General features: G+C 56.7%; 2 protein-coding genes and 1 long non-coding RNA gene across 5 annotated transcripts; all 3 read left to right on the top strand.

The window, feature by feature from the left end:
* Positions 1 to 10,557: 10,557 nt before the first annotated feature.
* LOC131587696 (uncharacterized) lies at positions 10,558 to 11,750 on the top strand. Its single transcript, XR_009279410.1, has 3 exons — positions 10,558 to 10,635; positions 11,162 to 11,219; positions 11,605 to 11,750. It is a non-coding gene; the product is annotated as an uncharacterized LOC131587696 (long non-coding RNA).
* A 13,867-nt stretch (positions 11,751 to 25,617) lies between these two features.
* SLC6A17 (solute carrier family 6 member 17) lies at positions 25,618 to 43,948 on the top strand. The gene is made up of 12 exons (XM_058855789.1): positions 25,618 to 25,751; positions 32,604 to 33,007; positions 36,526 to 36,683; positions 36,943 to 37,069; positions 37,869 to 38,050; positions 39,126 to 39,236; positions 40,206 to 40,447; positions 40,746 to 40,938; positions 41,301 to 41,493; positions 41,991 to 42,150; positions 42,656 to 42,818; positions 43,561 to 43,948. Exons 2-12 carry the CDS (start codon positions 32,725 to 32,727, stop codon positions 43,927 to 43,929), a joined length of 2,181 nt encoding a protein of 726 aa, XP_058711772.1. The 5' UTR covers positions 25,618 to 25,751; positions 32,604 to 32,724; the 3' UTR covers positions 43,930 to 43,948.
* Positions 43,949 to 52,737: 8,789 nt separating this feature from the next.
* On the top strand, positions 52,738 to 65,930 carry KCNC4 (potassium voltage-gated channel subfamily C member 4). 3 transcript variants are annotated; one of them, XM_058855790.1, is made up of 4 exons: positions 52,738 to 53,388; positions 57,700 to 58,636; positions 60,505 to 60,690; positions 65,794 to 65,930. In XM_058855790.1, exons 1-4 carry the CDS (start codon positions 52,738 to 52,740, stop codon positions 65,928 to 65,930), a joined length of 1,911 nt encoding a protein of 636 aa, XP_058711773.1. The 3 variants fall into 3 exon arrangements, with proteins under 3 accessions (XP_058711773.1, XP_058711774.1, XP_058711775.1); XM_058855791.1 differs by having other exon boundaries at positions 57,700 to 58,650; positions 60,576 to 60,690; XM_058855792.1 differs by lacking the exon at positions 60,505 to 60,690.
* Positions 65,931 to 67,138: the final 1,208 nt, after the last annotated feature.

Genomic DNA, 67,138 nt, shown 5'->3' with positions numbered 1-67,138 from the left:
GGAAAAAATAAACTCATTTTTATATATATATATATTTTATATAGAGAGAGAAATAAAATCCCTTGCTGGTCCCAGCTCTGTTTTGTGGGAGGGAGCAGGAGCTGGAAGTGGAAACCATCGGGATCCCGGAGCCGGGGCTGGATTTGTTGTTTTCCGAGGCTCAGGGAACGATCCTGACTCCAGATCTCACAAAAGCCAAACACAAATATCCACCCACGTGCAATCCCAGCGCCCCTGGGTCACACACGTGTTTTACAGGCATGTGAATACATTTAGAGATTTAAATTAGGTTTAAATTCGATATTTAGATTTAAATCCGATATTTAGATTTAAATCCGATATTTAGATTTAAATTCGATATTAATACTAAAAAATACATCAATACAACATATTAATATTAGCTATAAATAGTATATATTTGATATAGATCTGTGTGGATTACATTTAATTATAGGTACCATATATTAATATAAATACCAGTTTATGTTGCATTAATTTAAAAATATTAATTATGGAATATTTTTATTCTGTATATTTTTAAAATATTTTTCTATCCCAGGAAACATTTAAAGCCAGGCTGGAGAGGGCTCAGAACAAGCTGGGATAGTGGAGGGGGGTAGAGTGAAATGAGCTTTAAACCATTCCATGATTCTGTAATTCTGAAATTCCATATTAATACATGAATATTTATACAGAATAATATTTAAATATTAATTAATATTTATAGAAATATACATATTTATTTTTATAGAGCACATTTTATAGTTATTATATATTCTGATATATTTATAGTTATAATATATTCTGATATATTCCCAAAGAAGTTAATCCTATGCAAATATAATCATAATTTTGCCCAAAAATAATACATTTCCATGTTAGCTCATATTAGCAGCACATGGACACTAAAATCATGGAATTTCGTGTCTGGATGACAGGAAAATGAGGATGAGCATGTGGAAATCACATGGAAATAACTGCATAGACCCTGAATTTGTATAAATGCATTCTGATTTTGCAGTTTTACGTACGAAGCTGCAGCAGGGAGCGACAACAGCCGGACACTCAGCACCGGCAAGGAGGGAATTTTTCCAGGAAAAGAACGAATTTCTTAAAAATTCAATTTTTCGCAGTTTTCCTTTGTCGTTTTCCGCGTTGTTGGATCCTCTCTGTTCCCGTTGTGGTGCCGGAGCTGCCTCTGGAGCAGCGTTTGGTGTCAAACCGTGCCCGAAATTATCAACAACAATCCAGGAATCCAATCCCGAGAAAACAAACGGAGGGACGGGATCCACCCGACCTCGGCGCTTTCGTTTCCTGCTGCATTTCGAGGAGTTCTCCTTTGATTTTCAAAGACTTTTCCTTTGCTTTTCAAGGAGGAAGATTAGGAGGAAATAAAAGAAAAGATAATAAAAATGAAGGTTATTTTATTAAAATAATAAAATATTGGTATAAGGAAATAAAAATATTAAAATAATAAAAAATAATAAAATTAATACAAATAAAATAAATAAAATAAAATAATTAAAATAATTAAAACGATAAAATTATTAAAATAATAAAAATAATATCAATAATAAAATAATAAAAATAATAAAAATAATAACAATAATAACAATAATAACAATAATAAAATAATAGCAATAATAACAATAATAAAATACACATTAAAATATAAAATATTATATTAAAATTAACATTATTTTAGCTCGATTCAAACCGATTTTTGTTTTTTGCTGCTGCTGGATAAAATTCCAAGTTTTTATAAATTAATGCAGTGGCCTTTTGAGGAGCTGCAGGAATAAATCAGTTTAAACCCCTTGGGCTGCTTTAAAAGAGGATCCTGCTCCCTCCTCGCAGTCAGAGAATTCCAGCCCTGGGTGATTTGGGCCCATAAACTCAATTTTACACCGGGAGGCAGAGGGGGCTCCGTGGATCCCTTCTCGCTGCATTTTGGCTTTAATAAGGAAAGATTTGTGTTTTATCCCGGTGGGGAATTTCCAGGCTGCTTTGGGAATTATTTCAGGATGGCAGGTTCAGGCTTGTTTTCCTTCCAGCTGCTCCAAAAATATTTATTATATATAAAAAAAGGGTGGAAGTGAAGCCTGGAAGCGGCAGAGAGCCGAGCCGGCAGTGGGTGGGATTCAGGAGAGATGCTGGGCTGGGAGAGGGTTTACACCATTAATCCCAGTAAAAACTGTGGAACTGGGAGCAAAATTGTTCTTTTGACTCCTAAAAACCCGATAGTGCTCAGAAAATCAGGAAAACAACGAAGGATGAAAGGGAATTTATTCCATCTATGATTGAAGGGAATTTATTGCAATATTTGTATGGCTGGGAAGGGGTAGGATTTGAAAACTTTTGAGTTTTTAATTTTAATCTGTTAAGAGTTGTAAGTCTCTAATAAGTGGGATCACTTTGGATTTAAGAGCTGCAGAACCAGGAGCAGGATCCGGCGCCTGGATTAACACGGCAGCTGGAGAAATGGGTGGAAATCAGAGTAATTTGGGTGTTAGGTGGATTTATGCTTCCTATAGGATGTGCAACAGCCTGGCTTGGGGGAATTAATTCCCGGGGACTCGGGGGGAATTTATCCCCCGAGGGAATTAAATGAATTTATTCCCATCATTAGTGCAGGGCTGGGCTGAGCCTCTCGCTCGGGGCTCCATTATTCCAGGTTTCCATGTGATTACCCCGGGCAGAGTTTGAGTTTTGTCTGGAAAATGGCTGGGAAATGGTGGAAATGGGGAAAAAGGCAAAAGGGAGGTGATGATTTGGGAGGGCTGGGGGAAATGCAGCTCCTGGCTGTGCAGTGCAAAAGGACAGAAACAATCCTGTGATGCCGGGAGGGATCGGGAATAAATCCGAGCCGTTCCAGAAATCAGCTCCAGGTCTGGCCCCGGCTTCCCCTGCTGGTTTGGGATCCGTGGAGCCGGGATTTCAGCACCCCCTGATTCCCACCCCTGGGGGAGCAGGACCTTCCCCGTGCCTGGGGATGTTCCAGGATGATTCCCCCACCCCAAGAGTTCATTTTCCCCTGGAGCCGTGCCGGGAATCGCTCCGGTGAGGGCCCCCATCCCAATCCAGCTGCCACCAAGGAAAAGCCCAATTCCCCCTGAGATTTAAAAGCAGAGCCAGACAAAGCCCTTCCCCTCCCCGGGGGATTGATGGATTTATTCATCCCATTCCCTAATGAGCCACTTCCAGATCCCAGTAAATTATACGCACCGGGACGGATGAAATCTTGCTCCATAAATCAGATCTGAGGCTGCCAAGCTCTGCCTGCATCATTATCCCGGCAAGTTTCGAAGATCCCAGGTATCGCTGCCTCCTTTGCAAATCCCAATAAATCTGGGAGTAATCATTCCTGACAGAGAGGCAGCAAAAGCACCGGAAAACATTTTCTTCCCTTAAAAATGTAAGTGGAAAATTTATTGCACGGAAAGAAAAAGTTTTCTCTGGAAAAGCTGTAACAAACTGCACCATGAGGAACTCCCCGGGGCCAAGCCGGTGGGATGGCATCACCTTGGGATTCCTGGGATAAATTCGTAGCAGCTCCTAAAAATGAAGGAAGATTTTTTTTCTTGGGGTGAAACAAGAGGGAAGAAATAAAGGCGAGCGTCTCCAAGCGTGTCCCGAAAGGACAGTGGAGCCAGCGCTCTGGAGTCTGCTGCCTTCTGGTTTGTGTTTAGCCTTTGGAAAAAAAAAAAGAAATTCCCCCCTGCACACCTCCTTTTTCCTAGAGGGAAGATTGATTTTATTAACCGGCCGACACCTGAAAGTAATCGGGATTTTTTTGGTGGCTGGTGGCGGGGGAAGGAGCCGTCCCGGGGCTGTGCAGGGGCAGAGCTGCCTCTTCCCACTGCTCTTGCTTCCAGACAGGGGTGGAAAGGAGCGCACACGGATCCTCCATCCCTTCAGGCTGCTTGCTGGGGGGTGCTGGATGTGTCCTCACCCTCACAGCCCCATCATGGAGCCAACACCAGGGGACAAAACGCTTCTCTTTCCACGGGGAAACTGAGGCACGTGGCTGCAGGGGTTTCAAATACCCCCCCCAGCTCTCCCTTGGCTGTTTTTTTGGTGGATTGGGAATGTTTGGCTGGCTTTACCCGTGGAGGAAACCAGGGAAGGGGAGGTTGACCCCAAGGAACTCCCTTCAAGCATCCCAGGGAGTGTTTCCCCCCTTCCCATGTGCTTCCCACTCCTCCCAGCTTTGCATTCTGCTTTCCCCACAGGCACATCAGGAGCTCTTGTTTTTCCATAACAGGATTGTCCACGTCAGGACCTCAAGGGATCGGGCTGGTGGTGATGTCTGTGCCTGTCAGGATGAATGAGAGGCGACAGCGCCGAGAGCACCACGGGAGCTGTGCAGAAACCACATGAGGCTGCCAGGGTTCCTCATCCCCACTGACTGATCTGCCCCAGACCCCAGCCTGGCTCTCTCAAGGTGGGTGAGGACCAGGGAAGAGCAGGAAGGAGCAAGGAAAGGGGAGACTGAGGTGTCCAACCACTGGATGGATGGATGATGGATGGATGGATGGATGGATGGATGGATGATGGATGGATGGATGGATGATGGATGATGGATGGATGGATGGATGGATGGATGATGGATGGATGGATGGATGGATGGATGATGGATGGATGGATGGATGGATGATGGATGGATGGATGGATGGATGGATGGATGATGGATGGATGGATGGATGGATGGATGATGGATGGATGGATGGATGGATGGATGATGGATGGATGGATGGATGATGGATGATGGATGGATGGATGGATGATGGATGATGGATGGATGATGGATGGATGATGGATGGATGATGGATGGATGGATGGATGATGGATGGATGGATGATGGATGGATGGATGATGGATGATGGATGGATGGATGATGGATGGATGATGGATGGATGGATGATGGATGATGGATGGATGGATGATGGATGGATGGATGGATGATGGATGGATGGATGGATGATGGATGGATGGATGATGGATGGATGGATGGATGGATGATGGATGGATGATGGATGATGGATGGATGGATGATGGATGATGGATGGATGGATGGATGGATGATGGATGATGGATGGATGGATGGATGATGGATGATGGATGGATGATGGATGGATGATGGATGATGGATGGAAGGATGGATGGATGGATGGATGGATGATGGATGGATGATGGATGGATGGATGGATGATGGATGGATGATGGATGGATGGATGATGGATGATGGATGGATGATGGATGGATGGATGGATGATGGATGATGGATGGATGATGGATGGATGATGGATGGATGATGGATGATGGATGGATGGATGATGGATGATGGATGGATGATGGATGGATGATGGATGATGGATGGATGGATGGATGGATGATGGATGGATGATGGATGATGGATGATGGATGGATGATGGATGATGGATGATGGATGATGGATGGATGATGGATGGATGGATGATGGATGGATGATGGATGATGGATGATGGATGATGGATGGATGATGGATGATGGATGGATGGATGGATGGATGATGGATGGATGGATGGATGGATGGATGGATGGATGGATGGATGATGGATGATGGATGGATGGATGGATGATGGATGATGGATGGATGATGGATGGATGATGGATGGATGGATGGATGGATGGATGGATGGATGATGGATGGATGGATGGATGGATGGATGGATGGATGGATGATGGATGATGGATGGATGGATGATGGATGATGGATGGATGGATGATGGATGGATGGATGATGGATGGATGATGGATGATGGATGATGGATGATGGATGGATGATGGATGGATGATGGATGATGGATGGATGATGGATGATGGATGATGGATGATGGATGGATGGATGATGGATGGATGGATGGATGATGGATGGATGGATGATGGATGGATGATGGATGATGGATGGATGATGGATGGATGATGGATGATGGATGGATGATGGATGATGGATGATGGATGATGGATGATGGATGGATGGATGATGGATGGATGGATGGATGATGGATGGATGGATGGATGGATGGATGACGGATGGATGATGGATGGATGGATGATGGATGATGGATGATGGATGATGGATGATGGATGGATGATGGATGGATGATGGATGGATGGATGGATGATGGATGGATGGATGATGGATGGATGGATGATGGATGATGGATGGATGGATGGATGGATGGATGGATGGATGGATGGATGGATGGATGGATGGATGATGGATGGATGGAAAGAGGAGGATGAATCACAGAATCACCAGGTTGGACGAGACCTTCAAGATCATCGAGTCCAACCCAGCCCAAACACCTCAACTAAACCGAGTGCCACATCCAGTCCTTTTCTAAACACCCCCAGGGATGGTGACTGCACCACCTCCCCAGGCAGAGCATTCCAGTATTTTACCACTCTTCCCATGAAGAACTTTTTCCTGATGTCCAACCCAAATTTCCCTTGGCACAGCTTGAGGCTGTGTCCTCTGGTTGTGCCAGCGCTGCCTGGGAGCAGAGACCGACCCCAGCTGCCCACAGGCACCTTCAGGAGCTTGGAGAGAGCCATGAGGTCACCTCTGAGTGTCCTTTTCTCCAGGAAGAAGGCTGTGAACAAGCCAGGGCTGGGTAGGAGCTGAGCCCAGATGCATTTCAGCTTTGCTGGGCTGGAGGATGCTTCTGCTCTGAGTATTTTGGGTTTAAGGCCAAGGTGGTCCCGTGGGACACACGTTGTGTGGAGAACTTGTCCCTCAGGACCAGCCAAGCTCAGGAGGCCTTGGTCCTGCAAAGCAAACACTGCTTCTGGCCTTCTCGGAGCGGGAGCTGTGCCCAGCCAGCTCCGTGTCCCTGGAGGAGTTCCCAGATCCAGCAGGGATCCTCATCCATGTCCACAGAGGAGCCAAACCAACCCCAGCAGTGCCGGGAGGGTCCAGAGAGCGGAGTGGCCGCTCCTGGGGACAAATCCGTAATCGCAGTGGCCAAATCCACTGGGCCCCGTCCCCCAACCTGCTGTGTCCCTCCATCCCCCGGCTCTGGGGGGGCCTGGAGGGACACAGAATTCCCGACTCCTGCCTTTCTCCACACCTTCTGCCAGCGGCGCCTGCTCTCCGGATCCCCGGTGCCCCTGTGCTCCGTCCCCGGCGTGACCTCCCTGACCCGACCCAAAGGTTTCCTTCGCTTCCTCCGTGCTCGGCCAAGGCTGATAAGGGGAACCAGAAACAGCTTTGACCTTTCAACCACAAATCCCCCTGTGAGGAGCCCAAGCTGTTCCACAGCTCAAAGGCTCCTTGATAGGAAACAAAACCCCTGTGCTGCTGAACTTTTAAGGAATTTCACCCCTAAAAATGTCTAAAGCACCCCAAAAAAAGCCCCCCCGAGGAGCATGGGGTGGGTTTAACCCTGCTGAGGAGCGGGGCTGGCATGTGTGGTGTGTAAGAGGCTGATCTTTTGTCTGGAGTGTCGGTCCTGTGCTTCCTCCCCTTTTCTTTCCCACCTCTCCTTCGCTGTGGGCTGCCGTGCTCACCTCTGGACACCCACTGGTGGGGTGGAAAGGTTTGTGGGACACTTGGCACCTCCTTTGCTCTTCTCTGAGAGTGAGAGACCTCGATGATGCTGAGGTTTTTACCTCAGAGCCCTCGGTGTCCCTGTCCAAGGCAGGGGGGTGCAGCTGGGTGGTTTTTGATGTCCCTTCCATCCCAAACCACTCTGTGATTCTGCAATTGCAGCAGATGCACGACACACTCCATCTTCCCTTTCCTTCCCATCCCAAAGTGGCACAGTGCAGCTCCAGGACATTCCCTGCTCCCTGCTCACACCCTCTGGGTCACGCTGTGATAGGAAGCTGATGGCTGGAGGTGTTGGAGCTCCCTAATTGCCTTGAGCGAGCTAATTGGTAGAAACACAACACAGGAGATGTGGTGGCTCGGCAAAGGGATTGTGCTCGGCTCCGAGGGGATGGGGCAGCGCTCCCGTGTCCCAGGGGATGCTTGGCCCAGGTGAGTGGATGAAGGTTCTTGGGACCACACGTCCCTCACTTGGGCTGGAGGAGAACTGTGTGCCCTGAAGCTTTCCCCAAACACATCCCACATCTTTCCATGACTCGGTCTTTTCTGGGGTGTTTCTCAAGAACAACTCCCCAGCTGATGGAGAGCTCAGATCCCATGGGATCAGGCCTCAGACACCAGCAGGTTCCCTCTATTGCCTCTGTTACTAACTCTGTGTTTTCCCTGCTGTTGCTTAACCCCATTAATGGGATCTGAGCTGGTTCAAAGCCTCCGCAGCAGCAGGGGGGAAAGCTCAGAGCAATAAGTGGAGGCAACCTCTGCCAAATTGGAGCAAGACTTGCCTTCCTCCTGCTGCCCAAACAGCCCACAGCATTTTCCCATTAAACCTCGGTGCCCAGAGTTACTGGGGAAGAAGAAAGAGCCAGGAGCAGCCCCTCCTGCATGGAACCAGGGTGAAAACCTTCTGGGTCTGGGGGTGAGGGCTCAGCAGCCAACCCTACACCTGGGAGAGGATGTTCCTGCTGGCATCTCTCAGAGAACCCAGAGCCCAGGATTTGAAGCCTATTGGAAAGTCATCAACTCAGGTAATTTGGGGGGAAATGAGTGTTTTAGAGAGGTGGGTCTGGGAAAAAAAATTATATTGTGGTTTGGGCACCACCTTCCCCGTGGGAAATGGGCAGAATGGGCCATTCTGGGTGAAAAGTGTTGATTTGTGATTTTATTTTTTGTTCCTCCTCTTTCTGAGCATCTTCAGTGGGGGTTCCCCACCCCAGCAGTACCCAAAATCTGGAGGGAGGAGCTGGAACCTGGTGGAGGGAGCTGGGGATGGAGCCCCTGCTGCTGAGCAGGTGGGAGGGACACGGGACTCTGGGTTTGGGGTCTTGGGGGATCCTGTAGGGTGGGGGGGTCCTGTAAGAGGTGTTTGCCTTTGGGCAGAGGTTCTCAGAGCACAGACACCAAATTTCAGCCTTCAGGAAGCACCGTGTTTGGGTTTGGCACTGCTAATTTGGGTATCAGAGATCCCAGCACATCTTCTCCCAGGCTGAGGGAGTCACCCCATGAGCAGGATCTGACCTGCACCAACAACCCTCCTTCCCTCCCAACAGCATCTCTGCCGAGCCCCCCCATCCTCCCCTGCTCTCCTGGCCCTCTTTTTGGGATGACATTGCTTGGGGAAGAGGAAACAGAGTCCCCCCTGCTCCCGGGGCCACGTGTGCCCGCTGGGATGGGATTTAATGGGTCCCAGGCGCGGCTCTCGCTGCCCCTTCCCTTCAGCTCACGGGGGGAACTAAAGGCAGTGACCTTGCCCCGGGCATGAGCCCAGCGAGGCTGTCCCGGCGCTGCCCCTCCCGCAGCAGGAGTCACGGCTGTTAGGGCAGCAGAGCATCCCTCTGTGTGCCCGTGCTCCCCCAGGAGCTGCAAGGCTGATCCCAGCCCCTCAGCCCAGCTGGAGCCGCGCCTGGGGACCGGCGGGAGGATAAAGTTGCAGGAGGAAGGTTAATTGGCAGCAGGAGCGAGGAGGTTGCTGCAGCATCTTTGTTTTGCTCTCCATCCCTCCGGCACTGCCCGTCTGAGCAGCAGCAGCAGCACAGGGGTACCGGCAGTGGATTTTGGATTTTGGAGCATCCCCGGGGAGCGCTTTCCTGAGGAGGAAGGCGCAAAGGTGGCTCTGTGTCCCTCCAGCTCGCAGTAATTTCATTAACTCCTTTAATTCAGAGGCTCTGCACCGGGATTCACTGACCCTGTGGGGGCTGTGTGGTGTTCCAGGCTGAGATCCATCCTCTAATTCCAGCAGGGCTGGCTCCCAGCCCAGCCACTTCCCTGGAATTGTCAGTTCACCTTTTCCCATGAAAACCACTTCTGGGCAAGGGCACAGCAGCTCACAGCTGGACAGGTTTTTCCTGGGAAGGAGTGAAGGTTCTATCCATCCCCAAAAGGGGGATTTGCCCTTCCTGGGTGGGGGAGAAAGCATTTGCTAGAGGAAGAAAAATTCATCTGGAACCAGGTGCAGGAGCTGTGCACTGCTCTGAGATCCATCACCCCACCCTGGGGACAGCTGGGACACCTTGGTGGGGCTCCACGTGCTGCAGCCCCCTCTTCCCACGGGGGGCCCCCATCCCATCCCTGGCCCTTTGCTCCTCACCAAACTTGGCCTTGGGATGGTTCTTTTTTTCCAAGGCTTCTGCTGGCACCTGGAGGCAGAGCCCCTGATTGTTGTTTTAATAAATATGGAGCAGAGAGATGTGGTGGGGAGCAGCTCTCTCTGGAGGAGCTGGGTGGGCTGAGGAGACCCCAACAGAAGGAGCTCAGCCCCATCCTGAGGCACTGCCACTCCCTGGCTCCTGGAAAATTGCTGCTCCTCCTGCTCGGTTCTTAGAGCAGAGGCTGAGGGTAACAGGACACGGGATTGGGACTTTGGGGGGTCTTGGGTGCTCTTACAAACATCTTTCCTTCTGTGTCCTGTCATAGCAGCCTGTAGAAGAGGATGAGGATGAGGATTTCTCCCTGCCATGGCTCCAGAGCCCAGCAGAGGCTCATGTTCTCCCCATTACCCTACTCTGTGTCCCCATCCCAGGTGTGGTGATGGCAGCAGGTGGGAGGTGAGTGCTGTGCTCTCCCCAAACAAGCAAATCCCTGGGGTAACCCCCGAAATTCCCCCCTGGAGTGCACCCCAATATGTTCTGCCCAGGTAGGGGAGCTCAGAGGGCCCTGGGCTCTGTGACTGTCCTGGCAGCTGCTGATCCAACCTCCCAGCCCCATCCTGGCTCCCAGGGCCTCCCATCAGCCCCAATTTCCTGCAGACCCCGGTGATAAGAGGCTGATCCTCAGCCATGGAAATCTGATGCCCCGGTGTCAGGGAACACAGCTCCTGGGGGACTGGGGAAATCCGGCTGAGAATGAGCAGATCCCGCTGCTTTCCCTCCTTCCCATTGCAAAAAAATCCCTTTGGAGGATGGATGGGGTCTTAGTGCCGCTCAGCAGGATTGTCCTGTGCTTCATCCCCCTGATCTGTGCTGGCAGTGCTGGATTCTGTGGGTTAAAAGCTTCCAGGTGCACCAGCACCCACTGAAGCACCCCCAAAATAACTGGGTGTTCACTGTGAATTAATGTCATCTCTTTTTTTAGGCTGTGCTGTGGTTGCTGAATCCCAGGGACTCGTGGATCCCAGCTGCTGTCTGGGAAGGTGAGTCAGGGCTGTTCCCAGCTCTCCCTTCCTTTGAGGTCTGTCCTGGCCGTGCCCCAAAGGAGGAAGTGAACCCCAAAATCTCTCTCCCAAGCTGGTCTGGGGGCACCTCCTGGGCAGGTGGTGGGTCTGTGGGTTTTGTCTGATGAAGGGACTGGAGGGATACTGGTTTTACTGGGCCTGGAGGGGATGTCTCTTACCACAGCAGCCCTGCAGCAATGCTCCCTGCCCAGCAGGGACTGGGATAATTCCAGTTCATTCACTGCCCCGTTTTCTCATCCTGGGGGTCCTCTGCCTGCCTTGTGTCGTCCCTCTGCTCTGCTGGCCCTGGGGACTTTGTCCTCCCAGCCAGGCTTGAATTTGGGGTGGATTTCTCCCATTTCAGGTACCCACGTGCATTCTGACCTGAGCTGAACACATCTCCAGGTTCTGCTGTCTCTTTCCCAAGCAGGGATTGATTCAGCTCCAGGACTGCTGGTCCTGGAGGGCCAAGGGAAGGTCCTGAGGTAGGAAAACCAGACCTCTCTGAAAATCTGCTCTGCTGTGGACAGTGCCCTGCTTGGAGGTCTGTAAATCCAGATCTGATCCACACCCAGAAATTGCAGTAATTTAATGGAGCTGCTTTCTAGATTGGTTCATCCCTGTGCCAGCCGCTGCAGCGATTGAACTAAACTGATTTTCTTGGCCAATTCCTTGTTTGGGAGTGCTGGAATCCCCTGCTCTGCTGCCAGTCCGCGGGGGCAGTTTAACCTCCGTGGGATGGCTGTTCCCGTGTGATCGTGCCTGGGTTTAAGAGCTGGGTTTTATCCCAGAGAAACTCCAGGGTTTGTCTCGCCTCTTCCCTTTATAGCCTGGAGAAGGTGATCCCCCATTCCGAGGGGACAGCTGGGGTCTGCACAGGGTCTGGAGGGGAATTTGCAGGCCCTAGAGAGGAATATTTGGGATCTGCATCAGGCTCGTGCTGCTGCCCGACAGAGCCCAGACGTGGGCAGGGCCCAGAGCCGAGCCCGCTGCGGGAGAAATCCTGGCTAAGCAGCCAAGATCTTCAGTTTTTCCGCCCAAATAAAGTCTCAGCCAGAAAACGGGCGGTATCCAGGGCAACGGCGATGCCTCGGAGCTCGGCTGTGCTGGGACGGCAGCTGGGATCCCTCCGGAGCAGCCCTGGGCTGGGGCGGCTGCGGGCTCTGCTCGGCGGGGCTGGGAGAGGCTCGGAGGGTCCCCCGAGGCTGCGGACGCCCCCCGAGCCTCACCGAGATGCTCTAGTGACATCTAGTGATATCTAGTGACATCTAGTGACATCTAGTGACATCGGGACCCGGCTGAGCCCGCTGGCTCCTCCCGGCCTGCGCAGCTCCCGGGGGCTGCAGCGATCTCCGGAGGAAAAGGAATTTCATTCCTTCCCTGCAGGGACGGAGCGTCCAAACACAACCTGAACATCTCCGAACCGGGCTGGAAAATCTTAAAAACTGTTTTCTTCCAAAGGAACCGATGGGAACGAGGAGTCTGTGCGGCTTTGGCTGTAGGTGTCCTATTTCCTCCGACACCTCGGACATCCAGAGCATCCCTTCTCTTCTCTCCCTCATTAACGCAGTTAAATTACTTAATGCATTTAACATAATTAACACGTCGCAATCCTAAACTGCGAGCAGCTGCCCAGCTCTGCGATTTCTCCTTCCAGCTGCCCATTAATGTCTCCCTCCGGGCGATTATAGAGCAGGAAAAGGCCACAAATCCCAGCCCTACGCTGGAGGAAAAGGAAGGAGCAGGGCAGAGGGCTCGTGTGGATTAACACAACTCATCCACCGCAATCCCGCATTGCTCGGAGGCTGCTGAATCCCCGATTTACCCCGGTAATGCAGAGCGGCTCTCGGTGCAGAGCTGTGAGTGAGGCTGCGGTGTTGTCCCGTTCCCTGCGTTTTGGAGGTGATTTGTTTTTTGCTCTCACTCCTCAGTTTTCCACGGGAATCGCGGTGAGGATGATACTGATCTGTACAGTCTGTAATTACCTTGGCACATGCTAATTGTGTCATTCGGAGCGGCAATCAGGCGGGGAAGCGACTTGGGCAGCGGGGCTGGCTCTTCCCGAGATCCCTCCCTGGCCCTGAGGAGCATCAGGCAGAGGCGCCCTCTGCTTTTCCCGTGCCCTTTCCTCCCCACCTTTTAATGCTTGTCTGATCCTCGGGTTTTATCCCGGCCGTGGCGGCTCCCTCGGGAGCAGCGCTGCGTTTCCAGCCCCCCTGGAGGTGCCAGACCCGCAGGACCGCCCGTGTCCCACAGCTCCCACCCTGCTCCCCGTGATCCACCTTGGATAAACCTCCCTGGGAAAACCAGCGGGAAGCCCCAAAGGGAAGGATGAAGCTGGGAGGGGAGGGCTGGGAGCAGGATTTGATCCAAGATTGAGGATCTGACTTCTTTCACCCGCAGCTTTTCCCTGTTGGTGCTCTCAGCTTGTTGTGTTGAGTGATTTGAGTGAGTGATTTCTTTGGATGCATTTTCCCAGTTTTGCCTGGGAATCCTTCAGGCCAGCTTTCATTTTGGTCCATCAGGGACCCTCTGGCTCGTCCCAAACACAGGACACGTATTCACCTCCACATCCTCTTCACTGCCTTTGGGCTCTCACCTTCACTGCTGCCCTGCAGGTCCATCCTCATCTTTTGCCTTTATTGGGATAATTCTCCCCACTGGGCACTAACAGAGGCCCAAGCAGCTCCAGGCACCCAGCACTGGGTGAGAGCAGCTCTCTGGAGCTTTGGATTTCAGCATCAGCCTCTCCTAAGGAAGGAATTTGAACCCCAGGCACGGCACGTTTGTTCTGCTGGCAGCACCGGTCCTGTTTGTGAACACTCTGGTGAGGGATGTGCAGCTCTGCTGCTTCTCCGAACCCCTGAGCTTCCCACCCGGATCCCTCCTGCCAGCTCCCACCTCTGGCTGCCTTTCCCCCTGAATCCCAAAGGCAGTTTTGCAGGATGCAAGGTGTCCCCTGTGATGGGGAGCACAGGCAGCTCGATGCTCCCAGTGTGGATTCTCAGGGAATGCCCCAGGGGTCCACAGCCCCCGCTGGATTTTCCTGGGCTGTGTGGACACGTGAGGCTGTGTTTTCCTGCCGGGACCGTCCCTGCTGTGCACAGTTCACGGGCTCTGCCTAACACGGTCCGTGATGGGGCTCGGCAGCTCCAGCCCAGGAAGGCTTGGGGGGCCTTGGGGAGCCTGGGGACCCCCCGGCCCAGCTCTAAATCAACCCCAGCCCCGGGAGAGTGGGTGCTCCGTGCTGTGAGCCCGGCTGAGGAGCCCATGGCTTCTTGTGGTGAAGGAATAACTAACAGCTTGGGCTCCCCCCAACCCCAAGAAGGGATAGAAGGGCTCTGGGGGGAATGGGGGCTCGTTGTTATTGTTTATTTTATGGTAGGGCCGACACAAACACCTCTTGGGCTGCAGCCCTTGTGCTGGGGGGGACCCCCAAACCCACCCAGACTGGTGCAGCCTGGCAAGGGGGAGGTTCCTGGTCCAGTGGGAGAGCTCACGCTCAGAAGGATGCCCAAATTTTTATTTTATATTTTGATTTTCATTCCTGCTCCTGCCCATTGGCAAAGGTGATTTTGGGGTGTGGGGACAGCAATGCTGCAGGAATGGGGACCCTGGGGGAGGGTTTTTGGGGGGGTCACAGGTGCCAGGGCAGCAATGGGGAGCACAAGGGAGATATTTGGGATGCCGATGTGTCAGAAGAAGCTGCTGGAGCGAGCAGAGGGGTATTTATAGCCTGGAGCAGAGCTCAGCAGCCCCAGGTGCACGTCAAGCCCTCGAACTGAGGCATCCCTAAAAAGCTGCGAGGGATCGGGCATCTGCCTGCTGGAGCCTCTGCAGCTGCTCCGGGCAGCTTTTCCTTCCCCTGCTCCAGCGTGGCTCTGCCGGGGTCGGCTGCCGGAGGCTCCCCGGCCCCGGGGGTGGTTCGGTGCTGGAGCCGGCCCTGGCAGGCGCCGCTCTCGCAGCTCAGCCCCGCAAAACGCGGCTCTCCCATCGCCCCTGGGCTGCTCGGGCTCGTCCTGCCCCATTGCCGGGTGTTCCTGCGGCCCAGGCTGCTGCTGGGGCCGCTTCCCCTGCAGAGGAGCCGAGGCAGAGGAGCTGAACGAGCCCGAGCAATTAAAAGCACCCGCAGCAGATGGTCGGTGCCGTCTGTCTCCCCGCCACCGCCTCCTCGCTCTTCCTCTCATTCTCTCTCCCGACTCCTCTAATTCTTCTATTTTGCTGATTTATTCCCCCCAGGACTTCCCAGCCAAGCGAGAGCCCCGCATTCTCCTGCACCCCCAGCCCCTTCAGCTGCTGAGGAATTCAGATGAGGACACAGCTCCGTACGGGGGGAAACTGAGGCACGGAGGAGGCTGGGACCTGCGGGTGCCACCCGACCCTCCTCTCGCAGCTGCAGAGATGCTGCCGCGTGTTCTGTGCCCTTGGCTTCAGCTTGGAGCATCTTTTTGGAGGAGCTGTAAATTCTAGGTACCAAAGAGAAGGGAAGGATAAAACAGCCGTAAAAATCAGCCTGATTGAATGATTTATCCCGGCTCCCTCCGCACTCCCAAACTCTTCCCTTGACTCACAGCCTCCTTCCCCAGATCCTGGGTTGTATTTGGCCCCAGGGGTTAAATTTTCAGCTGGAAATTTAAATTTAATTTTTCAAGCGCAGCCGAAACGGAGCCCCAGGTCTCTGCAAAGGCCACGGGCTTTTCAATCCCCTCTCCAAACACGATCTCCCCCCGTGCCCCCCCAGCCCTGGGGACCCCCGTGTGGCCGCATTCCTCCTCGGTCCCTTTCTCAGCGGGGACTCAGCCGAGGTCGAGCCCTGCAGCGGGGACGATCCCGGCCTCAGAAGAAGCTGCATTGTTTCTCGGAGGGGTTGATTTCTCCTGCTGTTCGTCTCTGCGCCTCCTCCGGGCTCTCTTTGGCCGTGCCAGTTTTGTTGGATGCCCGAAGCTCCTCCCGGGTGGCAGCGGTTGATCCCGAGCCGGACAATGGGACGTGCTGCTGTCCTGGCTTTGTTGGGATAAAATATCCCCCTCCCTGCGCCGGGGGATGCTGCGGGGGAGGGGATGGGGACGGACAGACGGACTCTGGATGGTTTCTCTCCAAGGGCTGATCTGGGTGGGCGTTTCCACTGGAAGATGCCCCGGGAGGCCGCTGAATGGAGGAGCTGGGGGATGCCCCTGGGGGGGTTCCAGGGGGGGATCCTGGAGCTCTAAGGGATCTCGGATAGAGAGTAAAGTCCTGTTTGCTGAGGCCCTGAGTAAATCCTTCCCCTGATCCCATCAAGGGTCGCTTGATCTCAGCGCTGGCTCCAGCTTCCCTTGGCTCCAGGTGGTGCCGGAGCCTCGGGAAAGGGATGAAGGCAGAGGCTCCTTCCCTTGGAGCCGGCTCAGAAAGCTCTGGGGAGAAAGGAGGAGGGAGCAGGAACGAGGGAGGATGGAGCAGGTACAAAGCAGCCCCTAAAGCACAGCCTGCTCTTCCCGGGAGGCTTGGGAGCAGCTCCTGTCACACCTCCCTCAGCCGAGCCACCTCCTGCTGTCACCCCCGGCCGAGCAAGGAGCCTTAAGGATGAAAATCCCTCTCTCAGCTCCTTGCAAAGCTGCAGGAAATCTCTCCTGGCCTGAAAGATCCCCCTGCCCTGACATCCTGCCAAGCTCCTGGGTGCAGGATGCTCAAGGCACGGTCCCGCAGCCCTGGTGTGAGCGGGCAGGAACGCTCCTCGCTCATCCCAGGAGCTGCTGCTGGGGCAGGAACGCTCCTCACTCATCCCAGGAGCTGCTGCTGGGGCAGGAACGCTCCTCGCTCATCCCAGGAGCTGCTGCTGGGGCAGGAACGCTCCTCACTCATCCCAGGAGCTGCTGCTGGGACAGGAACGCTCCTCACTCATCCCGGGAGCTGCTGCTGGGGCAGGAACGCTCCTCACTCATCCCGGGAGCTGCTGCTGGGGCAGGAACGCTCCTCACTCATCCCAGGAGCTGCTGCTGGGGCAGGAACGCTCCTCGCTCATGCCAGGAGCTGCTGCTGGGGCAGGAAAGCTCCTCAGAGCTCTCCCGACTCCGATTCCCTCTCCCGGTCGTGAGCTGGATGGGAGAGAGGAATCAGCCCCGGGGCTGGTGCCAGCCTCTTCCCGCTGGATGGGAGGGTGACAGGGATGGCATCCAGGCTCTTCTCTCCAGCAGCGCTGCGCATTCCTTGGGGCTTTTTTCTGTCCTTAAAGCTCGTTGAGAGCCTTGGAGGGTTGAGGGGCACCAAGGAGGGAGGGCAGCTCATTCCAACCCGCCTGTCTTCACGTGGATGATCGTTTCCAGCCGAAATGCTGCCATGGAGTTGGTTTTCTTTTTCATCAGCTGCTTTAGTCCTCCCAGTGACCTCTCCCAGGCTTTCCCCTGTGCCTGTACAGCTCCAGTGGAGGCTGGATCACAGACCGACTGTTCCTTTACAGGACAGCCTGTGCAGACACCTGGCTCGGTCACAGCCAGAGGACCCAAACAGAAGAACCTGTGCCGGGTTCAGGGTCAGGACTCAGTCCCTTGGCCGGATGTTTTGTTTATTTGGGACCGGGGTGCTCTCAGGGCACTGAAGGGTGGGTTTGTGCCATGTGGGGCATTCCTACAGCCTCTCCTGGCTCTGGGGACACCAAGGAAGGACAAGGAGCACTTGTGTGCCTGGTGCTGGCACTGAGATCCAGCGGGACGTGCTGAGACAGAGCCGCAGGTGAGAATTGCCAGGAGGAGGGAAAAGCGGGTTGGATCACTGCCCTCTGCTGCTCCCCATCAGCCACGGCTCAGCCCGAGCTGCTGGATCAGAGGTGGGGGAGGCTCGGGTGAAGGTCTCTGGGGACACGGAGGGTGTTCCTGGGATGAGCCATGCGGGCTCCAAGCTCAGTTTGTGCTGCCACCAGAACCAGCACAGCAGCCGTGCTGCTCCACCCCTGCCCGGGCCCTTTGCCTCGGGTGGCCAGGGGAGCTCCAGCCTGGGGTTCGCAGGCTCGGTGCTGCTTTGGGGCAGGATGCAGCATTTCATTTGATCCAGGAGTGCAGCTGGGATGGAGCAGGGTCTGCTTTGATGGGGCTTTTCGAGGTGGTCTGTTGGGACACAGGAAGGATTTTTCATTTGTGCCAAGCCCCAAAGAGAAGAAGGGAGCAGGATGAACCCTGATGAACCATCCTGCATGGATCCCTCCCTGTTGCCTTGCTCTCCACACCCACCCTGTGGGGCCGGTGGACCAATCCCACCCCAGTCTGATTGCTGGCTGAGCTGGGCATCTCACAGCCTCTGATTTCCCCCACTTTTCCCTTGTTTTTTCAAGGGGGATCATTCATATCACCTGCCTGCTCCTCAGCCCCGTTCAGCTGCCGAGGCTGTGCCAAGACAATGCTGCAGGGAATGGGGGAAATTCAGGCCAGGGCAGCTCCGTGCCTGGTGGGGAGAAGCTGAAAGGGAGATTTGGGAATGGTTTTGCCTGGAAACTTATAGAAAGCAGCATCCTGGGGAAGAAGGTGTGATGTCAACTGCAGCGCTTAAAATATACCCAGGGCAAAATCACATGGCAGCTGCTGAAACAGGAGCTGCCGGGCTCCGAGCCCCGAGGGAGCCTTGGGGATCCATCCTGAGACTGCTCCCCAGCCCTTGCCATGAGCAGGGGACAGCTCTGCCAGGCTGGGGACATCAGGGAGGGGTGGGGACATCAGAGAGAGCTGGGGGACATCAGGGAGAGCTGGGGACATCAGGGAGAGCTGGGGGACAGCGGGGAGGGCTGGGGACATCAGGGAGGGCTGGGGGACATCAGGGAGGGCTGGGGGACATCGGGGAGGGCTGGGGGACATCGGGGAGGGCTGGGGGACATCGGGGAGGGCTGGGGACAGCGGGGAGGGCTGGGGACAGCGGGGAGGGCTGGGGGACATCAGGGAGGGCTGGGGGACATCAGGGAGAGCTGGGGACAGCGGGGAGGGTTGGGGCCAGCGGGGAGGGCTGGGGACATCGGGGAGGGTTGGGGACAGCAGGGAGGGCTGGGGACATCAGGGAGAGCTGGGGACAGCGGGGAGGGCTGGGGACATCAGGGAGGGCTGGGGACAGCAGGGGGGCTGGGGACATGAGGAGGGCTGGGGACAGCGGGGAGGGCTGGGGGACAGCGGGGAGGGCTGGGGACTGCAGGGAGGGCTGGGGACTGCAGGGAGGGCTGGGGGACAGCAGGGAGGGCTGGGGGACATCAGAGAGGGGTGGGGGACAGCAGGGAGGGCTGGGGAACATCAGGGAGGCTGGGGACAGCAGGGAGGGCTGGGGACTGCAGGGAGGGCTGGGGACTGCAGGTGGCCGCCTGGTTGCCATCTGCTCCCAGCAGCCGGGGCTGCACGGCCCTGAGGCGTTTTTTGGGTGACTTCTGTTGGAAGCAGCTACTGATGGGGACTGGCTGGATGGTGTTTGGCTGCTTCTCCTTAGCTGGGTAGAAAATGACGCTGGGTGCCAAGCTGCTGAGTGAGGGTCACCTCCCCAGAGGGACAGGGCTGGTGGCAGCTTGGAAGGGCTGGCTCAGGAGCTCAGGATGTGCTTTTTCCACACAGAAGACGCAGGTTGGGGTGAAAATCCTCAGGTTTTGGCACTTTGGGCGCTGTTGAGCCCACCAGGCGGGTTTGCACAGTCAGGGTGAGCACTGTAGGAACAAGCCAAGTGCTGGTTTGGGCAGCATCAGACAGAGGCAGAGCAAACTCCCTCCCTGCAGGGCTGTGTCCTCCCTCCGGGCCTTGGGGAGGGGACACAGGTCCCACTCACAGACACCGGCCCCAAGTCAGGCTGAGATGTCTCTTTACTCCTCCAGGAACAGGCAGCACAGTGCCTGTGCAAGGAGATCTGAGGCTGAGCAGCCTTTCAAAGGGTTTTATTTTCATTTCCAAGGACAAAACATCCAGGGACCGTGCAGCTGCCCAGAGTGGGTCCAGGCCCTGAGGCCATCCCAGATCCCAACTCAGGCCTCTGTGCAGGGCAGAGAGAGATGGATCCAGCTGTGAGGGAGGGATTTGGGGGTCCATCCCACTGGGAACCCTCCATGGAGATGGAGCTGGCTCAGGTGGGCCCTGCAGACAGTGAGGGGCACCACTGGCGGTCTGGTGTGGGGAACAATATCCTCCAAACTATGTGAAAAACCTTAAAAAAACCTCTGAGATCACCCAAATCCCTTCCAAAGATTCACCCAGGCCACCAAAACCACCTGGAAACGCTGTGACAGCCTGAGCTGGAGCGATGCCACCCAGCCCTGGTGCTCCTGGAGTCTCCCCATTGCACAACGTCGCCTCGGTCACGTCTGCCCCACCAGCAGCTCGGCATGTGAAGAAAATTAAGACCAGAACTGTGGAGCAGCAGCTCTTTAAAGCATGTCCCACTGCTTGGAACCCTTCCCAGGGGCCATGGGACGTGGTTCTCATTCCTGGGCTGGGGTTTATTATTTTCCCTCTATTGTGCAGAGTCCCCTTTATTCCCTGCATGCCCATCCCCAGGGGCCGGGGAAGCAGTGCGGTTTTCTTGTGCTCAGACATGGCTTGCTGCCTCCTCCCAGCCACCCTTTTGTCTTTCAGACGTGATCTCCAGGGCAAAAATAGATGATCCCTGCTCCTTCAAGCACTGGAGACAAGCAGCCAGCAGGTGAGTGCATGGAGGGCCACTGGGCTGGCTTGGTTTGAATTCCTGATAAAAGGAGATGATGCTTTTAAAGATCATTTTCTCTGATTCCTGAAGTTTCCAGCTGGGGCTGGCTGACATCAACCACTTTTTTGGGGACACTCTGCCCTGTGGTGTTGTCATCCCACCTTTGAGTGGCCCAAGAGGTTTGGGAGCACTTGGAATTGCCACCAGGCCTGTGTGTGCTCGATGACCACAGGCTGAGGGTGTCCCCATCTCTGCCGTGGGGAAGGCAAACCCAAAGGGAATGTCCTGCTCGGGATCCCAGCCCTGCTGCAGCCTCTCCCACTCTTGGGCTCGTCTCTGCCTCATGGGATGAGAGAAACATCCTGGCAGAGAGAGCTGGGATTCGGATTCTTGGGTGGAAAATGCGCCACAAGAGCCAGAAATTCCTCTGCTCTGAGTCAGGCTGGGCTCTCCTTTCCCCGGGTCTGCTCCTTTCCCTCCTTGTTTGCAGCGCTGGCCCCGAATGAGCCACGACAGGCCCTGGCTTTGCAGGCAAATACGTATTTAGAAACCAGAGGGCTTTATCCCCTGCAATTATTATCACTTGAATGTAGGTCGGCTTGACAGCTTAGGTGGAAAATCATCTTCAGAGTGTTCCAGCACTCTGGACTCACTGTCCTGTTAATCCCCATCCTGTTCCCACTTGGTTTTGGGGGAGACAGCTGGGTTTGGGAGCTGTTTCCCCAGCGCAGGAGGCACTAAGGTGGATTTTAAAGGTGGCTGTCTCCTCCCAAAGGCACAGGAGGGGGCTGGGGGTAGAGGAGATGGGAAGAGCAGCCCTTCCCTGATGCTCCAAAATGCCTGGGGAGAGATTCGCTCACCCCTGTGCTCCTGGAAGGTGTCCATTCATCCCTGCTTTCTGTCCATCCCGGTTTGTCTGTCCGTCCCTCCCTCCCCACAGCTCTGCCTGGCTGCGGCGCGTTTGGAAACGCCGGCTCTGCCGCATCCCTCCTGGGAGGCACCGCTCCATCCTCGCTCCCTCAAAACCTCCTCCCTGTATTTTTCCTCCCGGAATCACAACTTCCATCCTCTAAAAAAGCCTCCCCCACGCCGGACCCCCTCCCCTGGCCCAGTCCTATGAATGAATGGCTGGTGGCCCTGTGATGCCATTTCCATGGTGACAGATGGCAGCGGGAAATGCGGGGATCAGGGTCACATGAGAGCAGCGGTAAATTCAGGCAGTTATTTATAGGCTGCTGCTCCAGCGTTTATGGAAATGCGTCTGCCTTCGACCGTGGTATCAGCCCTTCGCCGGCTCTCCGGGGCACTGCTCTTCCAGGAGAGACATTACTCATGCTCTGCTTTAATCCAGACTGTTCCTGCTGCTCAGGCTGGTGTCGGAAAAGTACCGGGCAGAGGGTCTGGTTTATTTTTTTCCGAGCCTGAATCTCTCTGAATCAGCCTCAGCCAAATGCAGCTGTAACCTTCCTGCATCTGCAACCTTCCTGCATCTGCAACCTTCCTGCATCTGCAACCTTCCTGCATCTGCCCGTGGCATCTCCTGTGCTGGTTGCTGCAGTGTGACAGCCTGGGCCACAAACTGAATTTTTGGTCCTGAAAATGTTGGTGGCAGAGCCCAAATCCAGCTTTGTCTCATCTGATTTTAGCTCTGATACATCTGGGTGTATTTCCGTGCCTCAGTTTACCAACCATGACATGCTTTGGTGACGTGTGGGGAGCCAAAAGGAGATTTTCAATCCACCAGGAAGGATTTATGCCACCTCAAGGTGTCATTGAGCCAGCCCTCCCCATCTCCAGCAGGGTTATCCCTGCTCCCTGATGAGATGTACAGGAGCAGGAAGCTGAATGGCTGGTTCAGCCCCTCCTTCATAAGGATCCTTGATTTCTCTTTGCTTAAGACCCCCTAATCACCCTCCTGATCTTCTTTCAGTTAATCTGGGTGTGCAGAGTTTGCTGCTGCTGGCACTTGCAGCCCATGGGATCTGCAGCTCCCCTTCCCTAGCCCCACAGGCTCAGGCCCATCTTCCCATGGAGACAGTGCTGGGATGCACCAAAGATCCCCATCTTCAGAAATTAGGGAATCACCGAGGCTGAAGGGACCTTAAAGCTCATCCTGCCATGGCAGGGACACCTTCCACCATCCCAGGCTGCTCCAAGCCCTGTCCAGCCTGGCCTTGGACACTCCAGGGATCCAGGGGCAGCCCCAGCCTGTGCCAGGGCCTCACCTCCCATCCCCTGCGTGTCCCCACTGAGCTCCAGGCTGTCTGTCCTGCCTGAGTCTCCCTTTCCCAGCCTGGCCATCTCATCCTCAGCTTCCTCACCAAGCAAAAGGAGCGTTCCACAGGCAGGGCTGTGCCGAGATGCCTCATTCCAAGCACAGGAATCCCGAGTCTTTGGAGAGGTCACGAGGCCTGACCACAGAGCAGAGCAGCCCCTGGCAGGCTCTGAGCACATCCCACCTCCTCCAGGCTGCTCTGCGTCACCCGTGGCTCCCTGGACCTTTGATTTTTAAACCCTGAGCGTGCTGGGTCCGATCCCTTTCCAGTGCTGAGCTGCTTTTCCCATGCCAGGAGCAGGTAATGATGTGTGGCCTCGCTCCTTCCCCAGAGTTGTGGCCACCAGCCCTGGCCGAGCTCCCGAGTACCCAGAGAATTGATCGCTCTGTGCCTAACAGGCTGGAAAGGGAAACGGGTCCAAAGGCCAGGAATGTGGATAAACACTGCAATCCAGGAGCTGAGGGAGTGTGCTTTGGGGCTGGAGGTTTGGATCCAAGGGAGTTTGTCTCTTCTAAACGTGCTTTTCCTCCTGTCAGGGTTTCCAGCATCCCCAGCAGCAGAGATGCACTGCTTGGGAAAATGAATCCAGGCCCCCTTGCTGGGGTGGAAGAGCTGAAGGTGTTTTCAGGGCCAGGAGACTTTTCTATGGGATACTGAACCAGAAATGAACTCCTCTGAGAACTTTTTCCTTCTTTTCCCTGCAATGAACCAACCTAACAGCCCTGTGCTTTTCCTGATTAATCTGATTAGAGCTTTTCTGAGGGCAGCACTGAGCAGACGGGGGAGGCTGAGCCCTCCAGGTGTGCTCTGCTCCCCACTCCGAGAAGCTGTGAGGAATTGGGCCTAAAAAGCTGGATTTGGGGTTTGTGCAAGATATTTCTGCCTTTGCCAGATTGAATGTGCTGCTGTATCCCATGTCCTGTTGGGAAGGAAAGTTGTGTCCTTTAATCTGAATTTCATCACCTGCATTACAGGTGGATTAAAATTGGAGACCTCAGAGCAGGAGCTGAAGGGGCCTGCAAGGGAGCCAGAGAGAAACTGGACAAGGGGGAAGGGGTTTGCACTGAAAGAAAGGGAATTTTGCTTAGAAATTAGGAAAAAATCCTACTCTGTGATGGTGGAGAAGCCCTGGCACAGGTGCCCAGAGCAGCTGTGGCTGCCCCTGGATCCCTGGCAGTGTTCAGGGCCAGGCTGGATGGATCTTGGAGCAGCCTGGGACAGTGGGAGGTGTCCCTGCCATGGCAGGGGGTGGAATGGGATGAGCTTGAAGGTCTCTTCCAGCCCAAACCATTCTATAATGGGTGCAAATATCTCAAATATCTCAAAGCTGGCTGACACCCCAGCTCGGCCCTCTGGGTCAGGGCTGCTCCTGGGCCCCTCTGGCAGAGGGAACCTGTGTGGCCAGAGCTGGGCTGTCCTCTGAGCCCAGTGCTGGCCCCGGGGTCCCCGAGTGCCACAGGGCTCAGCAGCAGCACTGGGGCAGGTGAGGGATTCACACCTGAGTGAGGGGGAGCAGAATTTGGGGCCTGGCCGCTCCCGCTGCCTCCCCTCCTGTGTGGTCCCAGCCAAGGAAAGTCCTCTGAAATCCCAAACAATGAAGGAGATATGAAATACCTCCCTCAAATAATGAAATATAGTGGGCTTAGATTAGATTTTAGGGAAAATATCCTTCCCTGTGAGGGTGGTGATGCCCTGGCACAGGTGCCCAGAGCAGCTGTGGCTGCCCCTGGATCCCTGGGAGTGTCCAAGGCCAGGCTGGATGGGGCTTGGAGCAGCCTGGGATGGTGGAAGTGTCCCTGCCATGGCAGGGGTGGGACGAGGTGCTCTTCAAACTCCCTTCCAATGCAAACCATCCTACAAATCTCTGCTCATAAATCAGGGGAAAGGGGTGCCCAAACCCTCCCTCCCCCGGGGGAAGCAGCAGCCGGGAGGGCACCCCCGGGGCAGCTCTTTAGGGGCGTTTTAAGGCGGTTTTATTTTCCCCACAGCAAAACCAGACCCACCCCTTGTGTCAGGACTCGATGCTACTTTTATTTGAAGGCGAGAGCCTCCCTCGGAGCAGGGGGGGTGGCCCGGCACCCCAGCTTTGACGCGCAGCCCTGGTGACTCAAGCCTGCGTCAGGGGCTGCGTGTCCCTTCGCGTGGATTTTTTTTTTTTTTTTTATTTTTCTAAATCGCTTTTCCCTTTCTTTCTTTATTTCCCGGGAGCCGAGCGGAGTTACCTCCCTCCGGCGAAGGCGAGCGGGGCCGGGCGAGCTCAGCGCGCATCCACCGGGCGGTGGCACCCGGAGCGGGGCGGGGGGACCGGAGCGGGGCGGGGGGACCTGAGCGGAGCCACCGGGACCCGGAGCGGGGCGGGGGGACCTGAGCGGAGCCACCGGGACCCGGAGCGGGGCCACCGGGACCTCGGAGCATCACTGCGGAGCCGCTCCCGGGCGCTGCTCGCCTTCCCCGGCCGCTGCCGCTCGCCCGGCTCCCCGCAGCCCCGGGGGGGACCTGGCTGATTTCTACCGGGAATTTTTGCCGTTTCCTCCGGGACCGGGCCAGTTTCTCCTGGAATCGGGTGGGTTCCATCCTCCCAGGGAGGCGCCGCAGAGCCGAGGTAAGGCTGCTCCCCCATCCCCGCTCTCGCTGCCGGGGTCTCCCCGCCTCGCTGGCGGCTCTGGGAGCCCCCTCCCCACCGGGGTCTCTTGCGGGGGGAGATGCTCAGGGCCGGGGTGAGGTTCACGGAGGGGACACCCCGGCCTGCAGGCACCAGGCGTGGCCCTCTGGGTGGTGGCACCCGGGGCTGGGGGGACGTTTAGAGACGGCTGAAGCCACTCCAGGGGTGGGGGGTCACGGCCGGGGGTGGCCGGGGGCTCCTGCCCGGCTCGTGCTGGTGGGGGGCTCATCCCGCTCCAGGATGGGTGGGAATGCAGCCTCCAGGTTGACCTTGACGATAACATTGGGAGAGGAGAAAGCGTTCGGCTGCAATGAATATTTCAGTCCTGGCCCCTGGAGTGGTGGTGGGGGGAGGTTTTTTGACCCTTATTTTATTTTTATGCTGCTCCCTGAGTGTGGATGGTTGGGTTTGAGGTAGAAAATGGGGCTTGGGGTCTTGGTTTTGTGAAATTCCCGGTGTTGGGTGTGGGGAGCCCTTGGCCCGCTCTGTGCACCGCTGGATACACCCAGAGGTGTGTTTTACAGGCTGGCCTCTTGGCCAGGTCCAAATTTCCATCACCCCAGGAATGTGGGACTCAAACCAGCTGAGAAATCTGCTCCCAGCTCTTTGTAGAGGACCCAGAAGGTGAAATCCAGCTTCCTGGATCACGCCTTGGGTCTGAAGCACCTGAGGTTTGAATCCGTCAGGAGCTGATGTAACTATTCCTGGTCCTGGGAGGAAAAAAACCTGGAGCACCGCGGCAGCTGAGCTATTCTCGGCAGGGCAGAGAGCTCCTTGTGAATATTTCTCCAGAGGTGTCAGGACTAGGTCAAGGAACCTGGCTGGGGGTGTGACTGCTCCAAGGGAAATAAAATGTGGGTCTGAGCAGTCCGCTGGGATGAACCGGAGACGGCTCTGCTAAAATCAGTAGGAATAAAACGGTTCAGTTTAAATCTGGAGTGACTCCACTGCTACCTCAGGCTTGCACGGAGCAGGGATTCAGAGCAGGGAATCTGGAGTTAGAGCTGGAGTCACGAGGATCAAATTTACCCCAAATCAGATGCTGACCTGCGCACATCCAGGCGAAACCATCACCTCGGGAGGCGAGGCCCTGCTTTTACCCCTTCCCGGCCTGGGTTTGGACTTGTTTGTTTACAAACGTAGCAGAGCTCGATGAATTACAACAGCGAAAAGCAGCGCTTACGGCGGGGTTTGGGTGCTGCCCGTTTGCTGTTTTTTGGGATAAATCTTGGCTGGTTTGGGGTTCAGCCAAGAGCCTTTGGCTGGAGTGGGTGAGTTACAATGGATCACTGAGGTCTAAGTGGCAATCTGGTGAATCAAACAGAGCCCTGGAGGAATCATATGATGGTTGGCTTTGCTCTGGTGTCACGTTATTGCAGCTGTGTGTGTTTTCATGCCGCCGAAGGAGACGTGAAAGGAGCCCAAAGGCGATGAATCAACGGGCTCATACGCTTCGTGACAAAGCCAGGTGCCAGGGCCGCTCCTCCGCCCGTGTCCATCTCGTGATGCTTCCGGAGGCTTCTCGGCTCCTGCTGGGGACAAGAGGCGCTGTCCTGTCCCAGCCGTGCCCCTCTGAGGTGGGACCCACCCTGGCTGGAGCAGGGGGCTGGTGTAGCCCCAGCTCTGCTTTCCTGTAGAGGAATTGGGGTTATTTTTAACACCTGGGCGCTGGAGGAAGCCGCTGGGGTGGGTGGAAGGCAGAAGCGGGGGCAGCTCTGATTCATCAGCTCTCCTGTGTCACGATGCTAAAGCGGGACGGGGTTTGCACGGGAAGGACAAGGAGCAGCTCCAGCCCCTGGCACGGAAATGCTCCCAGCCCTGGCTGCCTCCAACCCCAGCAGCCCTGGGAAGCTTCTGGCAGGTGTCCCCAAGCTCTGTCACCTGGTCACGCTGACCCCGGGTGAGCTTTGTGCCTCCCCAGGGTGGGTGTGAGGAGGGGACAGCCCTGGTGGCACTGGGTCACCCCTGGCCTTTCCCAGGGATTGGGAGCTGGGTGCTCATTAACGGGGCTCATTCTAACGAGGGGAGAACGGGAGCAGCCCTGATGAGCCCAGATGGTGAAACCCTTCCCTGTGGAGCCAGAGGCCGAGCAGGGAGGAGCAAACCCCAGCACGGAGCAGATTTAAGATGGAGGTGTCTTGGACCAGCCTTGGCTGGTGGAAAAGGGAGGTTTGTGTGGCAGAGGCTGGGGGAAGGTCCTGTGAGCTGGGCAGGGGAGGGCAGAGCTGCAAAAACTCTGCCTTGGGCACAAATCTCTTCTCAGGGCTTTGGAGAGAAGTTGGGATGCTGCTGGGAGGGTCCTGCCCTTGGTTTCCTGCGGCTGGAAAGAGCAGGATGCTTCCCAAAGGACCAGGGCAATCCCCATCCCATCACTGAGGCTCTCCTGACCTCAGGGAGGAGCAGGAAGGGGCCTGGAGCTGGTTTTCTCATGACTTGGGCTCAGAGTGGGCTGTGCAGCCAGGTCTCCTTCCCTTGGCTCTTAGGGACAGGAGGGATCCGTTCTCCTTCCCTCTGCTTCCCGTCTCGCGGCTCCTGGCTGACCTTGGATGTGTCCCTTCTCCTCCCTGTTCCAGTCTCCCCAGCTGCACTGAGCAGCCTGGCCCTGGGTGCAAGGTTCCCCTGGCTCTGTGTGTGTCAGGGAGGATGAGCAGCTGCAAATTGGTGCTCAGATTTCCCAGCCCGAAGCTGAGAGTAGATTTCCACCTCCTGAAATCCCTCAATTCCTCTGTCCCCACTCCTCCCTCCTTTCCCTGCTCTGTGACCTTGATGGGGCGAGCTGGCCTGGTGAGCTGGATGCTTCACCAGGAACATCTTCCCCCTCTCCTTTAGGAGCTGTGGGGGGTTTGTGTGGAAGCTGAAATGTAAATTTTTAATTCACCCAATCTCATCTTGTGGCTTTTCCTGCCTCAGTTTCTCTTTTCTGGACCCAAACAAGGGATAAATGTAGAATTTGGACACAGGAGAGGAGAAGCTCCCATCATTTGGACCCAGAGCACGTTTGCTGCTGGTTTGCTGCTCTCCTTGGGTTCTGCTGTAAATCCCCATCTCCTCCCTGCCTTCCCCTGCGCTCCCAGGCCCAGCTGAAAGCTTTGCTGACACATTTCCAGCCTGTTTATTGCTCCCCAGCTGCCTTCCCAAGGAGGCAAGGATGGGCTGAGACAGGACACGTGCCTCGGAGCCTCCCTCCTCCCCTGGCCCCTCGGTGATGCTGCTGGGGGATGTGGGGGGTCTTCACTCATCCCAAATTGCAGCTTTCCCCCAGTGGCTGCTTTTGGGATTGGTGGGAGCCTGTGAGCAGGGATTAAACCCCCTGGGTGTAACGAGGCAGCAGCTCCTCCATCCCTGCCCTTTCCCTGGTGGGTTGGATCCAGTTGGGATCCCGTGGCAAACCAGTTCCACGTGCCTCGGAGCCACTGCAGCGCTGGTTCCCACGCCAGCTCAAAGGGATGCGGTGCTCGGGGTCACCCCGTGTCACCTGCACAGGAGGACATGGAGGGGGGACCTTCACTCTGTGCCCAGGGGTCTGGCCTGGGAGTGGTGGCTGCTTCCTGAGGAGTTAAACACGAAGGGATCTTGTAGTGGGAATCCTGTTCAAGGACACCCCCAGGGACATGGAGCAGGACAAGGTGAGTCCTCCCCTTGTAACGCCTGTTCAGGGACACCAGCACTGACCACAGCACAAACTGCTCCTTCCCAGGGTCCCCCTGTGGGAAAAGCCGTGTTCCCTCTCCAGGTGGGTGGCACCAGCACTGGTTTTACCTGGGCAGAGCTGTGGGTGCAAAGGCAGCCCCGGTCTGGCAGCATGAGTGAGGTTCTTGCAATCTGTGGGCTCTGAAAGACCCTAATCTGTCTTCTAAAGAGAGAGAAAAAATGCACATTTAAGAAAATTAAGGTCATGGGGACTAAGTAAACAAGCTGAATCTCCATCTGTCGGTGACAAGGGTTTTCTATCTCTCTCCAGCCCGGAAAGCTCCTGGTTGTCAGCTGATCTGCCTTGTCTTTCTCACAGGGTGGTTGTTATTTTTGGCAGATGAATTTTTGATTAAATTCCCTTTTCAGCCAAAGAAACGCACGGAAATACCTTTCTCAGATGGATTTGGACTGTGCTTTTTCATTTGAGGGTGCAGATCTTGGGGCTGATGCAAAAGGCTGGGGAAATTAATAGGAAGAGCCCTGCTGACCTCGCTTTCCCTGGATCGTGTTCCTGTGCTGTGTGGGCTGGTGGCTTCATGCAGGTTCTGGCTGGGCTCATCTCCCAGTTCCGGCAGAGATGGGGATGGTGAAGGCTGGGTGTGCTCATGGAATCGCTGCTGGGAATGATCCTCTCTCCTTCAGGCCTGGATCTCTGCCAGGCACCAGCACCCTGCCCAGGCTGGGGCTGAGCCACTGGGAGACAGCAGGAGCTCCCCAAAGCAGCCGTGGGGACACTGCCAGAGCCGTTCCAGGATCAAGATTTGGATCCCTGCTATGGTTTTCCCCTCTAGTTTAGCTCGGGCACATCTCCCACGGGCAGGAAGACTTGTACCTCCATCCTTCACCCTGATGCCAATGCTCAGAGAGCCCTTCCCTGTGCCATTAGAGCAGCCAAGCTGCCCCGCTGATTGCCCAGGTCCTTTGGGAATGTTGCTGTCTGGAGTGTGCTCCAAGGCTCTGAGAGCCTCTGGGGCTTTGTAGGTGCTGGAAGGACTCGGCTCCTCCAGGATCTGTGTCCTGGTGCCTCTCAGCTCCTCAGAACAGCTCGGGGAGACCCTAAACTGAGGAGAGGGAGAGGCTGAGATGCAGAGGGATGTCGTGGGGTCTGTCCTGACTCCACAGGGCTGGCCTGGATCAGCACCACCTGCCCTGGAGCTCGGCACTTCCAAGGGGTTGGGCTGTCCCAGGAGAGCTGTTTGGGTGCCCTCACCCTGGGCCACTGAAATCTTGGCCTTGGCCAGTACGTCCTGGACCTTCTTGTCTCTCTCCCTCATCCTGAGAGACACTTTAGCCCCAGGAGTCCTCCTGGCGCTCTGGAGAAGCTGCTGAGCAGGCGGGGAGCAGTGTCAACCCACGGGTGACTCAGCCAGGTCTGCACAAATCCACCCAGAGCCCGAGCCAGAGCTGCTGGAATTCCTTGGATGAGGCCGTTCCCTGCTCCGTGCCCATCCCAGCCCGGCTGAGGCCACGTGCCGGTAATTGCCACGATTGAGCCGTGAGCGGTTTATGTGAATGAGCCCTCGTTAGGAAATTAAACATCGCTGGCCTAGGCTTGAAAAAATAACTCGAGCGGCTTCTCCGGAGGAGCCGGATCCAGGAAAGATGTGGAGCTGAGATGGTTGCCTGGCAACAGATGCAGCCGACAGTTGAAAATAGATTTTTTTCTTATAGGAACAGGGCCTGGCAAAGGGGGAACTTCTGTCAGGGGTGAGAAAACACCGAGGTGAGGGTGGGTGAGGGGGAGGTTTCCTGCTCCCGGTGCTTTGCTCCTGGGCTGGGACCCCGTGCTTGGGATGGGATTTGCTGCCTGGGCTGAACCCACTGCCCTGAAAAGGGTTGGGATTGTGGGCTGAATTGGATTAAAAATGCTGGAGGGAGAGAAGAGCTGGGGATGGCTCTGGGAGAGCCCCCAGGGTGGGAGGAGGTGGCTCTGCTGCCCAGCTGGGGTGGGTCAGGTGTCCGAGCACAGCAGCATCGCTCTGTCACAGCCCAGCCGGGTGTCCCCTGGGAGCAGAGAGGGAGAGGACAGGAAAAACAAAGTGTAGCTCTTCGGGAGGGTCACTTTTCCAAGCTGAGGGATTTGTTATGGGAGTTCTGTGCACCATGGTCCAATCCAGGAGGGAGCTGCCCATCTGACCCCAGCTCTCCCAGCATGGAGAGGAGGGGTGTGGTTCTTTCCCAGTTTGGGGATCCCTGGCCCAGTGGAGCAGATTTTCATGATGACACCAAGATTTTTGAGGCAGGTGAGAAATCTGCAGGGCTGGGCTGGGCTCTGGGCGCCTCCTGAGGTGCTTCTGTGCAGGATCGCTCCTCCTGACCCACTCTGAAGGCTGGGAAAGAGAAGGGGCCAGGGTTGATGGCTTTGCCTTGGCTGCTGCTGTTTTTGCAGCCGTTATCTGTTGTAAAGCTGCCAGGGGAGATTTAGCATCAGGCTCCGAGGCTTTTAAGTCGCTCCTGATAACATCCTGGGATGCAGAGATAGCCTGGGCATTTGTCACTGTCCCCTGAGTGCTTCCAAGCTGTCGTGGAGCGAAGCCTGGGCTGTGCTGATGGTCAGGAGGGGAAGGAGCAGGACAGAGAGGGCAGAGCCTTGGCCAGGGCTGGATTTGGTGTCAGGCTTTGTGTGGTTCAGCTGCTGGGCCAGAGGAGTTAGAAGGGAGAAGAGGTGTCACAGCGATGTGAGCGGCTCCATCACCTGTCACTGTCCCCTGGAGCCCAGAAATTCCTCTCTCTGGGACACAGGAGGTTCTCCTCACTCTCCATGAATGTGAGCAGCTGTGGTTGCCCCATCCCTGGAAGTGTCCGAGGCCAGGTTGGGTGGGGCTTGGAGCAGCCTGGTCTATGGAAGCTGTCCCTGCCCATGGCAGAGCTGGGCTTGGATGAGCTTTAAGGTTTCTTCCCACCCAAACCATCCTGGCATTCTGTAATTCTGATCCAGAGCGCTGCTCCTGGTCCATCATTCCTGGAGCAGGAGACCCTCCAGGTTCAGATGAAGGTCCTCAAGACACGGGGGGATGGACCCCCTCCTCCCCCGGTGCCACCAGGTCACCTGGGGATAAGACAAAAGCAATGACCCCAGCTGACCCCTTCCCCACCCAGGTCCTGCTGATGAAGAGGAGGTGAGGCCCGAGCCGTAGCTCACGCTCTGTGCTGTTCCTGCGGGACGTTCCTCCCCTTCCCCGACCCCATCCCGCCCCCGGGGCCGCCTGGAGCCGTCCCGATGCCGAAGAACAGCAAGGTGACGCAGCGGGAGCACAGCAGCGAGCATGTCACCGAGTCGGTGGCCGACCTGCTGGCCCACCAGGAGCCCGTGGACTACAAACGCAGCACCCTGAACGTGACGGGGGAGACCTGGGACAAGCAGAAGGAGGGAGATGAGGACCTGGATGCGGAGAGGCCGGCGTGGAACAGCAAGCTGCAGTACATCCTGGCGCAGATCGGCTACTCCGTGGGGCTGGGCAACGTCTGGCGCTTCCCCTACCTCTGCCAGAAGAATGGAGGAGGTGAGAGATGGGGCAGGGATGGGATCAGCCCTTGGAGAAGGGGGTGTGACCCAATCTTGCCTCGCTGCATGTTGGGGTGAGGATCCCAGGGCTAATTTGGGCTCTGAAATGGGTTTTTTGGGCTCTAAAGTGTGTTGTTTGGGCTCTGAAGGGGGAAAGGGCTGCCAGAAGCTGTGCTGAGATGGGCTCTTCCTCTTCAGGAACCACCTGCCCGCTCCAAAGTCATGGGGAATCCCAGCCAGGATTTCCGATTCCTGTTGGGGCAATTTGGAAATGAGGGCTAAAAAGGGAAGAGTCTCTCCATTTTCCTCGGTCCTTGAAGCCACATTTTGTGGTTCCACCCCATTCCCAAATCCTCCTTCAAGCCAGCCCATTCTCTCATCCCACTCCACGCCTCCTGCTTGGGCTTCCAGAGTGCCAGGTCCTTCCAGCTGTGCTGAGCCCCAGAGTCCTTTGTGACACTGATGGGAGTGTGGGTTCCTCATCATTAATCCAAACCCAGCCCCTTCCCAGCCTTGCTGGAGGGAGCCAGGACCAGCCCAGTGGCCCCGTCCCCCCGAGCTCTCCGTGCTCCCAACGCTGCATCCTTTGCCATGGCCTCAGCCCTGCAGCTGCTGAACCTGCAGCGCTCTCAATAATTCAAACATCTCCGGTGTCATCGTCAGGATGAGTCATTGTGCCAAACAGAGACCTGTGCAGTCAGCACTCCCCTCCCGGGGCTGCTCCCTTCCCTTCCCTTCCCTTCCCTTCCCCTTCCCCTTCCCCTTCCCCTTCCCCTTCCCCTTCCCCTTCCCCTTCCCCTTCCCCTTCCCCTTCCCCTTCCCCTTCCCCTTCCCCTTCCCCTTCCCCTTCCCCTTCCCCTTCCCCTTCCCCTTCCCCTTCCCCTTCCCCTTCCCCTTCCCCTTCCCCTTCCCCTTCCCCTCCCCTTCTCCTCCCCTTCCCCTGGGTTCGTTTTTGGCACAGCCCAGCTCTGCCCGGCTCAGTTTTGGCACAGCCCAGTTCTGCCCGGCTCAGTTTTGGCACAGCCCAGCTCTGCCCGGCTCGGTTTTGGCACAGCCCAGCTCTGCCCGGCTCGGTTTTGGCACAGCCCAGCTCTGCCCGGTGTCGGTTTTGGCACAGCCCAGCTCTGCCCGGCTCAGTTTTGGCACAGCCCAGCTCTGCCCGGCTCAGTTTTGGCACAGCCCAGCTCTGCCCGGCTCGTTTTTGGCACAGCCCAGCTCTGCCCGGTGTGTTCACCCCAAATTCAGCTGTGGGAGAGGTCAGTACAGCCCTGCTGGTTTCATTACACAGCTGTCCACATCTGGCCTCTGGTTGGCAAGAAAGTTTTCCCCATGAAATGAGATTTAGAACCGGCTCAGGCCCAGAGGTTGGAGAACCAGCATCCTTCTCTACAAGGATTAACCCAGCTGTGCCTCAGTTTCCCCATGGCCACAGCAATCCTTAAGTAGCCGTAATTAGTGAAATAAACAAACAGCCCTCAGCTTACACTGAGCTCTGCTGTCCTGGGTATCTCTGGGGCTTTGGCCTCAGCTGTGCCGGTGCTGGGCCACAGGAGGCACAAGTGGTGTCCCCAGGCTGGGATTGCTCCTGGTGTATTCCTGAAATCCGGGGCTGAACCGGCAGTCTGTGTGTGGGGAGCATTAAAGAACTGGTTTTGGACACCAGGCTGGATGGGAATGGGGGCAGCACAGCCCTGACACTGCTGCAGCATCGGAGATGGACACGGGTCTGACCCGTCCTGTGGTGGGCACCGAGCCAGGCAGGGACTGGCGCCAGCAGCTGCTTTTAGGAGCTCCTTGCTGCGATAGAACATCTTTCTGCAGCAGGACTGAAAATTAAAGGCTTTCCAAGCTGCCCCAGCCATTTCCACTGTTCCATGGATGGGGAAACTGAGGCACGGAGCTGGGAACTGGCGTGAGCAGCAGATTGCTGGAATTTGCAGAGGTTTTTTCTTTTGCCTGAGTGGCATCACCTGTCTGTCCCATGGGGCAGGCACCGCTTCTCTGCCTTCTCCTCCTGCCCTGTCTAACGCTCTTGGCTGGCATTCCCAGCAGGCCGAGGCTCGGGAGGGATGGACAGACCCTTCCTGGTCGCTCTGAGCAGCTCCAGGATGCGCTGGGGGTGGCTGCTTTCTCTGCTGCTCCCTGAGCAGGTGTCTGCGGGGGTGAAGGGCTGGGTGCTGGCAGCAGGATGGGCTGGAGCCAAATTCCCAGGACTGGGAGTGCTGGGAGCCAGCACTGGCTGCCCTGGTGCTGCACAGGCGTGAGCTTTCCAGGCACCACAGGGGAAAAATCTCCAATACTGGACAAATTTGCATCTGAATCTGTCAATCTGTAGGTTTGAGATACCCAGGAGAGTGTTGCAGAGATGGGATGCTCGTGTTCCTTCCTGAATTTCCCTGAGCTGCAGCTCTGCTCTCTGCCTCTCCTTTTACCCTCCCAATCACCCTGGGCTGCTGCACCTCAATTTCTCTCTGTACCCACATTTTTAACCACATTTTACACCATCCCCAGCCATGCCAGGGCTGATCTGCTTTGCAGAGTTCCTGCTTGGAGCAGCACCCCCCACCTCAGGTCCTCCTTGGCCTGGGGAGTGGTGGCCGTCACCGGGGTGTCAATCCAGGCGGGAATTTCGGTTGTCTTTGGACCGTCTGCTGCCCTGCAGGAGCCAGGCACATTCTTCTGAGCCCATTCCTCAGCTCCTGGCAGGAGCTGGAGTCATTCCTCAGCTGCAGCGTGAGTCATTGCATCCTTTACGGTCATCGGTTCTGCTTCGGGAACCACCGGCTCCTGTCCAGCCTCAGCCGTCAGACACACATTAACCGAGATTTTAATCGGAGTTATTTCTCCTCCTCAGGCTGTGCGGGGTGGCACAGGGCACGGTGCTGCTGCTGCTGGGAGTGTGGGATGTGCAGGGGGATGTGCTGGGACAGGGAGTTTGGCCATGCCTGGGGGAGGAGGACGGCTCCTGTGTATCTGAGATGGCCGGGAATGTGTCGGTGTCCCCCGGGCTCAGCTTGTGGAGGGGGCTCCTTGCACAGGGACATTTGTCTGTGTGGATTTGGGGAGTCCTTGGGGGCTTTGGGGTCTATCCCACACCATCCACACTGGCAGGGGATGCCACACGTTTCCTTCCACACACGTTTGCTCCTCTCTGCAGCTCTGATCTGCATTCCTGGATCACAAAATCAGGGAAACATTTAGGCTGGAAAAACCCTCTTAGATCATTGAGTCCAACCATTAACCCAGCACAAGGCCACCACTAGCATGTGTCCTCAAGTGGCACACCCACACAGATGGGGACATCCCTGGACAGCCTGTGCCAGTGCCTGACCATCCTCTCCATGAGTAAATTTGTTCTAATATCCAACCTCAGCCTCCTCTGGTAGAACTGGAGGCTGTTTGCAAATGAACTGATGGAGCCCGTCCCAGCTCTGCCCTGCTTGTCCACCCATGTCCATCTGTCCTTGGCTGCCCTGGAGGAGGGAGATCTAGAATGTCCTTTCTCTCCCCTTCCAGGTGCCTACCTGGTCCCTTACCTGGTCCTGCTCATCATCATCGGGCTGCCCCTGTTCTTCCTGGAGCTGGCAGTGGGGCAGCGGATCCGCCGGGGCAGCATCGGTGTCTGGAATTACATCTGTCCCCGCCTGGGAGGCATCGGCTACGCCAGCTGCCTCGTGAGTGCCCCCCGGGGACCCTCCAGCCCCACCTCGGGGTGTGTGGGCTGAGGCCAACCTCCAGGAGCCCCACGGGGAGGTTGGAGAGGTTAAGTGGTGTTTTTGTGGCTCCACTCGTGGCTCCAGGGCTGGTTTGGGGATGTGCCCATGCCCTGATCCCAGCAGCCCCGTTTCCCTCCGCTCCCTGCGCAGCAGGAGGTGCCCTGGGGACGGTGTCACCGCCCTGTGCTTTGATGTCCTCCTCCTTCCTCCCCCCCAGGTCTGTTTTTTTGTTGGTCTCTATTACAACGTCATCATTGGCTGGAGCATCTTTTACTTCTTCAAGTCCTTCCAGTACCCCCTGCCCTGGAGCGAGTGCCCCATCGTGAAGAACGGCTCGGTGGCCGGTGAGGAGCTCGGCTGGGAGGGAGCAGTTCCCAGGAAAGGGGGACTGGGGGACACTGTGGGACACTGTGGGACACTTGATCACCCCCAACAGAAGGTGGGGCCACAGGAGGTGCAGGTGTCTCCTGGAGCACTGGATCCTCTCTGGCCCAGCTGCTCTGGCTGCATGGAGAGATTCCCCTTGGGCTGGATGAGTGTCTCCAGTACTCTCTCCCCACCAGGAATCCAGAGTCCCCCCTGATGGGATTTGATGCCAGTTTGGGAATCCAGAGTCCCCCCTGATGGGATTTGATGCCAGTTTGGGAATCCAGAGTCCCCACTGATGGGATTTGATGCCAGTTTGGGAATCCAGAGTCCCCTCTGATGGGATTTGATGCCAGTTTGGGAATCCAGAGTCCCCCTGATGGGATTTTCAGGCTGCCTTGGTGCTCAAGGCCAGGATCTGACCCAGGACCATGGAGGGAGGCAGCGAGCATCAGGCAGGGGCTGCTCCACTGCCCAACTGAGACACAGATGGAGCTCATGGTGTTTAGTAACATCTGAGCATCAACATGAGACCCTCTGAGGTTTTATGGCAGATGAAATTGTCTTTCCCCATATTTAACATCTCATTTTCACCTGCCAGAGGTTTGATGTCCTGTCTCTTCCCTGATAAGAATGAGCCCCATTAATTTCTGCCCCTCAGTTTCCAGAGGTGTCTCCTGTCCCTGGCTGGCTCCCGTGGGTCTTTGACATCTGATCAGCCCAGGAGACAGTGGATGAAGCTCCTGGTGATGCTCTCCTGCCTCTGCTCTGTTGCAGTTGTGGAGACTGAATGCGAGAGGAGCTCAGCCACCACCTACTTCTGGTACCGGGAGACCCTGGACATCTCCAACTCCATCTCTGAGAGCGGGGGGCTTAACTGGAAGATGACTCTGTGTCTGCTGGTGGCCTGGAGCCTTGTTGGCTTGGCCATGATCAAAGGCATCCAGTCCTCAGGGAAGGTGGGTATTGGTGGCCACCTGAGCCTGGCTGGGCTCTGTCCTGGAAGCAGGAACCTGCCTGGACCACACTGTCCTGGCCTGCTCTGGGGTGCCAGTGGAATTCTGTGTCCCCTGGGATGCTCACACCCGCTCCACAGTTGGGGTCCCCTCTGGAGGGATCCAGAATAAGATCAAAAGAGGGTGGAGGGAAGAGGTTCAGTTCAATTGGCACGTGCAGCCAGGGCTCAGCCACACCAGCACAGAGAATCCCCCTGAGCTCCAGCACTTCACAGAATTGCAGAATGAAAGGTTGGGAAACACCTTTGAGGTCATGGGGTCCAACCTGTGACCCAACCCTGCCACCCAGACCATGGCACTGAGCACCACAGCCAGGCTTTCCTCAAACACCTCCTGGGATGGTGACTCACCCACCTCCCTGGACAGCCCATTCCAAAGCCCAGCCACTCATTCTGTGAAGAAATTCTTCCTAATGTCCAGCCTAAACCTCCCCTGGGGCTCCTTAAGGCTGTTTCCTCTTGTTCTGTCCCTCCTGTCAGGGAGGTGTGGAGAGTGATGAGGTCCCCCCTGGGCCTCCTCTTCTGCAGGCTGAGCACCCCCAGCTCCCTCAGACACTCTTCCCAGGACCTGTGCTCCAGAGCCTTCCCCAGCCTTGCTGCCCTTCTCTGGACACACCCCAACATCTCAACATCTTTCCTGAGCTGGGGAGCCCGGGACTGGACGCAGCACTTGAGGTGTGGCCTCACCAGTGCCGAGCACAGGGGAAGAATCCCTGCCCTGCTCCTGCTGGCCACACCATTCCTGATCCTGGCCAGGTGCCAGTGGCCACCTGGGCACACTGCTGGCTCGTGTCCAGCCTGCTGTCCATCATTCCCCCAGGTCCCTTTCAGCCTGGCCACTGTCCAGCCACCTGTACCATCCTGCTCCGAGGGGTCCCACAGTAAGCCTGAGGAGCCAACCCCACCCTGGGGAGGGAAATGCTCCCTTGTCCCCGCTGTGAGCTGTCCGTAGGTTGGGTGGGAGGGTGGCTGGGCCCAGGGGACAGGGATTGAGGCTGTGTTCATCCCTCTTGCTCCAGGTGATGTACTTCAGCTCCCTCTTCCCATACCTGGTGCTCGTTTGCTTCTTGGTGCGGGGGCTTCTGCTGCGTGGGGCAGTGGATGGGATCATGCACATGTTCACACCCAAGGTGAGAGTTCCAAGCCCAGCAGACTCCAAGCAGGTTTCCCTTCCTCAGGCTGCTCCTGCCCTATTTTCCCTTATTCTCTTATTATCCCTTCATTGTCCTCCCCACTCCAAAATTCAGAGTGCCAGCCCCAAGCCTGGGGATCCTGATAGATCATCAGGAGGTGGAGCAGAACCCAAAATTCAGGGTGTGGCCAGGACAGCCACAAGCCCCACAGACTCACCATCCCCAGCTACCCAGATGCCAGGGTGGGGGGCACAGAGGTGCCCAAGGGAACAGAAATATAAAGATTTAATGCAGAAATGCTGGCTGGCAGCAAAACCTCTACTGGTGGTATGCACTTATTAATTAACCAGCTAATTAATTAATTAAGCAGAGATGTAGATGAATCGGCTCAGCCGGCGAGGCTGTTAGAAGACATTAATTATGGTCCCTTGATGAATGATGCTGGGAGGCCTCCAGGCTGCAGCTCTGGCTCCCAGGAGAGGAGGAATGAGGCTTGGGGGGGGATCAGGGGTTAACACAACCCCCCAGGCAGGATGTCTGACTTCAGTGCACCACGGGCTCTGGAAGGAGATGGCCAGGGGAGCATGGAGACCATCGCTGGGCGTCTGGTGGCTCCCTGGGCTGGGGGGACACGGCCTGGCAAGCTGTACAGAAGAGAGATGGAACCCCCAGCCAGGGTGGAGCAGACAGAGATGTGGTCAGATCAAACCTTGTCCTGACCTCTCCATGCCTCAGTTTCCCCCTCTGCATGAATGAGAAGGACCTGTAAAGCCAGACCTGACCATGGCAGATCGTGGAATCACAGAATGGTTTGGGTTGGAAGAGGCCCTAGAGATCATTTCCTTCCACCGCCACACCAAAGCAGCCCACAGCTGCTCCAAAAGCAGCTCAGCCCTTCTAATGTAGCTCTGGGATGGTTGTGGGGTCACCAGGTCACCTAACTCCTTCTTCTGTCTTCCTCCCAAGCTGGACAAGATGCTGGACCCCCAGGTGTGGCGTGAAGCAGCCACACAAGTTTTCTTCGCCTTGGGCCTGGGTTTTGGGGGGGTCATTGCCTTCTCCAGCTACAACAAGCAGGACAACAACTGCCACTTCGATGCCACCCTTGTCTCCTTCATCAACTTCTTCACGTCTGTGCTGGCCACCCTGGTGGTGTTTGCAGTGCTGGGCTTCAAGGCCAACATCATGAACGAGAAATGCGTGGTGGAGTAAGATTTGCTTTCTCTCTCTTTTGGGTGGGTAGGTCTTTGCTGCTGCCACTTGTGGTGGGGCTGGAGGCAGAAAAGTGCTCTGGGGCTGGATGATCCTGGAGTTTGGTGAACCCAAGCTCCTGATGGTCAAGACCTGGATTTCCGGAGTGGTACCACTGTAGCTGAGGGACTTGGATAGGTTGGTTCCTCCAACATAAAATCCAGCCCCAAGACAGGCTCTAAATCTGCAGATTGAGCATGAATCCAGTGTGTCTCAGGTGCCCTGCATCTCCTGAGAGGTTCTGCTCTCCCTTAGGAACGCTGAGAAGATCTTGGGCTACCTGAACACCAATGTGCTGAGCCATGACCTCATCCCACCGCACGTGAACTTCTCCCACCTCACTGCCAAGGACTACAACGAGATGTACAGGGTGATCATGACGGTGAAGGAGGGACACTTCAAAGAGCTGGGTCTGGATGCCTGCCTGTTGGAGGATGAGCTCAACAAGGTACCTGGTGGCACTCCTGGCAGGAGCAGCAGGTCACCCGCCCCATTGCCTCTCCCCGTGTCAATCCTGGGCACATGGATCTGGAAAAACAACTTTAAGAGACCCTCCAGGGATGGGGAATCCAAATCCCTGCAGTTTTACCCAGCACACAGGGGTCCTCCTGGGCTGGGAGAAGCTTTGTCCAGTAGCAGGGTTCATCTCCATCTACCAGTTCATCTCCAGTACCAGACTGCACTGGACTGGACTGGGATTTTCTTTCATTGAAGAGGGTTTGGTGAGGGAGATCTGAGACATGAGGGGCTGGAAGTCTGTGTCCCTGACAAGTTTCTTCTCATCTTTTTGTCCTCTCTCCACCTCAACAGTCAGTACAAGGGACTGGCCTGGCCTTCATTGCCTTCACAGAAGCCATGACCCACTTCCCCGCCTCGCCCTTCTGGTCCGTCATGTTCTTCTTGATGCTGATCAACCTGGGCTTGGGGAGCATGATCGGGACCATGTCAGGCATCACCACACCCATCATCGACACCTTCAAGGTGCGGAAGGAAGTGTTCACAGGTGAGGTCTCTTCTCCTGCAACCTCCTTGGGAAGGGGTGGGGGGTCCCCACTGCCTTGAGGAGTCACTCCAGAAGAGTGTGAACATAGTGGGGGTGAACTGGGCCGTGCTCTGCAGGGAATGGACCTTGTGGAGGTCTTGGTGTCCCTCAGGAACCTCTGCTGACCATGCTGGTGCAGGGAATGGACCTTGTGGAGATCTTGGTGTCCCTCAATAGGCTCTGCTGACCATGCTCATGCAGGGAATGGACCTTCTGGAGGTCTTGGTGTCCCTCAGGGACATCTGCTGACCATGCTCATGCAGGGAATGGACCTTCTGGAGGTCTTGGTGTCCCTCAGGGACCTCTGCTGACCATGCTGGTGCAGGGAATGGACCTTGTGGAGATCTTGGTGTCCCTCAATAGGCTCTGCTGACCATGCTGGTGCAGGGAGTGAACATTGTGGAGGTGTTGGTGTCCCTCGGGAGGCTCTGCTGACCAGGGCTGTTTGCTCCCCACAGTTGGTTGCTGCATCTTTGCCTTCGTAGTGGGGCTGATCTTTGTGCAGCGTTCTGGAAACTACTTTGTCACCATGTTTGACGATTACTCAGCCACGCTGCCGCTCACCGTCGTGGTCATCCTGGAGAACATCGCCGTGGCCTGGATTTATGGCACCAAGAAGTAAGGAACTTCTACAGTAAAAAGAATAACTGTGCTGTAACTCCTGACTGAAAACCCTCCTTCCACCTCTTTTCCATATGGTTTTTGCTCCAGAAGATATTCCAAGGGCAGCTGCAGAGGCAGGAATTGGGTTCACTTTGATCCTCCTGCCCTGGTGTAATGCAGCCCCAGGGGCAGGTCCTTCTCCTGGGTATCTCCTGTTGGTTGTGATGCTCAGTTTCTTGCAATGACCCTTTTTTCTGAGGTTTCCAGGTCCTTCTGGAAGGGGAGGCTGTTCCCCACACGTGCTCTTTGTTCAGAAGTTGTCCAGAGCAAAGGCAGCTCTGGATAACACTCTGATGATCTTGTCCTGAGGAGTTTTCCATGAGTTCTTCAGGCTTGAGGGATGCTGAGATGGTCAGCTGGGTTCTTCTTCAGGTTCTACCTTGGGCATCCATGGTGCTCCTGGGAGGTTGTTTCTCTCTGAAAGGTGGGGATATCACAGTTCCATGTCTTTCCTGGCCAGATTCATGCAGGAGCTGACGGAAATGCTGGGTTTCCGGCCCTACCAGTTCTACTACTACACCTGGAAGTACGTGTCCCCCATCTGCATGGCCGTGCTCATGACCGCCAGCATCATCCAGCTGGGGGTCAGCCCCCCGGGATACAGCGCATGGATCAGAGAGGAGGTGAGCGCAGCTCCCTGCCCTTCCCCAGCACAGCAGGGGCAGCTCAGGGCTGCAGAGCACTCTGTTCATCCCAGCTCTGCTCATTCCTCCTTCCTCTCCTGCTGGGTGACATTCCTGCCCCGCTCATCCCCTGCGAGCAGTCAGGTTTGTTCACGCTGCCCAGGTATCTCCAGCCAGCTCTGAAGTTTGTGTTGATTTTGGTTGGGTCCCACAGCTCCACTCTGTGCCCAGCATCCTGTGTGAGGATCCTTTCCCTGGACCTGAGCCCACCTTGGTGTGGTGTCCCTGAGTCTGGCAGGAGGGCAGCAGGAGCTGTCTGGCACGTTGGAGATGTGCTACCTGGTGGGCATCTGTCACTAGAGGACATGAAGTATAGAGAGAAGGTTCTGAGAACCACAGCAAATAGAGGTTTTTTCATGAGGCAGAAAAGCCTTTATTTTGGGGTTTTTTAACTCTTCTATAAGGTGTTCTGATTACAGGTTATCCTGATTGGTAGAAGGAACAACACTTCCCTCATCCCATTGGTGGGACAAGAGAGGAAACACTCTCACAGAACATCTCTGTCATGTTTTGGGAACCAAACCTTATTTTCACAGTCTTTGAGAGAAGAAAAAGTTCCCAAAGACTTTCTCTTGGGAACAATCAGCCCCTGAGAGCTTGAAATTCTCTCAGGTTCAGAAATTCATGTCTGCAGCCATCACCGCTGCAACAGCCCCGTGACGTTAATTTCTGTCTCTTCCAGGCTGCCGAAAAGTTCCTGTTCTACCCAACCTGGGCCATGGCGATCCTCATCTCCCTGATCCTCCTGGCATCCCTCCCTCTGCCTCTGGTCTTCATCCTCCGGCAGTTCCACCTCGTGTCGGACGGCTCCAACGCCCTCTCTGTCACCTACAAGAAGGGTCGGATGATGAAGGACATCTCCAACTTGGAAGACAACGATGAGACCCGCTTCATCCTGAGCAAAGTGCCCAGCGAGACGCCATCCCCCATGCCCACGCACCGCTCCTACCTGGGCCCCGGGAGCAACTCCCCCATGGAAATGAGCAGTGCTCCCAATGGACGATACGGGAGCGGCTACCTGCTGGCCAGCACCCCCGAATCCGAACTGTGATGGCTGCCTGCCCGCCACCCCCATCGGGAGAGGAGGGCACTGGGGAGTGGATCCTGGCTGTCCAGGCAACAGGAAAATTCATTACTAAGGAAGATGAAGAAGAAACCCCTCTTAAAAATGTAAGCAAAGCAGCCATTTCTAAGATGACATTGGGAAGAAGGGATTGCAGGAGGGGCAGGACTCCTCTGACAACCCTCGATGGAAAGGCAGGACCCCTGGACTCATCTCCAGGGAAGGGAGGAGGAGTAAGAAACGCTGCAATATCTTTCCAAGAGTTGTTCTCACGCAGCTCAAATCTGAAGCAAAGAATCTCTCTTTTCTAAGCAGCTGATGGTTGGAACAAGGACCTGGAGCAGGTGGGAAGCCAATCATGCTTCCTCCTGTCACCCAGCGCTCTTCCCTCCCCGTCTGTTGTCCTTTAGCCGGGAGGAGTCAAGGCCTTATTCCAACGAGCACAATTAATCATCGATGTTCATAGCACAAAAAGGTGCTGTTGTTGTCACCATCGTTGTTGTTGTTGTATCTCCTGTAGGTTTTTATAGCTGTGGACACACCCAAATAACCCCCCAAATTCTGACCAGGGTTTGCAGGGAGCAGCATGGGGCTGGCTGAGATGCTGGGGTGTGAGACAGGGCATGGTGCATCCCTGGAATCTTTGTTGCCACCAGCACAGGGACGGTGGCTGGGAGTTGTTTGGAGGCACGGAGATGTCACAGCCATGGGATGGAGTGGCTGGGATGCTCCATGGGGTGGTGGTGGTGCTGCTGAGTGGCAGGAGGACCCCTGAAGTGACAGTGGTTTGGGTGTGTGAGCCTGTGTTGGGGTCTGGATGGGGTTGGTGTGATGGGGGTCAGGAGAGCTCTCCTGGAACTACTCCTGACGTGTGGGATGCTCTGCCAAACCAAAATCCCTGGCGTGGTGATCATCTCCTCTCACTGCTCTCTTTCGATGTCCCACAGGGACAAGCAGAGGAGCTGTGGGACATCCAGTCCTACCACACTCCTGGTTCAGCTCTCAGGAAATCACCCCCTGACTTCCCTCCCTTGTCCCTCTGCCAAGGTGAGCTGGGCAGCGGTTCTCTCTGGATGTGCCTCCTCACTTCTCCTCGTGTCCCCTCCGAGCCAGGGGTTTGGCATCGCCTCCTGTCACACCCACAGGAGCTCACCAGGCTTTGGATGGGGGTGCCCAGCTCTTGGGGACCACAGGCACCCAAGGAGCAGCAGCTCTTGGGAGCTGGTGCCAGGTCCCCGCTAGCTCTTGATCCAGGCTGGGGAGCCCCTGTGAGAATCCAGGGGCCTCTACTGTGCCCATCCATGTTTTTGGGGGATCAGACTGACGTGACCTTACGTTGTTTCTCCCCAGGCTGTTTAGGAAAGGGTGGGATTTTCTAGCTCTGAGTCTCTCCTGCTGGGACTGGGGTAATTTCCCTGAATCCTACGTGTAACCAAGCACTTCTGCCAAGGGTATTGGGATAACCTGGCATCATCCCCCTTTTCCTTGGGGACACGGAAGCAGCAGCCTCCTTGCACACTCTGCCGCCTCCAAAGTCTGGGGAGTGCCTCATCCTGGGTCCTGCTGGGCTTGGGCTGTGCATGAAGATCTTTCAGGCCGCTCTGAAGGCCACATTTGTGGGTGCTGGTTCATGAGCCCTTCTCTCCTCCGCTTTCCTGTCGATGGCTTTTCTCTTGCCTTGGCTCTCCTTTTGGCTGGAGGCGAAGGCAGAAAGCAGCTGGTCCATTCACCACACCCCTGACTTTCAGCATTGCTGGCTCTCATTATCCCTGGGGCCAGGAGGTTCCCACAGTGACATCTCTTGTGAGTGTGATTCTTTATTCACAGTCTTCTCCATGGATTTGGCTGGTGAGGTGGACGCTCTTCCTGGACAATTAGCTCAAGCCCTTCGTTAACTGTTTTTCTGGGGGGAAGATGGAGGAGAGGACTGAACCCAAGCAGCTCAGTGATGGTTCCAAGAGGCACCAGATCTGTGAGTCAGGGTCAGCCACCACGCTCCTCCAGAAATTCCCCCTTCCTCATCCCCCCCAAGTCTTTCTCCTTCCTTTGCCATGCAAGAGGGACACAGAAACGTCCCTATGGCATCATCTCCGGAAGGGAGAAGCCCAAATCCATTTCCCCATCATTAGGCAACATTTCCAGTGGGGTCCATCCTCACCTGACCAGCAGAACAGAGGATGAGTCAAATCCTTGCCCAGCATCACCTCCCCGGCTCCCCCGAGCCTGGGGGCCGGATTCCCACCGTAGCTCCCATGGAGTTAATGGAGCAGGACACCTCCCATGGCTCAGTCCCAGTGCTCCCATGGCATGATGCTCCTTGAACCCCAGGGTGAAGGATCCGGCCCTCTGTCTCTCCCACCCCCGTTCCCAAACCAGCCGGGGAGGGGCTCGCTTTCCTCTCCTCCTGCAGCATCAATAGGAGGCAAAGTCAATAAGAAGGAAACAAAGAAGCTATATTATATATATATAGATATATATATAAAATACATACAGAGAGAGGAGATGGAATAATAACCTAGAGATTCTCTATTTCTATTGTATATTTATTCTGTAAATGTCACTGTAAATGCTGTTAAATGACAAATCGTATTCCAAAGTGGCCCATGACCTATTTTCATTCCCAGTGCTGTACAGATCAATTCTCATTCTATAGCAGGGCGTATTTTTAACCTTTTTATTTCTTGTGCGTGGTGGGTGCACGTCCCCTTCTCCCCCCAGCCCCGGGGTGTCCAGCTGCCCTGGGGATCCAGCAGAGAGGAGGAGGAGGAGGAGGAGGGACGACACCTTTACTTTTATCCGTGGAAATACTGTATTTTGTCGTGGCATTTGCTCGGTGTTAGACACGGGGTGTTGGGGGGGAGTGTGTGTGTGTTAGGTTTTAGGAGCTCCGTGTTGTCGCCGTGGGAGCGTGCGCGTGTTCGTCCGTAGATGCCGTGTGTGGGGTGTGCGCGTGTCCGTGTGCGTGGGTGGCTTTAGGATTCACTTCTGGCTGTACTCGCTCACTTTTGGAGCCTGCGTGGGGGTTTCTCCCGCTCGCCGGGGCAGGTTCTCCCTCCACACACCTTCTTGGGGTCCCAGGCTGTGGAAAGGGCCGACCCCCAGTGGCTTTTAGCCCTAGAAATCACTTCTTCTCCTCTTTTTCTGCACAGAGGCACAGGGAATAGCTGCTAGTTGTGAGCACAGGCACTTTTCGGTTTTCCTTCAGGCAGTGGGACAAAGAGGGGGGAACCACTGCCGATATCCCTGTCCCCCCACATCAGCTCCCTGAGGGGTTCCCAGCGCTGACCCTGCTGCTCAGAGCAGTGTGGTGTCCCCGGCTGGGGGACAGGAGGCGCTGGGGAGGTCAGGAGGGGTCCAAACCCTGTTCCCTCTCTAGGGGGAGGGTGTTCAGTGGGTCTGAACAGGGAAAAAAGGAGGTTTCTGGAGAGGAACACCCTGCGGTGCTGGAGCTGCAGGTCCAGCCTGTAGGGCTGCAGTTGTGAGCTCTGTCCCACATCAGCCTCTGCTGCAGGGACCTTGACCCCGGTGCGAGGCAGAGGGGATGGCTGGAGCTGGGTCCCCAGGGTGTCCCACGGCTCCTTCCCTTCATTCCCTCCCAAACAGCCCCTTCCTCACCTCTCAGCTCCTGCCCAGACCCTGACAGGTCACATTAAGCCCCAGCACCCCCCAGAAGCAACTCCCACTGCCTTCTACTGGCCCCAACCCTTCCCGAGCGCGGGTCTCGCTGGCAGGAGCGGGGCCGGGTGGCCTTGGTGGCCGGGAGGGACATGGCACAGCCACGGGAGCGCGCAGGATGCGGCTGCTTCCCCTGGGACAAGCACAACACTGGCGAAACCCTCCTGTACAGGTAAAGCACAGAGCTCGTAGTGACGCGTCCGTGTCCCCTCGTAGCCGCAGCAGCTCCCCGTGCGCCGGGCGGGCCGGGCTCCTCGGCCACCGAGAGAAACCCTGTACGAGCTGTATCGGAGTCTGATTAAAAGTCTCTTCTTACCAAATCTCTCCTCACCGAGTCTCCTCTGTGCCTCTGTTTCCTTTCTTGGGTGGGCTTTGGGGTCTCTCTGCGGTTTAGGGTGGCAGAGACAGAAAGCAAAATGCCCGCGGGTGCTGAGGTCTGTCCTTCCCTGTCCTTCTGTCTCCCCTCATGCCTTCCTCCACCAGCATCAGCCTCTGCAAGGGCCTTGCTCAGAGGGAGCTGTAGGTGCTTGAGGAGCGTGTGGGGGTTGTTTTCCACCCTGGCCCAGTTTAACCAGTACACTTGGCTCGCCAGGGCACAGGGACTGGTGCAGCATCTGCTCCTCTGCACAGCGCCCTGCTAACACTGCTGGTGGCTTTTCCTGAGTGCTGGGAGCCTGGAGACCCTTCCTGGAGAAAGAAAAGGGTTTCCAGCAGTCCCAGATGCTGGGAATTAGCTTAGGTTATCTGGGCAGCGGGGCTGCCTCTTCCCTCCCATCTCTGGTAGCTTCTTTGGCTTCTCCAGGGCTGTTTCAGGAGGGAGGAGGGAAGAAATCGGGAGAGATGGATCCAGATGAGACCCCAGCCCTGGGGATGGCCTGGGGCCGCTGCCATGGCCATGAGCTGAACCTGTCCCCATGCAGGGGCAGCTGTGGGGAGGCAGGGAAGGCCTTTTGGGCACTGGAGATGCTGGTGCAGGACTGGGACAAGTGTCTGACACGGCTGGGGGAGCAGCAGTGCCCAGGGAGGGGACAGGAGGGGGCCCAGGGTTATCCGTGTCCCAGAGGACACCCAGGACCCAGCTCTGGGGGAAAACATCCCCCAGGAGCGGTGACCAGGACAATGGGACACGTAGGGCGGTCCTGTCCCCAACACAGCCCAGCTCTGTGGGAGGAAGGATGGAGATCCCAGCTCAGGGCAATGCCAAGTGCTCGATTTGTGCTGAACCAGCCAAAACCAGCCCATCCTGTGCTCCCAGGGGCTGAGAGAGGGTCTGCAGGGGCCGGAAAATCCCAGTGCCACGGGCTTCCTGAAAAGAGGTGAGAGAAACAAACAGAAAAAGGCAATTCTGGCCCTTGGGGGCTGCAAAAACGACGCAGAAATGGGCCCAAATGTGGAACTTAAGCCAAATACATTCTATTTTAAAAACTCCATAAATATTGAACTTCCTGTGACAGTGAGAGAGGTTTTGGAGCCTGGTGGGAGGTGAAGGATGATGCTGTTGGATGTGGGGGTGGGTTTTGGGTGTCCCATCTCAAAACAACTCTTGACCAGGCTTTGGGTTCGGACACGAGGTGGAGCCGCTACAGCAACATCTGCTGCGATTCCCTGAGCACCTCGGAAAGGAAAAGGACATCCTGGTGCTTAAAGTCAGGGAAACCGAGGCACAGCACCACCTCTCGAACCGCTCCCGCTCATTCCAAAGCCAGACAATCCCCACCGCTGTCCCCAGCCCAGCCCCCTCCCGTTCCCAAGCCGCTTTTATGGAGCGAAATTGCGTCAGCGCTGGCGCGGATGGAGGCAGATCCTGGCCGGAGCCCGGCACAGGCCGTGCTTTGGCTGCCGGGGCTCCGGGAGACACGAGGTGGCACTGTGTGCCAGGGCACGGCCACACCGGAGCTCGGGGAGCGCTCCCCGCCCGGGAACCATCGGCACGGCCGAGCTCCATCATCCCCTGCCGGGCGGAGCTCGGGGAGGGATGGGGCCGCAAACTCTGCCGGTGTTTAATGGAACCTGCGCTGCTAAAATGAGCACTTGTAGCTCAAACACTCGCCTGGCAGAGAGCGGAGACGGAGCTTGTCCACGGCTTGTGACAGCTGTTTTGGGGAAGAAGCACCTCCAACAGAGAGCCTGGAAAGGTTTCTTGGGGATCCCGCCCTGGGGAGGGGAGTGCCCTGGGTGCCACCACACACAGACCAGAGGTGAATGTGTCCCGCCAGAAACGGGAGGGCAGAGACCTTGTTTGGGGCATCCAGGGTTCCTGAGGACAACACACCTTTCATTAACAGCACTCTGGGCTGGAAGGACCTGGAGAGGTTGGTTTGGCTGTTTCTACACCAAAACAGGATTGTCTCTCCCTAAACTGCTGCAATCCACCCTCCTCCTCCGTCCTCCTGTGGTCAGAGACCTCGAGGGATCCCAGGGTGGCCCCAGCCTCTGTGTGAGGCCCCTCAGCCCCCTGAGCATCCTGAGCTGTCTCCTGCTGGTCTCTCCCCACCTCTGGGGATGTGCCTGATGTGCTGGACCATGGGCCAGGCTCAGGGCACTGTGCTGGCTCAGGGGAAGAGGCCCCTTACCATGTCCTCAGAACCCACCCACGGCTTTCCAGGGTACAGCTGATCCTCCTTGAGATCTTCCAGGTCCTGCTCTTTATTCCATCCTCTGTCTGGATGTTATCTGAGATGCCTTGAGCCTTGCAGGACATCCCTGCAGAACTCCTTGCTCTGAAGAGGCCCTTATTCATCCAGCTCTTTCCATTTTCTCTCCTTCTCTCTCTCTCTCTTTTTTTTTTTCTTTTTTTTTTTTTTTTTCCCATGGACATTAAAAATCAGAAGGCATATTTAGAGAGCAGACAGCTTTGGGCGGGTGTTGCTGGTTAAAAGATCTCTTCCTTCCCCAGAAACAACTCATTTGTCTGCTTGGCCACCTCCTCCCACCCCAGGAACGGCCGCGCTTGGGTGCACGAAGCTCTTCCTGGCGGGATGAAAGTCGACAGATAAAATATTAGCATCAGGTCGCAGCATTCCTTCCTCCTGGCCAAACTCGCATTACGACGATGAGGAGCTGAGCTGCGATGCCTGGCCGGTGATGCAAGGCTCGATTTTTCCAGCACGGTTTTCCCTCGGGCTCCAGGCTCTCCCGCTGGTGCAGCTCCGGGTGCTCTGGGTGTGGAGCTCCGCCAGCCTCCACCCGCTCAGGATCCGGCCCTGGAAGCTGTGGAGTTGCAGTCACACTTGGAGCAGGGCTTTCTCGGTGGTAAGATTCGAGCGTGGCTCTCGTGCCTCGTGGATTTTTTTGGGTGGAGCGCTTTCCCCAGCCGCCCCCTCCATGCCCCCCGGATTTTGGGGACACATCACCGAGGGGACAAACCTGGGCAGGGGGTGAGGAGGGGCCCTGGAGGGGTGACAATGCACAGCACAGCCCAGGGAGGTGCAGACAGGGGTGCTGAAGCAGCATCCCCCACTCCACGTCCCCTCGCCCTGCACCAAGAACTCCTTTATCCAGGTGCTGACCCTCCTGGATGAGAGCCTCACCCCAAAACCAGGCCTGTGCTGGGCCTGGACCCCTCCATTGACCCCAAAACATCCCCCAGCCCTCTGTGCAGCCGCAGCAGCAGTGCCGGTGCAGAAGTAAACAGCGCTGGCAGGATGAGTCCCTCGGGTCTTCACCTGGGTGACAGCCCCGGCCCCGGGGCACCGCAGCTCTTCAGCTCCCCGCCAGCCCCAGGAGCTGGGGCTGAGCATCACCAGCATCCCGGGGGGGTCGGAGCCCCCCGGGGAGGGGGCCTGGGGGAAGGGCCCCGGGGCTGGGGTGGTTGGTACCCCGAGCCCCGGCAGCCGCTGCGGGAAAGGGGCATCTCACACGCAGGAGCAGAAACAGGGCGGAGAGATGCTCGGGGAGGGTGGTGGGAGGGAAGGGGGCTCAGGTCTGAGTGCAGCCTCCCAGCTCCCCACCGGCCCCGGGGTCGGTCTCTCCTGACCTCTCGGTGAGCGAGGGATTGCGAGCCAGGGAGGGATGGGATCTGCGGGAGCCTCTGCCAAGAGCTGGCTCCAGATCCGCAGGCAGCTCTGGGCTGCATTTCCCCTCCGGCGCGAAGAGGAGCTGGGGTGTCCGGGGTTCACTCCTCGCTGACACCGACCCCCCGAGACCCTCACCGCCACGTCGGGCCCCGCGGGGAGGTGAGCCGGTGCCGGGGGGTGCGGGGGACCCGGGGGTAGGCGGAGGGTTGGGCTGGGGGTGGAGGGGATGAAAGGATGGATGGAGGATGGAGGGAGGGATGGATGCGGGGATGAGAGGGAGGGCAGCGCCGGGGGGGCACCGGGCGGGCTGCGGGGCTGGGCGCTGGGGGTCCCCGGCCCCCCGGCGGGGCGGCGCCGGTTCCCGTAACCCCACCGCTCGCTCCCAGCCCTATAAAAGCCCCGCCGAGCCCCGCAGCCGCTCCCGCCGCCGTAGGAAGGCACCGCCGGGGCGCAACAGGCCCCCCCGGCCTGGCCACGCGTGAACGGGGACCCCCGGGGAGGGGGAGCGGGAGGGGAGGCGGAGAGGGCTCATCCATCCCCCCTTCTCTCCGCTGGAAGCGGGGAAGAGCCCCCCGGCCGCCGCCTCCTCCCCGAGCCCGGCCCGGGGGGGGCGGAGGGAGCGCGGAGCCGCCGGAGCGGGAGGGGCGGGCGGCGGGGCCCCCCCGCGCCTGGCGCTGCAGGTACCGGGAGGGGGGGGACGCACCGCCCGGCCGGCCTCAGCATCCCCCCATCCCTTCCCCAGCGTCCTCCCGGCCGGGCCCGCATCCCCCCCCCGGCTGCCGCACCCCCCGCCCGCCCCTGGCCCCCTCCATCCCGCACTTGTTGCTGCCCGGCAGGGCTGGGCTGGCTCCCGGTTTAGGGCGGTTTTATTTGGGGGGGTGGCTTTGGAGGGGGTGGAGGTTGCAGCCTCCCCTGCTGTCCCCCAGCAGCCCGCGGTGTCCGGCGCGGCTCCAGCTTGCTCCCCCCGAGGCCAGAGCCGAGCTTGAGCCCCCCCTTTTCCCCTCCCCAGTCCCAGCTCTGTCCTCCCCTCCCGCCTTCGCTGAACCCCAGCTCCTCGCCCGGAGGAAGGGTGCACGCTGTGGGCATCTCCCATCCACCGAAATCTATGATCAGCTCGGTGTGTGTCTCCTCCTACCGTGGACGCAAGTCTGGGAACAAACCACCCTCCAAAACATGCCTGAAGGAAGAGATGGGCAAAGGGGAAGAGTCGGACAAGATCACCATCAATGTAGGGGGCACCCGGCATGAGACCTACAAGAGCACCCTTCGGACTTTGCCGGGCACCCGCCTGGCCTGGCTGGCTGACCCCGACGCCCAGAGCAACTTTGACTTTGACGGTAAAAGCAACGAGTTCTTCTTCGACCGTCACCCCGGGATCTTCTCCTACGTGCTCAACTACTACCGCACGGGGAAGCTGCACTGCCCCGCGGACATCTGCGGGCCCCTCTTCGAGGAGGAGCTGACCTACTGGGGCATCGACGAGACCGATGTGGAGCCCTGCTGCTGGATGACCTACCGCCAGCACCGCGACGCCGAAGAGGCCCTGGACATCTTTGAGAGCCCCGAGCCTGGTGGAGGGGCTGGTGGAGAGGAGCCCGAAGAGGAAGGGGGTAGGGAGATGGCCCTTCAGCGCCTGGGCATGGATGACAGGCCCCCAGGGGCGGCAGGGGCTGCCGGAGGGGGTGGCTGCTGCCGGAACTGGCAGCCCAAGATGTGGGCGCTCTTTGAGGATCCCTACTCGTCCAAGGCGGCAAGGGTAAGCTCCCGAAACGCGCCGGTGGGGACGCGGCGTGGGGCCGTGCTGGGGTTGTGTCTTCACCTGCCCCTCCTCGAGGGCAAGACCGACTTTCCTGGTGGGTTACAGGAGGCCACCCCATAACTGTCCCCTCCTACTGTGGGGCACAAGAGCCATCTCCCATCCTACAGGACACCTCTTCCCTTGTCTCCCAGTGCCCTCCCAACACTTCACATCGGGGAGAGCTGGGCTGAAACCGGGGCCAAGCACAATCCCTGTTCCCTTTGTGCCCTCGAGTGCTCCCTGGGCACCTCCTGGGCACACGGAGATGAGGGATTGTCCTTGGCAGGGCTGACTCCTGGCAGAGTTTCGGGATGCTCTAGGATAGGATGTTTGGGTTGGGCTGCACGATGCCAAATCCCACATTTAACAGCCCAGGTGTGGCGTGGAGCTCAGGGCTGGGGGTCAGCTCCTGCAGCAAACAGGATCCTGCTGGTTGTCCCCAAGCAGCACATGCTCCTCCTGGGCAGGAACCACAGCCCCAGGGGACACCCCGTGCCCGTGCCCCCCCTGCTCGCTGTCCCCACCACAGCACACAGAGCCCATGACACCCAGCACTGCCCGGCAGCCCCCTCACCATGCATGGCCCCGGTACCGAGTGTGTGCACACCTGAGCACACCTGAGCACACCTGAGCACACCTGAGCACACCTGAGCACACGCACCAGAGACCTCTCCACCCTCCCTGGGCACGCAGCCGCTCCCTGCCCGCAGGCACCAACACACCCGGGATGTGTCCCCCCAAACCAGGCGCGTCCGCGGGCTCCCAGCCGGCGCTCCCTGCGCTCCGTCTCCTCTCCCAGCTCCTCGTGGATCATCCCCAAATCGCTGCCCACCGACCCCCCGACACCCACTCGTACCCACCCAGCCCCTGGCACGCCCAGCTTATAAATCTGCACACACACACAGGCAGGCAGTTGGGATGGAGATGAATTCTGGATGTATTTAGAGGTGTAAAAAAACCCCATCAATGGTAAGAAATTCTGCAGGCATTTCACACCCACGAGCAGCGCGCGGGGCAGGGGTCAGTTTGGCAAGGAGGTGTTTTTGCAGCAAATGTTAGAGCAACACACACAGGCAGAGAATGCTCGGGCAGCAAGAGCTGAACCCGTTTTAAAAGGGTACCCCCTCCTTTGCCCATCTCTGAGGGCTCTTCACCTTGGAGAGATGCTCTGAGTGGTGTAAAGCTCCAAATAAAAAATTAAACAAAATTAAAAATAAACCCAAGCAGAATAATTCAACTAGGTTTTTTCCCCCTGGTGTCATTTGGTTCTGCTTTTCCTGTGTGCTGAGCTGCTCCTGGAAAGGCTTTAGCAGGAGGAATGTATTGGAGGGAGCAGTGATGGTTGTGATTGAGGCCCAACTGGAGTGGGACCAGTTTGTACTGGGATCTCCCTGCTTCCTTCTCACTGCTCGAGATGAATGTTCAGCTCAGCAGTGCCATGGGAACCATCAACTTCCAGAGGCAACGGGAAAAGATACCAGTATCATTTTGCCATAGCTTAGGAGAACTGCTCTGGCAAGAGGGGAAACTGAGGCACAGAGCAAGGCAACCAGCCCAAGCGAGTGCACCCAGTTCCTGGCTGGAGTCACCATCCAGTACTGCAGGATTCCTGAGCATCCCTGTGGGTACAACATTCCTGGTGCTGCTTTTGTGGTGGGTGAGGTTTGTGGTGGTTGGGATTTCTTTAATGCCCCATTTTGGGGTGTCCTCCTTTCTCTCCAGAGCCAAAGGGGTGCTGCTGGCTGCAGGGAATGTGCTGGAGCGCTGAACAGCACACTGCCAAACCTTGGGAAGCAGCAGTCCCAGGCTGTCCATGTAAACCCTCTCCCTCTCTGTGTGGCAGCTGTGACTAAGAGTCTCAAGGGCTGAATTTCTCTGGTCCTCGCTCCTCTCCATGGAGCAGCCCCTGGGGCCCTGACTCAGTTGGCTCCTTGTTATTTCCATCTTTCCCTCCCTCCAGCGTTTCTCCTCCTGAGCTGGCGACTGTGAGTGCGTGGTTAGAAATCTCTGCCATGTTTTAGCCTCTTTTCCATGCGCCATCCATGGCCATGGGTCCCTGGCTCCTCAGTCTAATCCACCCAGGGAATATTTGGTCCCTGGTGCAGCTGCTGTCCCATCTGGAGCTTAACACTCTTCTTCCCCATGGGAACCTGCCCTGGCTGGGATTTTGCCTCTACATCCAAACTCTTCTTCCATGCAGCTCCTCATTATTTTTTCCCTTTGCAGCCCAACTTGGGGAGTCCTGACCTCACTTTCATGGGGACTTCCAGGCTCTGTAGGCTCATGGATTTTTTGGGAACACCTATCTCAAGCTGTTGAGTGCAGGTCAAGACTGTGTAGAACATCAGCATGTTCTGGAGGGAGTTCTGGTGTGTACTGGAAGTACTGGGTTTATACATAGATTTTGTTTTAAAGACATTTTTGGAAAAGAAGTTGAGTTTGGAGCAGAGACTGAAGCTGAGGTGAGACATCTTGGGTCAGACATGGAACTGGAGCAGCACTCTGGGGGGGACACTATGGTTTGCATCGGCTGTGAATCCAGCTCTTCTATTTTTAAAGGCTGATTTTGCTCCCTGGGCTAAATCAGGTCTCACCTCACACCCAGCAGCAGGGCTGCTCCATTACTCAAGTGTTTGCATGGTCTCACTACCTTCCTGGGTGATTTTTTTCTTTCTACTTTGCTTTAAGTCTAAATTTTTACTCCTCAGGTTTTCCCAAGATTCCCCATACGGGGAAGCTCAGGAACGTGACTCAGCCCTCAGCTGCAAAGCGGATTATTTTGGCTGTGCCACCACTGTGTAGAGACACTTGTCTGGTTAAGCTGGCCTTGCTTTAAGATCCCAGTTTTGTTGGATTTGTTTCCCAAACTGCACACGGCTGATCAGCCTTCAGAGCTGAATCCCCATGCAGGGTCCAAAGGGATCTGACTGAGGGGTGAGGAGCATCTCGCTCCATCCCCACGCAGGTGTCTCCCACTGGGGCAGGAGGATCATCTTCCAGAGCTTTCTCCATCATTTAATGCCTGATTTAAACTTCACACCAAACTCTAGCGGGGCTGCTGCTCTCTGTGGTGGACCCACGCGGGTCTGCCCTTGGGGACACCCCTCAAGGATGCTCTGGCAGGCTCGGGGCTGCCGGCCCTGCCACTGTCCGGGGCCGGGTGTTTCTCCAGCGTGACTCAGGCTGTCTCTGCTGCTGATTCACTCCAGCCGAGGATCCGGGCTGTCGCCTGGAGCAGCCTCACGGTGCGGCTCTGCCAGCGCAGCCGCTCGGGTGGGTTTGACAGCGAGAGGTCACGTCCTGCTCGCTGCAGGTGCAGCGAAGGGGCTGCAGCAGGACCTGCTCCCTGGGAGCCAAAACCACCGTGCTTTTGTGCTGGAGGAAGGTAGAACAAGAGTTCTTGTGCTCTGAAGCCTTTTTTTGGTGGGGGGGGGCGGGGGGGGATAGGGGGATGGCTCTTGGAAACAGATGCTCCAGGTCATGGGATTGCCATGAGGGAGGGAGCAGAATCACGATGGATTGGGATCCTGATGTGATCCCATCCCAGGACTGATGGGAGCACAACAAGGTGGTACTTTGTGACACAGCCTGTGACTTCCAATGCGTGCTGCCGGCCCCTCCTTGCTCACATCCGAGAGGAGGAGACATGGAGGGGACAATGGTCTCCCTGCTTGGGCAGAGCAATGGAGAAACGGGAACATCTGGGTGTCACCAGGTCCAGGCATCAGCAGGAGGCTGAGCTCTGCCTGCTCCTCTCCTCGTGCTGCCCTCCCAGTCCTGGACCTTCTGTGGGCACATCACCCACCACAGACCCCCAGGGAGAAGGCAAAGGACATCTCTGACACATCCAGACCCCAAAGCTCACGTTTGTGAAGTGTGAACCTGGCTTCTGGAGGGGTTAGTGATGGATGCAGGGGAAAGCTCTTTGAATTTGTTCTGTCAAAATTCACTTTCCATGTCTGCTCCCACTGGAGGATCGCTCCAGTCCCAGCCTGTCCCAGTTCTCCCTCATCCCCACCACTGCCATTCCTGGCACATCTCCAGCACTCCTTCTCCTGTACAGATCATAGCACTTGGAGAAAGGTCCTGGACTGATGGCCCCAAGCACTGAGGTTTGCTGTCAGCTCATGGGAGAGGTCCAGAGATCCATCCTCATTCTTCACCCTTGGTCCTGGGGCAGTGGGTGACAGCACCTGGAGAGTTTTGACCTCCAAACAGAAGAGGTTGTCCCACATCAGCTCACAGCCCGTGTAATTTTGACTTTTACAGGTGGTTGCTTTTGCCTCACTTTTCTTCATCCTGGTCTCCATCACAACCTTCTGCCTGGAGACGCATGAGGCCTTCAACATCGACGTCAACGTGACGGAGACCCTGGTGGTCGGCAACACCACGACGGTGCTGCTGACGCACAAAGTGGAGACGGAGCCCATCCTCACCTACATCGAAGGGGTGTGCGTGCTGTGGTTTACCCTCGAGTTCCTGGTTCGCATCATCTGCTGCCCAGATAAGCTTCTCTTCATTAAAAACCTGCTCAACATCATTGACTTCGTGGCCATCTTGCCCTTCTACCTGGAGGTGGGTCTCAGTGGCCTGTCCTCCAAAGCTGCCCGGGACGTGCTGGGCTTCCTACGGGTGGTGCGCTTCGTCCGCATCCTCCGGATCTTCAAGTTGACGCGGCACTTTGTGGGTCTCCGGGTGCTGGGCCACACGCTCCGGGCCAGCACCAACGAATTCCTGCTCCTCATCATCTTCCTCGCCTTGGGGGTGTTGATTTTCGCCACCATGATCTACTACGCCGAGCGGATCGGAGCCGAGACGTCCGACCCCACCGGGAGCGACCACACTCACTTTAAGAACATCCCCATCGGGTTCTGGTGGGCCGTGGTCACGATGACGACCCTGGGCTATGGTGACATGTACCCCAAGACCTGGTCGGGGATGGTGGTGGGGGCCCTGTGCGCCCTGGCCGGGGTGCTGACCATCGCCATGCCCGTGCCCGTCATCGTCAATAACTTTGGGATGTACTATTCATTGGCCATGGCCAAGCAGAAGCTGCCAAAGAAGAAGAAAAAGCATATACCCCGTCCGGCCCCGCTGGACTCCCCCACCTACGGCAAATCCGAGGAGAACTCCCCCCGGAACAGCACCCAGAGCGACACTTGCCCATTGGCAGTAGAGGAGGGGGCGACTGAGCGGAAACGGTCAGGTGAGACCCCAAAGGTGGGGCCGAGGGAGGGGGAGACCTCCAGGAGCCCTCAAGGCGACGCCTTTGCTCCCCTGTGCGGGCAGGACGTGGCCCCAGCTCTGGGCTGGGGCAGAAAGGGCTGGGCCCCTCAGGTGTGAGGGTTGGGGGCTATGCTGGTGGACCAGGGTGCTGCAGGTCAAATCCCCCATCCAGGCAGGGGGGAAAGGCCATATCCTGCTTCCCCAAAGGTCACATCCTGCTTCCCCAAAGGTCACATCCTGCTTCCAGGTCATATCCTGCTTCCCCAAAGGCCATATCCTGCTTTCCCAAAGGTCACATCCTGCTTCCAGGCCACATCCTGCTTCCCCAAAGGTCACATCCTGCTTCCCCAAAGGTCACATCCTGCTTCCAGGCCATATCCTGCTTCCCCAAAGGTCACATCCTGCTTCCCCAAAGGTCATATCCTGCTTCCCCAAAGGTCACATCCTGCTTCCAGGCCATATCCTGCTTCCCCAAAGGCCATATCCTGCTTCCCCAAAGGTCACATCCTGCTTCCCCAAAGGCCATATTCTGCTTCCCCAAAGGTCACATCCTGCTTCCAGGTCACATCCTGCTTCCCCAAAGGTCACATCCTGCTTCCCCAAAGGCCATATTCTGCTTCCCCAAAGGTCACATCCTGCTTCCCCAAGGGCCGTATCCTCCCCTCCTAATGGCACAGATCAAGCCACCACGGTGGGTTTCAAGGTGTCCCCGCCTAGCCCGCCTTTCCCTCACAGTGACAGAGCTAAGGCTGCTTGCCCTACTCCCATGTTAGCCTGGTCATGCCTTTGGGACAGATTTTTCCTTTGCTTCCTCCCACCATAAATCAGGGTAACTTTCACCAAATTGATAAACCCATGGACATTCCTTGGGGCTTGACCCCACCTCCTCATTCATCTGCTGCTAGACTGAATCCCTGCCCTGCTGCACCAAATCCTGAACAAAACCAGCCCCTGGATGTTTCTTTTTTTCCTCTCACACACTGAGCTGAAGTTTGAGGGTTGGCCAGTCTTCCCTTTGGACCAGGAGAAGGCACAGCCCAGCTGTGGGCAGCTGTGGGGACCATCCCTTGGGCTAACTCTGGGGGTCTGTGCGAGCCCTGCCCCACTGCCGGTGCTGGCCATGCTGGCTGCTCTGCCCCTTTTTGTCTTGGTTTGCTGCCAGTGGCACCTCTGGGGTGTCTGGAACAGGAGTTCCCATGGTGGGGCTGTGTCCTGTACCAACACTGGGGTCAGCCCTGGGCAGCTGCACATCTGGCCACATGTGTTTAACAGTGATGGGCCTTCCCCTGGTGGGGAAACAGGGAGCTCCAGCTGCCCCAAACTGCTCTTTTCCTTTATAAATCTCCTTTTCCCACACGCCTGAGGATCCCATCTGCCCCAGGAGCCCTGGCAGCAGGGAACAGTTGGAGCCAGGAGCCCAGGCCAGGCCCTCACGTGGCAGAGCATCCTCCCAGCCAACGAACCAGGGAGCCAGGGGACATAAATTAGCACTTCCCACTACCCCGAGCAGCCCGTTCCTCAGCAGTGTGAATTCTGGAGAGCTAATTCCCTCCAATTAGGTGGGTGGATCCCAAAAACCTGGGGTGTTTCATCCCCAGCTTTGGCTTCATGCAGGTTTTATAACCCTCAGCAGGACTAGAGCTGCTTGGAATTACATCTGTCTTTGTCCAGCTCCCCTGGCTGCTCTAAATGAGCGTGTCCAGGCTGGGATCAGCACCTGAATTGGTGGGTGTTGCTCTGGGCCAACTGCAACCTGCTCTTCTGCTTCCTTGCCCGGCCTGACCAGCCCTGAGCGCTTTCTCCCATGGGTTTGTCAGCTGCTGATGGGTCTCTGCCGTCTCCTTGCAGACTCCAAGCAGAACGGTGAGGCCAACGTGGTGCTGTCGGACGAGGAGCAGCCGCTGTCCCCGACGGACGAGGAGAAGCGGCCAATGCGGCGCTCCAGCACCCGGGACAAGAACAAGAAATCCTCCACGTGCTTCCTGCTGGCCACGGGGGACTTCTCCTGTGCGGCGGACGGAGGCATCCAGAAAGGTACGGCTGGAGGTGTGAGCAGGAGCCGGGTGGGGAGGGAGAGGTGGAGGCTGAGTTCTGTTGAGCCGATCCAAGACTGGTTCATCTCCATCCGCCTGCCTGGCTGTTCTCTGCTCCCCAAATCCGCGTCTTCCTGCCTCTCCATCTGCTTCACCTCCGTCCAACACATCTCTCCGTGCTGGCTCCACGTTTTGTTTTCTCCTCCCCTGTTGTCCCCATCTGGGGTCTGTGACCCCGTGCTGGCTGCACTGCCCTCCCTGGGGACAGAGCGCTCCAACCCAGCTCCTCTCCCTGGGTCCACTCGTCTCTGGATGCTGTGAGTGGGACATCTCTCCTGGGGACGTGCTGAGGTTGTGACTGAAGGTGACCAAAAGGTTTTCAGTAGGGAAAAAAGAATCCAGAGGCTTTTCCCTTCCTCTCCCCTCCGGTGGCTTTCAGTGGGTTCGAGCGTGGGGAGATGTGTCAAGCGCTGCCTTGCCAGCAGCTCCGGGCTGCCAGAAAGGCTCCTCTGGGTTTGGAACAGGAGCTGTGCTAAGTGTTGAGGTTTTCCATGGGAAACTGAGGGGGAGATGAGTCAGGAAAACACAAAACTCTTCTTCCCATGACAAAACAAAATCTTCTCCAACCTGGTCTCAGGCTTCTTTGCTCTTCTACCCATCTCCCAGCACTCCAGCCCCAGAGAGGGTAAAACCAGCACCCCAAAATCAAGCTGCGCCCTCAGTTGCTGGGATAGCTCTTAGGGCACAGCTCAGTTTTCCAGTTGTGCAGTGTTTTGTGTGTCCAGGCTGGCGTGGGATGCTGCAGCTGCAGGGCTGACCTACTTCTACCTCCCTGGTACCAAGTGGTGCCTGTCGCTGGCAGGGAACGGTGCCTGGGAGCTGGGACCAGCAGGAGAAGGGATGATGTGCTGATCTCTGAGCCGCTCCCCAAGAGCTGTTGGTGCTTTGGAGAGCCTCAAGGGTTTGTTCCTTTTGGAACTGCTCGGGGTGGGAAGCAGGGAGGTGTTTGGGATAATCACATTGATCAGTAGTACAAGCAAATTGGTTGTTTCCTCCTGGGAAATCAAAGATTCCCTTTGGCATTGCTGCTCAGCCTCAGAAAGAGGACAGAGAGGAAAAGCTTCGCTCATCCTCGGGGTACCATCAAATATCTGCTTGAAAAGCCTGATGTTTTTTTCCCTGTGAGTGCCTTTTCCTGTGAAGTTGGTCTCTTCCTGCCTGTTCATGTGGAGAAGGGAGAGAGGTTTAGTCCCATTTCAGACTGGAATGCTGAACTGGAAGGGATGGAGGAGAGGGATGAAAGCCAGTGCTGATCTTCCCCCTTAGAAAATGCTGGAGTCAGGCTTCAGCTGAAGCATTTGAATCTGGTCCCACTGAAGCCAGGAGAAGTGGAGCAGCTCTAAGAGCTGAGGATCCAAAGCTGATTTCACTCACTCCCAAATCCCATCACCGCATCGCAGGAGACCAGGAGATTTCTGTCCTCGTGTGGTGGCAGCAGCAGCTCTTTGAAAGGGCACTGTGGTGGTGGCTCTTGGGGTGTTCTGGTGTCCTCCCTGCAAATTTCAGAGAGCCTTTTACACTTTAAAACAGAAGGTGTGCACGGGTCACTCGTCCCCATGTTGCTGGAATGATGTTGTGCCTGGAGAAAGCTGGAGCTGGTGTCCAGAGGGGCTCCAGTTGTGCCTGAGACCTTTTGGGAACAGGGAACCTCAGCACCCGTGTCCTGCTTGGGCTGCGGGACAGACGGGTGGGAGGCTGTCCTGGGAGGTCAGGGCTGGCCTAGTGAAATGCTCAGGGGTCAGGGGTGACCAGAGATGACCAGAGGTGACCAGAGATGACCAGAGGTGACCAGAGGTGACCAGGGGGCCAAGCAGCCTCCAGCTGAAAGCCGCTGGGAGCCGCAGTGGTGCCTCTTCCCTTGGTCTTGATTTATCTCCTGCTGAGGCTGTTTGTTCTGGTACTGGGATGTTGGCAGCTCTGCAAATTGCGATGAGCTTGGTTCTGAGCCCGACTCAGTGATGGCCATCTGTCAGATCCTGGGACAGGTACTGGTGTCTGTACAAGCTGTGGAAATCAGGAGAGGGAGCTGGTTTGGGAATGAGCTGCCGATCTCGGCATCCATTGTGGCTTAACCCCGACTCCAGCTCTTGGTCTTGTTGGGGCAGCTCAGAGAGAAGAGCTGCTCCTGCCCCTGGACCTGAGCCTGCAGCAGATTGAGCTGGATTGCTGTGGGTTCCTCTCTGGAATGTGTTTCTGGTTCCTCTGGCTGTTTCCAGTGGTATTACTTTGCTCCCTGGCTGCCAGGGATGGCTCCAGATCCTTTATCTCCCCTCAGCACTGGGGTCCTGCTCAGCAGTTCCCAAAAATGTGTCCTGCTGGGTGCAGACACCTTGGCATGGGGCTGTCCTGGCCCTGTCCCCTGCTCGGAGGGAGGGATAGGGAGGCAGGATGAGTCCAGCCAGTGAGATTGGTTAGGATGGAACCACGGGATCACTTGGGTTGGAAAAGAGCTCTACGAGCCCAACCTGCCCCCAGCACTCAGCCACTGACCCACGTCCCCATGTGCCACATCTCTGTGCTCTTCAAAATCTCCACCTCCTTTATCAGCACATTAACAGCAATTTCTGGCTCTGTAGGGCACCGTGCTGCTGATTTTCCCTCTGTTTCTTGCAGTCAGGGCAGGGCCATGACTCTCCCATGGCCTGAGCATGCAGGCTGGGATCAAGCTGGGAATGCTCACGGGAGCATCCCCCGGAGTTGCCTGGCTGGGGGAAACCGAGGACCAGCCCACATTCACACGGGGACACGACCCCACAGGAGCTGCACCCTGTCCCCAACAGCGGGACATTCCTGGGCTGCGCTGCCTCCTCCCTGTTTTACCCCACCCCAGCTGCCACCAGCTCCCAGCCCGTGCCTGTTCGAGCAGAGCCACGGTCCGGGAGGAGCCCCGGGGCCACCAGGGCTGTTTTATGGGCAGCTGATCCTAAAGCAGTCCCGGTGACCCCGGGTAGCCCCGGGGCGAGTTCCTGGGACAGCGGCTCTGTTCATCAGCTGTGGCAATTAGCAGAGCACAACCCCCGTGTGCCTTGTGGCTTCACTCTGGTGACACCCGGCCCTGGGTGTGGTGGGAAAGCCTTGAGGGACCGAGTCCTGAGCTCCTTCCAGGTGCTCCTGCAAGCGTGGCTTGGGATAAACTGATGGAGAGAACGAAGCGTTGGGCTCGGGGCAGGTTAGCAGAGGGCCCCCGAGGAAATCAAACATCCTTATGAAGTCCTGTCCCAAAATGTGATGCTTGAGATCAGAGTGAGCAGCGTGGTTTTGACCCTGTTCCTGCGCCTGTTTGCACCCTTTCCTGTTCAGTTTGGGATGAGAGGCAAAGATCACCCCCACAAACCCCAGCAGCAGCTCCCTGCACTGCAAACCCTGACCCCATAACACCTCCTGCTGCTGTTTGGGTGCTGCACCCAGGCTTGCCCCAAGCTTTCAGGGACCGCTGGGATCTCAGCACGGCTGCTTCCCACACGGCTCGGGGCAGCAGGAAATGCCTGAGCTCCTCAAAGAGCCTCAGCACGCCCGGGGAAAAGAGCAAGGCAAGGAGGGACGAGCCCAGTGTGGTTTTTTGGGAGTGTTGTGGGGAGCAGAGGGGTCTTTGCATCAGCTGCTGTGGGTGGGAAGCTCCCAGCTCCCCCCAGCTCAGGGCTGTGCTCGCTTCCCTCCTCGCTCGCTGTGTGGATCCGTGCCAAGAAGTAAATAAGGAAATTGCTCTTCTCCTCAGGCCTGCTTCTGTTCTGTTCCACTGTGGGGATGGGGAGAGCTTTGCTGGAGTCAGCAGCAGCTTTGGGCAGGTGTCCCTCTGTCCCCTGGAGCTGTCCCCGCTCGGCAGCCGGGGGAGCTGTGTCTCCTGGGGGGCTGAGGGGTGGGGAGGGGTTGAAGGATCCCTGCTGGCTGCTGGGGCTGGGAAAGAAATGTCAGAAGGGGTCAAGCCCCAGATTTGATGAGGTGGTGCCCTGGAGCATTCTCCTGTCTCGGCATCCCCCGGAGGGGGTGTGGGAGGGTGATGCTGTGACTGGTCTGCTGTGACACCCCTGATCCAAGCCCCAGCCACCACCAAAGCAGAACCCAAAGTTGTGCCACGAGCTCCTGGGGCGGGACACGGGGAGGGGTTCCAAGCCTGGCACTGCCGAAGGGGCCATCCATCACCTTGTTTTTCTGCTGTCAGGAGCTGCCTCCCTCTGCTCCCCACCCCCCCACACGCTGCTTCCCTGGCTTTGCTTTCCCTGGAACTCACTGGTGCCTTGGGAAGGCCCAGCCTTGGCTGGGTTTGCTCGCCCGGGTGCTCTCAGGGAGATCCAGGCGTGGGGACATTGGGCTGAGCATGGGAGCATCATCAATTTTCCATCTTTTGGCACCAGACCCAGGGAACAGCCTCATCCTTAGCAGTGGTGCTCTGTGCAGCTCCAAATGCAGTTTTCAGTGCAAAGACTTTGTGTCTTTCCAGCAAGAAAAGTGGTTTTTGACCTGTGAGGAGATTTCTTCTGGCTGTTGCTTTTTCAGTAAAAGCTGGAGAAATTCCTGGCTCTTTGGGGGAGTGTGAAGGGTCCCCGTGCTTAAAGAAATAGAAATATCTGCTCTTTAATGCAACTTCTTATGGAAATAATGAGCACATCTACCTGCTCCTTTCCACGCAGGAAGGTGTCAGCAGCAGCTTGCTGCTACAGGGGTGTAAAAACCAGAGCTGGGGGAATCACTCCTTCCAAATCCCATATTTGTTTGAGTTCTGCTGCTTTTCCCCGTCTGCTTCAGCCCACAAAATCCCCAGACTCATTCCTCATTCAGAGCAATTTGGGAAACAAAACCCAACACCCTACAAGAGCAATTTGGTCTCCTCATTGATGACTCTCGAGTCCTGGATTTGGCCGGCGCTGCTCGATGAAGGGAGTGGGAAGGTCTGGAGGATCCACGGGAGCCTGGTTGTCCTCAAAAATCCCTTCCTGATTTTTTCTAGGGGGTTGCTCGGGGTGTGGGGCTCAGCCTGGCGCTCTCAGCTTCCCGAGCCTCGGGCAGGAGGCTGCTGGGCTCTAACCTGTCTGTTTTCTTCACCGAGGCTATGGAAAATCCCGGAGCCTGAGCAGCATAGATGGTGTGGCAGGATCCGCGGTGGGCCTGGCTCCGCTGGCGTCCCGCTGCAGCTCCCCCTGCTCCCTGCAGCGCCCCTGCTCCCCCGTCCCCTCCATCCTCTAACAGGACCTCGCTGTGCCCCCGGTGTCCCCCCGGCCCCACCGCAGAGCCCAGAGCAGCCCCAGCTGGGATTTCTCCATCCCCAGGAGCTGGTTCTGACCCTCTCCAGCTCCCCCTGCCCCGGCCGCAGGACCTGTAACGCCTCCACTGAGCTTGTCTCGTGTCCACGTGTACGGACAGTCCCTGGAGTAGGTGTTGGGGGACTTTTCCCCTCCTTGAGACCTTATTCATCCCAAATAAACCCTGCAATTCCCTCTGGTGTCGAGCCCTCCCTCCCGTGGGCTGTTCGCTTTGGGCTAAAGGCTGGTGGAAACACGAGGAGGACAAGTTGACTCATAAAATTATATCTCATTGTGCTGGAAATGGCTGAATTCATATATTTTTAGCTTTTATTTTGTTTGGTTTGTTTTAAAACCAGTCTCAAGTTTCTGGAGGCAACAGATGAATAAACCTCTATTCCCTGCCCAGCAGTGGTTCCCCTCTTGTTTTGTGCCTTTTTCCGCCTAAATCCTACTTGTTCTTTCCCAGATTGTGTCTGCTTCTCCTTCCAGCCTCAGGGATGGGCCTGAAGGCCTTGGAAACCAGCCCTGAGATCTGGGAGAGGGTGCAGGAAGCACACAGAGGCTGGGACAAAAGCTATGGATGCTCCCATGAAGAGCTGGGAAGTGGTGGGAAGAGGAATAAAGGGAAAGCTGCTGGTGTTGAATATTGGGCCAGAGAGAGATTTGAGGCAGAACGATGCCTAAATAAATGGGGGATGAATCTTTGTTTGGGATGGATGTGAGGGTGGGGCAGAACATTCCCATGGGGAGCTGGGTTTGAAGCAGACTCTCCCCACCCCCGGGAGGATGAGGCTGGAGAGTCAAACTCCCTCTTGCACTGCTGGCTTTGGCTCACGTGTATCGGTTTTGGGGTGATTTTGGATGATCCCAGGTGTCTTCCCGTACTAGAACAAACCCTTCAGCCCCTGACCTGTGGCTCATTTCGGTTCTGCCCAGCTCAGCCTCCCTGGAGGTGTTTGGGTGGCTGCAAGGGGCTGGTTTGGGGGGGCCCAGCCCTGGTCCTGAGTCCTCCTTGGTGCTCTCTTGGCCTCTTTCCTCACTCTGAGCAAGTCAGGGCTGGAGCCTCCGGGGAGGAGAGCTTAGATTTGGGTGTGTTTAAAAAACAAAGAGCCACAAGAGCTGTGCTGGGGTCAGACCCTTCCCCTCCAT

This window comes from Poecile atricapillus, chromosome 23 (assembly GCF_030490865.1).
Source record: "Poecile atricapillus isolate bPoeAtr1 chromosome 23, bPoeAtr1.hap1, whole genome shotgun sequence".
NCBI classification, from domain to species: Eukaryota; Metazoa; Chordata; class Aves; order Passeriformes; family Paridae; genus Poecile; species Poecile atricapillus.
This window is presented reverse-complemented; position numbering and strand designations above follow the sequence as displayed.

Bases quoted from the DNA above. Each gene is read 5' to 3' on its own strand.
- SLC6A17 (XM_058855789.1), top strand. From the start codon at position 32,725: ATGCCGAAGAACAGCAAGGTGACGCAGCGGGAGCACAGCAGCGAGCAT. The intron at 41,494-41,990 runs GTGAGGTCTCTT...TGCTCCCCACAG, and splicing joins GCGGAAGGAAGTGTTCACAG to TTGGTTGCTGCATCTTTGCC. The intron at 42,151-42,655 runs GTAAGGAACTTC...TTTCCTGGCCAG, and splicing joins TGGATTTATGGCACCAAGAA to ATTCATGCAGGAGCTGACGG.
- KCNC4 (XM_058855790.1), top strand. From the start codon at position 52,738: ATGATCAGCTCGGTGTGTGTCTCCTCCTACCGTGGACGCAAGTCTGGG. The intron at 58,637-60,504 runs GTGAGACCCCAA...GTCTCCTTGCAG, and splicing joins GACTGAGCGGAAACGGTCAG to ACTCCAAGCAGAACGGTGAG. The intron at 60,691-65,793 runs GTACGGCTGGAG...TTCTTCACCGAG, and splicing joins GGACGGAGGCATCCAGAAAG to GCTATGGAAAATCCCGGAGC.